This window comes from Nomascus leucogenys, chromosome 4 (genome assembly GCF_006542625.1).
Source record: "Nomascus leucogenys isolate Asia chromosome 4, Asia_NLE_v1, whole genome shotgun sequence".
Taxonomy (NCBI): Eukaryota; Metazoa; Chordata; class Mammalia; order Primates; family Hylobatidae; genus Nomascus; species Nomascus leucogenys.
Genome location: NC_044384.1, coordinates 112,118,946 through 112,190,118, shown reverse-complemented (window position 1 = coordinate 112,190,118; position 71,173 = coordinate 112,118,946). Strand labels below are relative to the sequence as shown.

Genomic DNA, 71,173 nt, shown 5'->3' with positions numbered 1-71,173 from the left:
AGTATTGTTATGACTTTTTAGTGAATTGATTCTTTTAGCATTATGAAATGCCTCTTTCTCTCCAGTAATACTTCTTGTCTTAGTATCTACTATGCTTAGCATTAATATAGCCACACTGGTTTTTCTTTTGATTAGTGTATATGTTGTGTATTTCCATGTTTTTTCACTTTAAACCAAACAACTCTCCTATATTTAAATATTATAATATATTATACACTAATATTATATTATTATTATATTTTGATGTTATTTAAATATTCTTTTGTAAGCAGAATTTAGTTTGGGCTCTTCTTTTCTCACAGAGAGAGAGAGGATTTTATTGCCACAAAGACAAAATCATTTTTAGGTAAAATATTCTGTGGGATTCCATTACAGAGCAAACAAAAGGTTGATTTCAGATTTCAAAATAATTTTTATCTTTTATTTTCTGGTTTAACAATGTAACTTCAATTACAGAGGACACACTCTTCAAGGCTAATGGCCTTGAATCCAGTCATCTTGAGAAAACATCCAAATGGCTTTCTCTTAAAATGTTTTAATATGTGCTTATGATATTTATACCATCCCTCAAAAAGGTGTAGCCTTCTGAAAACCATAAAAAGGTCTCTTTTTTCTTCTGCTCTAGACGTAAATTCACTTAATTCTGAATATTCTGTGAGCTCCATTATTATGTTGAGATCAGCAATAACAAAAGACAAATTTCTCATTCTTAATTTCCAGAATCTGAAATACAAGTTGAAATCTAACCACATGGCAATTTCCTGATAATCTGTGTTTTTGTATAACTTTTGTACTCTTTTCTGTCATCTCAGTGGTTAAGGCCTCTGTTTTCTTGGAATACAGTCTGTATCAGCAATTCCACATTCATGGATTCAACCAACCACCAAAAATATTTTTTGTATTTTGTATTTTTTTAAAAAATACAAAGTAAAAAATATAGTATAATAACTATTTACATAGCAAATACCTTGTATTAGGTAATGTAGGTAATCTGGAGATAAAGTATACAGGAGTATGTGAAAATACTAAGCCATTTTATATTAGAGACTTGAGCATCCTCCTATACTTCGGGGGTTCTAGAACCAATTCCCCATGGATACCAAGGAGACTGTAATTTCTTACATTGATGTCAGTAAGCATACTTAGAAATGGAAGTTCTGATTCTAAATGTCCAAGGTTGCTTCTTAGATCTTTTGAAGGCTGCCATCCTTCAGAAATTGGTATATTTCTTGAAATTTTTGGACTCTGGAGTTCTCTTCTCAGGGTGTAAGTAGCTCTGCTATGGGCACCTTCCCAAGCACATCAAGCCAGGGTGCACTCCTATCGAACCAGCTCTTGAGCTTGGTGGGGGAGGTGGGAGAGCAAGAAGGGACTCCATGACCCAGCATATAGAATTTCACATTCACATAATATTCCAGGGGTATTATGTCCCTGCACACACTGCCATAACTGTCTCTAAGCAGTGCCTACACTTGGAGAGTTTGTTCATTTTAAGCAGAAGCCAAAGAGTACCACCTTTTGTATTTTTATTTATTTATTTTTAATTGTTTTATTTTATTTCATTTCTTTTGAGACAGGGTCTCACTCTGTCACCTACCCTGGAGAGCAGTGGCACCATCTCAGCTCACCCCAGCCTCAACCTCCTAGGCTCAAGTGATCCTCCCATCTCAGCCTCCAGAGTGGCTGGGACTACAGCCAAGTTCCACAACACTCAGCTAATTATTGTATTTTTGTAGAGACGGAGTCTTCTCATGTTGCCCAGGTTGGTCTCAAACTCCTGGGCTCAAGTGATCTGCACACCTTGGCCTCCCAAAGTGCTGGGATTACAGGTGTGAGCCACCATGCCTAGGTGTCTTGTATTTTTAAAATCCAGTATAATAATCTTTGCCTCTTAATTGTACTGTTTAGTGCATTTACATTTAATAAAAGTATATAAAGCAACAGCACAAAGACAAGAGGGGATAAATGGAAGTGTAAACAGAGTAAAACATTTTCATGGTTCTTACATTACTTGACAAATATTTAAGTCCTAACTTAAAATTAATCACAATAGTTTAGAGATGAGTATTGAAATTTCTAGGATAAGATAACCAGTACAAAAAAAAAGTACAAGTACATATAAATACAAACTAATGGAAGAAAAAGAAATTAGAATGATAGTTGACTAATACAAAACAAGCCAAAAAACAAACAAACAAACAAAAAAACCCAAAAAAACAGGAAATGGGTATAGCAAATAGAAAACAAATAGCAAGATGGTAGAATTAAACTCAACCATATCAGTAACAGATATCAACCCAAAGCTCTCATATCATTGAGTTGCTAGGCCAATCCTGAAACCTCCTACTGTTAGAATCCTTTGTTTTAAATGAAGGTAAAACTTACATAAAACTTACCAGTTAATCATTTTAAACTGTATAGTTCAGGAGCTTTTAGTACATTCACAATGTTGTGCAGATATCACCACTATCTAGTTCCAGAACTTTTTCATCACCCCAAATGGAAATCCATTAAGTGGTCATACTCTATTCCTTCTCCCTCCATCCCACTCCAAGCACTAATCTGCTTTCTGTCTCTATGGATTTGACTATTCTGGATATTTTATATAAATGGAATCATACAATATGGGACCTCTAGTGTCTGGCTCTTTTCGTTTAGTCAAATGACACTTTTTTTGTGAGCAAAATGAACCCTGACTTTTAACTTTGGTAGTACCAAATGAGGTATGTTGGACTAACCATTCTATTGCGGAGAGAGAAAAAGCTGGACAAAAATTAAAAATATATATGTATCCAATTACTTGAAAGTTAATGGATAATTATAAAATCTTGGAAAAGACATAAATCCAGCATTTGGGTCTGTTTTTCCCCTGGAGATATTGCCAATTTCAGACAAAGCTTCCGCAAGCCTGAGAATCTCAGTAACATTTTTGACTCACAGGGGTAGATTAAAATTGGACCTCAGTACCTTCCAAAAATGGATGCTGGCAAATCTATTCTGTCTTAGGATGGGTCCCTTAGAGCTACTCCTTAAGATTAGTGTAAATCAGACATAGGGCAGCCCTTGAAGGAACTGGCACCTAACTTACAGTTTTCTCAATCCTTAGAAATTGGTTTGAGGCAATCTCAGGTTGCTATCATTCCCCCAGGAACCAGACAGAATCAAACATTAATCCTCTCTAGAGGAAGATAATACCATTCTAGTCGTCAATCATTACTACAGTTTTCTGATTATTTTTGAAAACTTATATTGTGTTTTTGGCACACGATAAAAATAGCCAGGCGCATGAAGAGACATGACACCATACACAAGAAAGACCAGAGGCAAAAAACAGAAGGGGCAGAACTACAGGAGCAACATGTACAGATGGGGCAAAATTAGGCTTTAAAAACAACTATGCTAAGGAGAAATGAACTGGCCAAGTTGGAAATGAAGGCTGTCAAAATTTTCATGCTCAGTAGTTGGATCACACCTGTGAATAGCCACTCATTACACTCTAGCCTAGGCAACATAGCAAGCTCCTATCTCAAAACAAACAGACCTTTGGGAGGCTGAGGCAGGTGGATCACGAGGTCAGGAGATCGAGACCATCCTGGCCAACATGGTGAAACCCCATCTTTACTAAAAATACAAAAAATTAGCCAGGTGTGGTGGCATGCACCTGTAGTCCCAGCTACTCAGGAGGCTGAGGCAGGGGAATCGCTTGAACCCGGGAGGCAGAGGTTACAGTGAGCCGAGATCATGCCACTGCACTCCAGCCTGGTGTCAGAGCAAGACTGTCTCAAACAAACAAAAACCTTAAAAAACAAATTAAAATAAATAATTATGCTTTCTTTGTTCACCTAGATAAAGAAAAAACTTGGCCAGGTGCAGTGGCTCACAGCTGTAATCCCAGCACTTTGGGAGGCCAGGGCAGGTGGATCACCTGAGGTCAGGAGTTCCAGACCAGCTTGGCCAATATGGTGAAACCCCATCTCTACTAAAAATACAAAAATTAACCAGGAGTGGTAGTGTGCACCTGTAATCCCAGCTACTCCGGAGGCTGAGACAGGAGAATTAATTGAACCAAGGAGGCTGAGGTTGCAGTGAGTCGAGATCGTACTACTGCACTCCAGCCTGGGCGACAGAGCAAGATTCCATCTCCGAAAGAAAGAAAGAAAGACAGAAAGAGAAAGAGAGAGAGAGAGAAAGAAAGATCTTGATAATTTTGGCAGAGAACTGGAAATCATAATTTTTTAAAAGAGCATATTTGAAAGGCACTAAATAGAAAATTTGAAACTAAAAAGTAAAATAATTAAAATTAACAACTCTGTGGATGAGATTTTCAATAAAGTGGACATAGCTAAAGAATTAGTGAACTGGATGACAGGCAAGAAGAAAATATCATGAATAAAGTGTGGAGGGACAAAAGAAGAAAAATAAAAATATAATAGAGAAAGTAAGAGGCATACAGCATAAGACGATAGAGTCTAACATATGTTTTTAAGAGCCTTAAAAGGAGAATAGAGGAAGAATGAGGCAGAATCAATATTAGGAAATATAATGACTGAGAATGTTCCTGCACTGAGGAAAGACATAAAAAGACAAATTGAAGAAGTCCTACAATCCCAAGTAGAATTTTAAAAGCCTGACACATATGCATACCAAAAACTGGTGGAAACCAAATGTTTTTCAGATTAAGAAAGTGAAATTTTAAAGCCAGATTTTAGAAAAGACATTATTTTCAAACAAGCAGCAAGTGAAATCAGACTTCCCAATATGAATAGTAAAAGCCAGTAAAAAAGGAATGATAGCTTTAAAGAACTAAGATAAAATAATGCCAGAGTAGAATTTCACATCCAGTGAAGATATTCTTTAAGAATAATGGTGATGCTGGGCACGGTGGCTCATGCCTGTAATCCCAGCACTTTGGGAGGCTGAGGCGGGCGGATCACGACATCAGGAGTTCGAGACCAGCCTGGCCAACATGGTGAAACGCTGTCTCTACTAAAAATACAAAAATTAGCTGGGCGTGGTGGCACATCCCTGTAATCCCAGCTACTCAGGAGGCTGAGGCAGGAGAATCGCTTGAACCTGGGAGGCGGAGGTTGCAGTGAGCTAAGATCACCCCACTGCACTCCAGCCCAGGTGACAGAGTGAGACTCCATCTCAACAGAACAACAAAAAAAAAGGAATAATGGTGACATAAAATATTTTATAATTTATTTTTTAAATGCAAAGTATCAAATATAGACAAGACATAATAATGAAAATAAAGCTTTCAAACAATCATATAAAAGAAAATCTTCATGACTTTAGTACAAGGAAATAAGATGCCTTAAATGAGATTCAAAAACACAAACCGTACATGAAATTTGACTGCACTCTGTCTTTTCGTTAACAGAAGTTAACCCAATAAATTAATGACTTCTGTTAACTAAAAGACAGAGTGGTAGCCGCTATGATGTTCAGAAATAAAGAATTTATTATTCCAGCTTCTGGGAGAGCCACCAGAAGGCATTGCTTAGCTCTCAGTCCCTTTGGGGACTGCCTCTCTTGCCTCCTTCAAAGGGTGGCCTGCATCCCATGATCAACAAACATGAAGGTATAAAGTCCCAGCTCCTCATTGCAACTTGGAATTGCTTTGAAGGATAGAGTCGGCTGAAGTCCCTGTTGAGACTACAGTGCAGCTCTCCCTCTGCTCAGTCCTGCTTTCTTTCCTTCCCTTTCTTTCCCAGGTGTTGATTGCAAAAGTACTTTCAAAAAAACTTCCTGCACACTAGTCTCCATCTCAGAATCTGCTTCTTTGGATATCCAACCTGTCACAGGCAAAAGTAGATAAGCAGGCCTTGGAATGGGAGAAGAGTGTGTGTGTGTGTGTGTGTGTGTGTGTGTGTGTGTGTGTGTGTAGAAAACAGGAGGGATTAATTCTAGTTTAGTAATTTGTTCTTGATTATAGCACTCAACCTGCAAATTACATTCACCTCTTGGTAACGAAGGGGCAACTTGCCTCTTCCCTGAGCCATTTCACTCAGATGGAATTATTCCTGGGTAATCCTTATCTATATATCTGCCAGCAATTGCCCCTTTCCTTTCCCATAGTAATATGTAAACTCTTTCTTATCAAGAATAACGGGAGAATGATGTCTTTAGTTCAGTTGCATAGCCATATACAATAGAGAACCTCTGACTTTTCAATGGATTTGATATATTTTGAAATCCAGATCAATATCTCATATTATTTAACTTGTCTTTGATGATCCCAAAGGCATTTGAGAACCTTATCTGGCAGTGTCTCAGGGTTACTGATTTTCTCTAGATAGTATTAAAATTTATAGGTTTGTTAAGTCTGTCCTAACCCTGGGTGTTCATTTTGAAAATAATTTATTTGAATCAGCAGGTTTTGATACACTTTTCTCTATGCAATTCTGTAGTCTCAAAATGAACAAAACAGGAAGATTCCTTTTGCTCATCCATAGTTTCTGAATTGTCAGTAATAAAAATGTATTACTTTTGTAAGGAAAGTTATAAAATTCTAACAAAAAAATTAAAAGTAAAATATAGGGTGTTTAGATCTCAAGTAAGCAGGAGCTTTAAGACATAGTTCTCCTTGACCCCATGTCTTTAAGTGGTGATGCAGGGTGGCCTGGGTGGATGCTGTGCATGCAGTGGGCATGCATTACAATCGAGGAACCTCATGCTTTGGAAACCCAATCTTTTAAAGGAACTGCTAGCAAACCTGCCCTGGAGGGAGACATTATTTTCCTGACAGCAGAGAAATCTATCCTCACTCCAAAAAGGGACAGTATCTTACAAGATATTTTCCTATACAAAAAGCCAAGGAAAGTTAGTCCAGAACAAAAGCTGTCAATGCCTTCGCTCAGAAGATGGGTAGAAACATTACTCATTGAGATTTGATTCCCAGGAGGCATACATGTCTAAACGAAATAAAGACCTTCTACATACCAATATGAAAAAGACAGATAATCAGTAGAAGGATGGGCAGGGAATAACAGCAGACAATTTTTGAAAGAGGAAGTCTAAATGGTCAAAAAGTGAATGAATACATGCTTAACTTCACTAATAACGAGGGAAATACACATTAAAGCCACGATAAAATATCACTATAAACCCACCAGAATGGCTAAAACTTAAAAGACTAACAATATTAAGTGTTGGAAAGGATATGGAAGAAGGGAACACTTATACACTGCTGGTGAGACTAAGTGATCCCATCACTTTAGAAAACTGTTTGGCATTATTTACAACAGTTGAAGATACACATATCCTATGACCTACCAATTCCAATCTTAGGTATAAATCCAATAAAAATGCATGCATCTGTGCACCAAGAATGCTTATAGGGACATGATTCATAACAGCTCTTCTATGGGTTGAATTGTACCCCCAAAAAAACCAAAATATGATGAAATCTTGTTCCCTGGTATTTCAGAATGTGATCTTATTTGGAAATGGGATGTTTGCAAATCTAACCAAGTTAAGATGAGGCCATTAGGGTAGACCCCAGTCCAATATGACTAGTGTCCTTATAAAAAGTGAAAATGTGTACACAGGCACACACAGAGGGAAGATGATGTAAAGCCACACAGGCAGAATACATGTAACAAGGATGGCAGAGATTTGAGTTATGCAGCAGGCAGCCAAGGAACACCAAGCATTGCCAGCAAACCACCAGAAGCTAGGAAGAGTCAAGGAAAGATTCCCCTACAGGCTTCAGAGAGAATGTGGTCCTGCTGATACCTTAACTTCAGACTTCTAGCCTCTAGAACTTTGAAACAATACATTTCTATTGTTCTAAGTCACCTGATATGTGATACTTTGTTACAGCATCTATAGAAAACTAATGTAAGCCCCAAACTGGAAATAATATCTATCAATATCACATCAATAGTAGGAAGGCTAACTTCAATCAGAAATAACAATTTCTAAAATAACAATAGATAGAAATAGCTATTTAAAAATCACAGTTATGGCCTGGGAATGGTGGCTTATGCCCATAATCCTAGCACTTTGGGAGGCCAAAGCAGGAGGACAACTTGAGGCCAGGAATTTGAGACCAGCTTGGGCAATATAATGACACCCTGTCCCTAGAAAATAAAAAATAGGCTGGTTGCAGTGGCTCATACCTGTAATCCCAGCACTTTGGGAGGTCAAGACAGTCGGATCACTTGAGGTCAGGAGTTTGAGACCAGCCTGGCCAACATGGCAAAACCCCATCTCTACTAAAAATACAAAAATTAGCCAGGTATGGTGGAGCATGCATCTGCAATCCCAGCTACTCAGGAGGCTGATGTAGGAGGATTCCTTGAACCTAGGAGGCGGAGGCTGCAGTGAGCTGAATGAATAAATAAATAATAAAATAAAAAATAAAAAATTGCACCTACACAAAAAATCATGACTGCATCTGACAAATAAGATGTTTGCCATAAGAAGCCAGACACAAAAAGAAACATATTATATGATTTCATTTATATGAAGTTTAAAAGGTGGGCAACTAAACCATAATGTTTAAAAATGCGTGCTTAGGTGGTGATGAACTATAAACAAAAGCAAGGACAGGATAACTGCAGAAGTCAGGATACTGGGTATTTGGGTGGGAGTAGGTGGGGGCAGGGAAAGAATGAGGTAGTAGCTGAATCAGGGAACTGGGAACTTCTGGGATACTGGCAATATTTTGTTGATTGATCTGAGTAGTGGTTACACAGGTGTTGACTGAGCAATATACTGTTATTTTGTATGCTTTTCTGAATGTGTGCATATTTCACAATTTTAAAAGTTTTATACAACTATTGTTTAAGTCACTTATAAGAAGAGCTCATAAAAAAGGTTATTTTGTAATTTTCATTCAACAGCATCCTTACTGAGTCAATGGCTTAAAGTCATTCAATGAAAACTAATGCCCAAGCATGTTTTTAGATGTTGCACTCTTGAACTTGATGTCATTAGATATGGCATAAAGAAGTGATTTCTTTGGCTAGAGAAGTGTAATTTGCAAAACATTATAAGAAAGAGATTGACTTCTTTCATGACACCATAAGGAGCTTTGCTGACCTGCTTCCCAATGAAACTGGTGAAAATGACCAAAAAAAAGTAGTCATTTAAAGTCTCTGGAAATGGTTCCAACAACAAAGAACAAGTAAAGAAACATCTATTCAAGAAAACCTGTAAAAATTTGATAAAAGAAAGCAAAAGTCTATGGTAGTTAAGACCCCGCCACCCCAGCTCAGTACGGTGGAGACTCCACTCCAGAATGCTACAGCTAAAAAAGCACAGGTCTCCTTCTCCCCACAGCTGCTGAAACTGCCTTTGCAAAATTATGACTGAGATAGTGAAAGAGATCTAACCTAACTGACTTCATCTTGCTTTTAACCTTTAAGCTGTCCTTGCCCCTTCCTGGACGTGGTCTGAACTAACTTTGGGAGGAAGTTAGTTTATAGTTTATAGTTTAAAACAAAGATGATAACAGTCCTTTCCCAAAACAAATCTCCTTCTTGCCTGGGGACTAGATTGCCTTTGTAGGACTAACAAATTAGCCACAAGATTAGAAATTATGGTTTAGGAGTCATGCAGCTGGAGTCTGGAAGATGAGGCTGTAAAACCTAGATAATCAACTCCTGCACAGAGGGAGTGCTTTCTGGGTAATCACCAAACTTCACATACATATGATGAGTCCCAGTAAAAAGAGTGGGCCTTAATGAGCACTTTCCTTTCCCTTTTTTGGGGTCAAACTAAGATAAGAAAGCTAGAAGCTTGCATGGGGGTGGCGGGATGCCTGCAGCTGCAAAGAGGTACCTAGGACCAGGCATAGAAATTCTCCTCCTCTTTTTAACTCATGCACAGTGGGAAGGAGATACGCAGCATAGGAGCAGCCCAAGCTAAGAACCCACCTGCATAATAAAATAGTGGGGTGGGGGCTGCCAGAGATTCTGCTCTATGCAGATGGCACACCTGATCCCAACCAGTTTTTCGTGCCCTATGTAGATAAGATACCCCCTCCCCACTAGCTCATTTATGAAAAACCTTACATTTTACTGCAGTATGGCAACCCATATGTGACTCCTCTCTGTAGCAGAAAGCTGTTCTTTTCCTTTCACCTATTAAATTTCTGCTCTAACCTCACCCTGCGTGTGTCCACGTTCTTGATCTCCATGGCCATTAGACAAAGAACCTCGGGTGTTATCCCAGACAATGAGGCTGCTTCAGAAAGAGCCAGGGAAAAAGGCAGCTGACAGGAGCTTGTCCAGGAGCAGAATAAATATCAAACACTGACTTCAGAAACTATTCTTTCAAAGGAAATACAATTTCATTGGTTTAGATTAGAAAGGTATTTATGCCCCAGGGCATTGTTGGAAACAGTGGGGCAATCAGCAGGCAATTAGTGAAGATTTAACATCCAGGAGTCGTCAGAGAAAGAGAAGTGGCCTTTACCGATATCACTGTCATCCCAGGATAACTGTAGACATACCCAAAACTGTCTTTCTGAGGAGCAACATCAGAGGCTTCATTAGCACTGTGGGGGTTGGGGGAGAGTGTTTAAATTTTACTAGAATAATCCAGCCAGCCAATAAACTGATAAATAAACAAATAGCAACAGCAAGCTCTGGGGGTGGAGAAACTGGTACCCAGAATTGATATAACACATAATCTGAAAGGTCAAATTTCCAACAAAAAATAACAAGGTATACAAGGAAACAGTAAGGTATGATCATATACCAGATTAAAAAAAAAAAAAAAAGGCGGCTGGGCATGGTGGCTCACACCTGTAATCCCAGCACTTTGGGAGGCCAAGGCAGGTGCATCACGAGGTCAGAAGATCAAGACCATCCTGGCTAACATGGTGAAACCCTGTCTCTACTAAAAGTACAAAAAATTAGCCAGGCATGGTGGTGGGCACCTGTAGTCCCAGCTACTCTGGAGGCTGAGGCAGAAGAATGGCGTGAGCCCGAGAGGTGGAGCTTGCAGTGAGCCGAGACGGTACCACTGCACTCCAGCCTGGGTGACAGAGCGAGACTCCATTTCAAAAAAAAAAAAAAAAAGCAGAGCTAATAGCTCTGACAAGAAGTATCTGGCTAGCAAAAGACCAAAAGACAAATATTTACACAGATTCCAAATATGCTTCTGCCACTTTGCATGTTCATGAGGCTATTTACAAAGAAAAAAGACTTTTAACTGCTGAAAGTAAAGAAATAAAGTAGAAGGAAGAAATTCTATGGCTCTTAAATGCTGTATAGGCCCCAAAAGAGGTGGCAGTGATGCACTGCAAGGGGCACCAAAAAGCAAGAACACTAAAGGCTAAAAAAATAGAAAGGCAGACAAAGAGGCAAAGCAGGCTGCAATGACAACTCTACCTTCTAAAGAGAAAGCCTTAGCTATGCCTCTCCTCCCAGAGATTCCCCTCCTGGAGATCCTAAGCTACACTACAAATGAAAGGGCTTAGTTTGCCCAGAAAAATAAAAAACTACATTGAAAAAGGATAGCAAAAATTCTCCAATGGGAGGCTAGCCATACCTGAAATGGTGGCCCCCAGATTTGTAAAAGAGTTCCACCAAGGAACCCACGTGGAGAAAAACAGTACTAAAGACATTATTAAGGCATCATTTCTATGTGCCATGGCTCACTGCTATTACTCGAGCCATTTGTAAACAAACAGTGTTTAACTTGCACTCAGAACAATCCATGACAAAGGCCTACTTGGCCCCGGGGAGATCAGAAAACAAAAGCCATGCCCTGTGAAAAACTGCTTATGGACTTCACCGAATTGCCCTGAGAGGGAGGCTATCAGTACATGTTGGTGTTCATTTGCACCTTTTCAGGGTAGGTCATGGCCTTCCCCACCTGGACAGAGAAGGCACTAGAGGTGACCAAGGTGTTAAGAGACATTACTCCCAGAGTTGGACTGCCTCTAACTCTAAGATCAGACAATGAACCAACATTTGTGGCTGAAATAGTTCAAGACTTAACTCGACTATTAAAAATAAAATGGAAATTACATACAACCTACAGGCCGCAGAGCTCAGGTAAAGTGGAGTGCATGAACTGAACACTCTAACAGCTGCTGAAGAAATTTTGTCAAGAAACTCATCTAAAGTAGGATCGGGTCTTGCCCGTGGTCCTCCTCCAAGTCAGGTGCACCCCCACCAAACAAACTGGGTATTCGCCCTATGAGATTTTGTTCGGCCGGCCACCCCCTATCATATAGTCAGATTAAAGGTAATCTCTGTAAACTAAGAGAACTAACTTTAAAAAGGCAAATGCAGGCTTTAAGTACAGCCATGTAAAAGATGCATGGCTAAGTAGGAAAAAGAATGCCTATAAGTCTAACAGACCTGGTACACTCTTTCAAACCTAAGGACTTTGTTTAAGTTAAAAAATGGAATCCAACCACTCTAGAACCCATATAGGATAGGCCCCATATTGTAATCATGTCTACTCCCACTGCTGTTAAAGTTGCAGGTCTCACACCTTGGATTCACCATAGCCAGCTGAAATCAGCGGCAGCAGTAACTCCCGATGATGACCAGTGGATTAACCAACAAGACCCAGATCGCACCGCCCGAATAGTTCCATGGCAAAACCCAACCACCGGTAAGAAGGACAACTGCCCTGCTCTGACCACACCAGAAGCTGGTCAGTCTACACATGGCTAAAGCTTGAGGATCCTGCAAGATCCGCTCTAGTCACATCCCAGAAGCTGACTAGTCTACGCACAGCCAAAGCTAAGAGGACCATCTCCGGATAAGTAAATGTAAATACAATTTATAAGCCTAGTTATAATTCTGTCAATACTGATTGTTCTGTTGTTATGTTATTACTGCAAATGCTGCAAATGTCTAGGCCCAGAGGAAGGTTTGCCGTGCCCATGTGTAGTATAAGCATGTTTCTATTACATACACTAATGTTCTTACCATTTCTGCCTATATTGAAAAAGGAGAAATCTCTAGAAAGATGCCCACACTGTGTACACACTGCCTGGGTAAGAAATACCATAGTTAAAACTCTACTGTACCATACCTACTATAAATGTACAGAAACCAAGTTAGGAACCCACACATACAACCAGGCCACCTATTCAGTCTGTGACCCAGGAAATAAGCAGCTATATGTATGTTATAACCCTTTTACCCTATGAATTCTGGTTTGAGGTACCCATTAAATTAGAGAGAGAAAAAAAAAAAAGGAGAGGTTATAGCTTGAACCAAAGAAGCCCCTCCCTCCTATAAAAGGCCTCTTTCCTTGTACTTTGATGCCTGCCATGCCATGTATGTTCATAACCATAAAAAAACAGAAGCAATCTGAAATGGTTTAACATAAGAGAGGCTTAGCAGCAACAGTCCTAAACATCTGTACAGAAAACCACAAATCGGATGCCCACACTGTAACATTCAGTGGTCTATGCTAACACAGCTCCAAAATTTATATTCAGGAAGGACTGCTCTACTAAGTGGTATGTCAACCAAACCAAATTGTAAGATAAGGACATACAATCCTTTAAATTTTACTACCTTAAAGCCAGAGCTACTTTTTTGGTCTACAGGACAGACAGCACTATTACGAGTTGATAGACAAGAAGCAGGCCTTGAAGTTCCACTACTGATTGTCAACAAGATTAGAAGGGCTCAAATGCATCCAACCCCGCAATTCCAGGTCCATAAGTCATTCTATAAGCATTTTGATCAGCCAGTGCCTGAGCTTCCCCCATTAACCAAAAACTTATTTGCTCAACTAGCTGAAAACATAACTGGCAGCTTAAGAATTTCCTCATGCTATGTACGTAAAAAAACTAATATGGGGAACCAGTGGCCATGGGAGGCAAAGGAATTAATGCCTTGAGATAACTTCACTTCGCCTAACCCTGCCAGTGAACCAATAGCCTCAGCCAGTGTTTGGTTGTTAAAAACCTCCATAATTAAAAAGTACTGTATCGCCCAATGCAGAAAGGCTTTCACAGAGGCAGTAAGAGAAACAACCTGTCTAGGGCAACAGTGTTACGATAAGACTAAAAACAAAACTCTGTAGAGAAATGCCCAGAACTACTCCTACTTACCAGATCCAAACGCTTTCTCTCGATTCTCTACTCTGAGCCATCAGCTAGAGGCTCCAAATGCTTGGAAAGCACCCTCTGGCCTATATTGAATCTGTAGAGCATGGGCATATCAGCAACTGCTGGCCAAATGGACAGGGGCATGTGTGTTAGGAACAATCAAGCCATCCTTCTTTCTAATTCCTCCAAAGCAAGGGGAACTCTTAAGATATCCAGTTTATGATAAAAATTTTAAAAAACTAGAAGAAGCATATTTATAAAAATAGACACAAATGTCAAAAATATGTGGACATAGGAGACTGAAAAGATAATGAATGGCCTCCGGAAAGAATCATTAAATATTATAGGCCAGCTACCTGGGCGCAAGACAGGTCATGGAGATGTTGCACCCCAATCTATATGCTCAACCGCATCATAAAGTTGCAGGTAGTCCTTGAAATTATAACCAATGGAACATCAAGGGCACTAGATTTATTGGCAATACAAGCAACACAAATAAGAAATGCTATATATCAAAATAGATTAGTTTTAGATGACCTTTTAGCCTCAAAAAGAAGAGTATGTGGAAAATTTAATTTAACCTACTGTTGCCTAGAGATCAATGATAATGGCCGAGCTATCATGGAAATCACAGCTAGAATGCGCGAGTTGGCCCATGTTCCAGTTCAGACTTAGTTGGGGTGGTCCCCAGATTCCTTGTTAGGAAAATGGTTCTCAACCTTTAAAAGATTCAAAACCCTCATTGGTAGGTTCTTGCTTATTCTTGGCATCTGCCTCATCCTCTCTTGCCTTTTACCTCTGTTTATTAAGAGTATTCAGTCAACTATAAAGGCAATAGTAACCCAACACACTACAGCGTAGATGATGGCATTAACCAAATATCAGCCGCTGCCTGCAAAAGAAAAAGCTCAGTTCCACGCAGAGGTGGCAAAATGTAGTGCTTTGTATTAACACTTTTGTTATAAAAAGTACCAAAGAGGGGAATGGAACAGGAACTAAAGGAAATTAAAGAAATTGTAAGCAGAAACTCAGTTGTATGTAAGAAAACCCAATTCCCCCAGAGAAAAAGAAAGAACTAGAGTCCTCTAACAAATTTACAAGAAAAAAACAAACAACCCCATCAAAAAGTGGGCGAAGGATATGAACAGATACTTCTCAAAAGAAGACATTTATGCAGCCAAAAGACACATGCAAAAATGCTCATCATCACTGGCCATCAGAGAAATGCAAATCAAAACCACAATGAGATACCATCTCACACCAGTTAGAATGGCAATCATTAAAAAGTCAGGAAACAACAGGTGCTGGAGAGGATGTGGAGAAATAGGAACACTTTTACACTGTTGGTGGGACTGTAAACTAGTTCAACCATTGTGGAAGTCAGTGTGGCGATTCTAGATCAGGGATCTAGAACTAGAAATACCATTTGACCCAGCAATCCCATTACTGGGTATATACCCAAAGGATTATAAATCATGCTGCTATAAAGACACATGCACACGTATGTTTACTGCAGCACTATTCACAATAGCAAAGACTTGGAACCAACCCAAATGTCCAACAATGGTAGACTGGATTAAGAAAATGTGGGACATATACACCACATTTACTATGCAGCCATAAAAAATGATGAGTTCATGTCCTTTGTAGGGACATGGATGAAGCTGGAAACCATCATTCTCAGCAAACTATCACAAAGACAAAAAACCAAACACCACATGTTCTCACTCATAGGTGGGAACTGAACAATGAGAACACATGGACACAGGAAGGGGAACATCACACACTGGGGCCTGTTGTGGGGTGGGGGAAGGGGGAGGGATAGCATTTGGAGATATACCTAATGTTAAACGATGAGTTACTGGGTGCAGCACACCAACATGGCACATGTATACATATGTAACTAACCTGCACGTTGTGCACATGTACCCTAAAACTTAAAGTATAAAAAAAAAAAAATTAACTGCCTGTTTTTCTGTGGCTAGTGAGCCTTATCTCTCTCCTCTTTTCCCAGGCGTTGTGAAGACCCTGTTTCCCTAGCTGTGCAGCTGCAAGGTCACTAGACAGATAAACTCAAGTCACAAAAGATGTTTTTCCTTGAAAAGTAAGAAATGATAGAATGCATGTCTCAATTAATTGAAAAACTGTCTCTGTTTCTCGCTTCTGTAATATGCTTCCCCCTGCACAGATCTCCCCCAACCCCATGAAGTGCTTAAAAGGTAACTTAACTCTTTGTTCAGGGCTCAGTCCTTTGGATGTTAATCCGACTGGGCCAGTGCACCTAAATAATAAATATCCTCCTGGCTGGGCGCAGTGGCTCACGCCTGTAATCCCTCATGAGGCTGAGGAGGGTGGGTCACAAGGTCAGGAGATCAAGACCATCCTGGCTAACATGGTGAAACCCCTTCTCTACTAAAAACACAAAAATTAGCTGGGCGTGGTTGCAGGTGCCTGTAGTCCCAGCTACTCGGGAGCCTGAGGCAGGAGAATGACGTGAACCTGGGAGGCAGAGCTTGCAACGAGCTGAGATCGTGCCACTACACTCCAGCCTGGGCGACAGAGACTCCGTCTCAAAAATAAAATAAAATAAAATAAATAAATAAATAAATAAACAAATAAATAAATAAATAAATATCCTCCTGAACCCCATCCGTCTCTCTGATTCCTTATCAATCTGGCTACAGTAGGATCTCCATCTGATACCAACAAAATTAGAGTAAGGTGTCAGAAGTGTGGGGAGAAAAGGGAGCTGACAGAATTTAGAACCCCTAAAAATCTTAATTCAGTCCTGGATCCTCTCTTATATTCCCTCAAGATCACATCAGATGCCAGTGTGTGGGAGTTGTTGTCTCACTGGCTCCAGAATATGCAGACCTCTTGTCTTCACTAGTTCCTTCTCCCCCTCCACAGAGGGCATTCTCATTGTAGACAGGAAAAATCATTCCTACTGTCCATTTCTCTAAGATTCTTCCTGTGTAAGTTTGGAGTTGTATAAAACAAAACTCAGAAAGATTTGTAGGGTCTTTCTATTTTTCTGCTCTGCAACATTCTCATGACACAGCATAGAAAAATAAAGGGTGAATTTCACTGTGTGTAAATTATAACTTAATTTTAAAATGCAACCCTTCTTACAGATCGCTTGAGGTCAGGAGTTCAAGGCCAGCCTGGCCAACATGGTGAAACCCTGTCTTTACCAAAAAATACAAAAATTAGCCAGGTGTGGTGGCACACGCCTGTAGTCCCAGCTACTGGGGAGGCTGAGGCAGGACAATTGCTTGAACCCAGGAGTCAGAGGTTGCAGTGAGCCAAGATCGCACCACTGCACTCCAGCCTGGGTGACGGAGTGAGACCCTGTTTCAAAAAAATAAAACAAAAATAAATAGAAACAAAAAATAATAAAATGCAATCCTCCTCTAGAAACAAAAATAAACATAAAAACTCTTCAACACAGAATATAAAACCCTACAGAGCCAGCCCTGTACACCATTCCTCCTCACATTATCCCACTCCTCTCATTACTTGCATTACTTGTGACATTTCAGCCACTCTGGCTTTTCTTTAACCCTGAGAGATCTCCACTATTTATTCAAATAGTTTTTCCTTTCCATTTCTCCGTGTCTCTCTCTCTCTCTCTTTTCCCTTGAACTTTAGTTATCTAGGTGTTAGCACTTTTACTCTCTCAACCTAAATAATAAACAGAGAGGCTCTCTAAAAGAAGATATTTATTCAGGAATAGAGCATTGCAATAGAAATACATGTGCCATAGTAAACTATGGGCATATGCATATTCAGGGAGGTAAAGAAAGTCAAAGGTTTTTAAAGGAAACATGAGGAGGATTATATAATTGTTTTGAGATAATTATCCTTGGCTACAATAATCAATAACAAGGTGATGCTAGTTTGAGGTTAAACAGGTAGTTGCTGGGCAGATATACTCAAAGACGTATTTTTTTGTGTAAAGATGTGATGGCCTTGGTGCAAGTTTGTGGTTTCTGCAGAATCTTTTGTGATAGTTCTTTTTATCAGACATTTATGCATGAGAGCCCTCCCTTCAAAGACTTCCCTGGCTCTATTTGTCAGGGTTTTCTTTTTTTCTAACACAAGTGACTGCATTTTGATTCTGACAACTTTCACATTTCCCTCTTTTGATCAAGATCTTTCTTCAAAACCATCATTGATCAATCATCCTGTAGTTAGGTTTTGATTGCCCCTTGATCCTGGAATGGACCTGTCTTGGTTTGGACTGGTCTAGTGCGGTGAGCAAAGATTGCACCACTGCACTCCAACCTGGGTGACAGAGTGAGACTCTGTCTCAAAAAAGTAAAATAAATAAAAAAAAAATACCAAACTAAATTCAACAATACACTAAAAAGATCATTCACCAGGATCAAGTATTTATTCCAGGGATGCAAGAATGCTTCAATGTATATAAATAAATAAATGTGATACACCAAATTTACAGAACCAAGAACAAAAACCATATGATCATTTCAACAGATGCTGAAAAAGCATTTGCTAGAATTCAACATCCCTTTATGATAAAAACCCTCAACAAACTGGGTATAGAAGGAACATACCTGAAACTAAAGAAGACCATATATGACAAGCCCACAGCCAACACTGAACTGAACATGAAAAAATTGAAAGCCTTTCCTTTAAAATCTGCAAAAGGACAAGGATGCCCACTTTCACCACTTTTATTCAACATAATACTTGAAGTCCTGGCCAGAGCAATCAGGAAAGAGAGAGAAATAAAAGGCATCCAAATTGGAAAGGAAGATGTCAAATTAGCCTTGTACTCAGAGGGCATGATCTTATATTTAGAAAAACATAAAGACTCCAAAACTTGTCAGAACTAATACATGAATTCAGTAAAGTTGCAAGATACAAAATCATAATATGCATATGAGGTGGGGTGCTGAAGTTCCCTACAATTACTGTATTGCAGCCTATCTGTCCCTTTACATCTATTAATATTTGCTTTATATACATAGGTGCTCCAGTTTTGAGTGCATAGATATTTATAATTGTTATATTCTCTTGCTGAATTTACCTCACTATCACTATAGCATTTATATATGGCAACAGCAAACAATCTGAAAAAAAAATCAAGAAAGCAATCCCATTTATAATAGCTATAAAGAATAAAATATACTTATAAATCAATTTAACCAAAAAAGTGAAAGAAAATTTTTTGCTCAGGATTGCTTTGGTGATTTGGCATCTTTTGTGGTTCCATACAAATTTTAGCATTGTTTTTTCTATTTCTGTGAAGAATATCACTGGTAATTTGATAGGGATAGCATTGAATGTGTGAATTTCCTTCTATATAAAATAATTATAAAATGCTGATGAAAGAAATTGAAGAAGACAGAAAAAATAAAATGATATTCCATGCTCATGAATTGGAGGAAGAATTATTATTGTTAAAATGACAATACTACCCCAAATGATTTACAGATTCAATACTACCCATATCAAAATACCAGTGATTTTCTTCACAGAAATAGAAAAAACAATGCTAAAATTTGTATGGAACTACAGAAGATGCCAAATAGCCAAAGCAATCCTGAGCAAAAAGAAGAAAGCTGGAGGCATCACACTATCTGACTTTAAAATACACTACAACACTATATCAGCAAAGTACTGGCATAAAAACAGACGCATAGGCCAATGGAAAAGAATGGGGAACCCAGATATAAATCCACACACTTACAGCCAACTCATTTTTGACAAACGCACCAAGAACATACAATGGGAAAAGGACAGTCTCTTCAATAAATGGTGCTGGGAAAACTGAATGTGCAGAAGAATGAAACTAGATACCTGTCTCTCACCATATACTGAAATCAACTCCAGATGGATTAAAGACTTAAATGTAAGGCCTGAAATTATAAACCCACTAGAGAGAAACACTTGAGGACATTTGTGTAGGCAGAGATTTTATAGCTAAGACCTCAAAAGCACCGCCAACAAAAACAAAAACAGATAAATGGAACTATATTAAAAAAGTTTCTGCACAGCAAAGGAAACAATCAACAAACTGAAGGGACAACCCACAGAATGGGAGAAAATATATGTGAACTGTCCCTCAGACAAGGAATTAATAACCAGAATATATAACGAGCTCAAACAACTTAATAGGAAAAAAGCAAATAATTACATTTTAAAATGGGCAATAATCCTAGCACTTTGGGATTCTGAAGCAGAGGGATCATGTGTGCCCAGGATTTCAAGGTTATGGTGAACTACGATCATGCCACTGCTCTCAAGCCTGGGCAACAGAATAAGACCCCATCTCTCAAAAAAAGGGGAGGAAGGTGAAAGATCTGAATGGACATTTCTCAAAAGAAGACATACAAATGGCCAAGAGGTGTATTTTAAAAAATGCTGAGCATCACTAATCATGAGAGATATGCAAATCAAAACTACAATGAGGCTGGGCCCAGTGGCTCACGCCTGTAATCCCAGCAGTTTAGGAGGCTGAGGCAGGCAGATCACTTGAGGTTATGAGTTCAAGACCAGCCTGGCCAACATGGCGAAAGCCGGTCTCTACTAAAAATACTAAATTACCCAGGCGTGGTGGCATGCAGCTGTAATCCCAGCTACTAGGGAGGCTAAGGCTGGAGAATCGCTTGAATCCAGGAGGCAGAAGTTGCAGTGAGTTGAGATCACACAACTGTTCTCCAGCCTCAGCAGCAGAGCAAGACTCTGTCTAAAAAAAAAAAAAAAAAAAAAAAAAAACCTACAGTGAGATACCATCTCACCACAGTTAAAATGGCTTTTATCAAAAAGAAAAGAGCTTTTTCACACTGGGTTTGCCACCAGAACACAGGTGTCGTGAAAACTACCCCTAAAAGCAAAAATGGGAAAGGAAAAGACTCATATCAACATTGATGTCATTGGTCACGTAGATTTGGGCAAGTCCACCACTACTGGCCATCTGATCTACAAATGCAGTGGCATCGACAAAAGAACCATTGAAAAATTTGAGAAGGAGGCTGCTGAGATGGAAAAGGGCTCCTTCAAGTATGCCTGGGTCTTGGATAAGCTGAAAGCTGAGTGTGAACGTGGTATCACCATTGATATCTGCTTGTGGAAATTTGATACCAGCAAATACTACGTGACTATCACTGACGCCCCAGGACACAAAGACTTCATCAAAAACATGATTACAGGGATGTCTCAGGCTGATTGTGCTGTCCTGATTGTTGCTGCTGGTGTTGGTGAATTTGAAGCTGGTATCTCCAAGAATGGGCAGACCCAAGAGCATGCCCTCCTGTCTTACACACTGGGTGTGAAACAACTAATTGTTGTTGTTAACAAAATGGATTCCACTGAGCCACCCTACAGCCAGAAGAGATATGAGGAGATCGTTAAGGAAGTCAGCACTTACATTAAGAAAATTGGCTACAACCCTGACACAGTAGCATTTGTGCCAATTTCTGCTTGGAATGGTGACAACATGCTGGAGCCAAGTGATAACATGCCTTAGTTCAAGAGATGGAAAGTCACCTATAAGGATGGCAATGCCAGTGGAACCATCCTGCTTGAGACTCTGGACTGTATCCTACCACCAACTCATCCAACTGACAAGCCTTTGTGCCTGCCTCTCCAGGATGTCCACAAAATTGGTGGCATTGGTACTGTTTCTGTTGGCCGAGTGGAGACTGGTGTTCTCAAACCTGGTATGGCGGTCACCTTTGCTCCAGCCAACATTACAACGAAATAAAATCTGTCAAAATGCACCATGAAGCTTTGAGTGAAGCTCTTCCTGGGGACAATGTGGGCTTCAATGTCAAGAATGTGTCTGTCAAGGATGTTCATCATGACAATTGACAGCAAAAATGACCCACCAATGGAGGCAGCTAGCTTCACTGCTCATGTGATTATCCCAAACCATCCAGGCCAAATCAGCGCTGGCTATGCCACTGTACTGGATTGCTACATGGCCCACATTGCATGCAAGATTGCTGAGCTGAAGGAAAAGATTGATTGCCGTTCTGGTAAAAAGCCAGAAGATGGCCCTAAATTCTTGAAGTCTGGTGATGCTGCCATCATTGATATGGTTCCTGGCAAGCCCATGTGTGTTGAGAGCTTCTCAGACTAAAGACCTCTGGGTCGCTTTGCTGTTTGTGATATGAGACAGACAGTTGTGGTGGATGTCATCAAAGCAGTGGACAAGAAGGCTGCTGGAGCTGTCACCAAGTTGCCCAGAAAGGTCAGAAGGCTAAATGAATATTATCCCTAATACCTGCCACCCGGTCTTAATCAGTGGTGGAAGAATGGTCTCAGAACTGTTTGTTTCAATTGGCCATTTAAGTTTAGTAGTAAAAGACTGGTTAATGATAACAATGCATCATAAAACCTTCGGACGGAAAGGAGAATGTTTTGTGGACCACTTTGGTTTTCTTTTTTGAGTGTGGCGGTTTTAAGTTACTAGTTTTTAAAATCAGTACTTTTTAATGGAAACAACTTGACCAAAAATCTGTTACAGAATTTTGAGACCCATTAAAAAGGTTTAATGAGAAAAAAAAAAAAAAAGAAAGGGAATAACAGATATTGGCACGGATGTGGAGAAAGAGGAACCCTCATACAGTGCTGATGGGAAGATAAATTAGTACAGCCATTACGGAAAACAGTGTGGAGTTTCCTCAAAAAGCTAAAAAATAGGCCAGGCATGGTGGCTCATGCCTGTAATCTCAGCACTTTGAGAGGCCGAGGCGGGTGGATCACCTGAGGTCAGGAGTTCGAGACCAGCCTGGCCAACATGGTGAAACCGTGTCTCTACAAAAAATACAAAAAATTAGCTGGGCATGGTGGCAGGTGCCTGTAATCCCAGCTACTCGGGAGGCTGAGGCATGAGAATCACTTGAACCCAGGAGGTGGAGGTTGAAGTGAGCCGAGATGGCACCACTGCACTCCAGCCTGGGTGACAGAGCAAGACTCTGTCTCAAAAAAAACAAAAAAACAAAAAAACTAAAACTAAAAAATAGAACTACCATATGATCCAGCAATTTCACTATCGGGTATATAGCCAAAAGAAAGGAAATCAATACATCAAAGAGGGATCTGGATTCCCATGTTTATTGCAGCACCCTTCACAATAGCCAAAATATGGAATTGATCTAAGTGCTCCTCAGTGGATGACGCAATAAAGAAAACAGGTGTATATATATATATATATATATATGCAATGAATCATTATTCAGCTATCTAAATAATGACATCTTGTCATTTGCATCAACATGTTAAGTAAAATAAGCCAAGCACAGAAAGACAAATATCACATGTTCTCACTCATATGTGGGAGCTATAAAAGTGGATTCTATGGAGATAGAAAGTTGACTGGTGGTTACCAGAGGTAGGAAAGGTATGGGTACACAGGGAATGAAGACAGGTTAATTAATGGATACAAATATACAGTTAGATAGAAGATACGGTAGTCAATAGATCAGTAGGGTGACTATAGTTAACATTAGTCAATTGAACATTTCAAAATAGCTGGAAAACAATAATTTGAATGTTCCTAGTGTAAAGAAAAGATAAATATTTAAGATGATAGATATCCAAGGATTCCCACAGGTAGTTAGAAAGAGACCACAGACATTGAAGGAAGCTCACTCAGTATCTGCTCCTCACCCTGTCTCTCTGGCAAAGTCGTAAGCGAGGTGCTGAGCAGAATGAGCTACTTTGTGGTTTCCACTGTGAGCAGCCCTGTCCCTTATTCAGTGGCTTGTCCTGCAGCGGTGATGGCCGAATAGAAGCAGCTGTGGTCCGCAGCACTCACAGAGAGTAAGGAAAATCGCAAGTGGATTTAGCACCTTCAACTGAAATATCTGGGTTCTCACAATGGGACTGACTAGAAAATTAACTTGACTCAAGGAGAATGAAGAAAAGCAGGTTGGGGCAATGACCCACCCGGGAGTAGCACAAAGCCAAAGGAACCCCCACCCCCAGCCAAAGGAAGTGGTGAGTGATTGTGCAACCCTGCCCAGGAAACCATGCTTCTCCCACAGATCTTTGCAGCCCACAGATCAGGAGATCCCCTCATGAGCCCACACCTCTAGGGCCTTGGGTCCTATACACAGAGCTGTGTGGAGTGTTGGCAGAGCAGCCACTCAGGTACTCACAGACACCCAAGACTTTTACATACTCTAGCCCTGAAATCCCTGGTGAGGCAGCAGATCTGTTCATACATTCCCCTAGGAAGGGGGCTGAATCCAGGGAGCCAAGAAGTGTCATTCTGCAGGCCCCACTTCCACAGCACCTCACAAGTTAAGACACACTGGCTTGGAATTCCAGCCAGCCAGGGGCTGAGCCCGCCTGAGATAGGAAGGAGTTCCCGGGGGAGGGGTGGGCACTATTTTCATAGTGCGGTCAACTAGTATTCCAGCCTGCCAGCTCTGGAGAGTGCAGCTGGTCAGGACAAGGAGGGAACCCCCTAATGCAGCACATTTGCCTTGCCAGATTGTGCCCAGACTGCCTCTTTAAGCAGACCCTGATCAAGTCCTCCTCACTGGGTGGGGCCTTCCTGTGGGAAGCCTTCAGTTACTCCAGCCAGTCTTATAAAGACCTGATCTCTCCCTGGGAGGGAACTTGGTGGGGACAGGGTAGGGGACAGGGATGGCTTCCATATCTGCACTTCAGTCGACTCAGCTGTTCAAGCCTGCCAGCTCTGGAGAGTCTAGGCATCTGGACAAAGAGTACCCTTGTCAACACAGCAAACCTGCTCTACCAAAAAGCAGCTGGACTGCTTCTGTAAGTGTGTCCTGAATTCTATTCCTCCTACTAGGTGAGACCTCCCAAAAGGGGTCTCCAAACACCTCCTACAAGAGTATTCAGGCCAGGAAAAGGTCAGTAACCCCCTGGGACAGAGCTTCCAGAGGAAAGAGCAGGCTGGCATCTTTGCTGTTTCACAGACTTCACTGATGATACTTCCAGGTACAGGAAAAACTGAGGCAACTAGGGTCTGGAGTGGACCCCCAGAAAACCACAGTAGCCCTACGGTTGCTAAGTGAGTACTCTGTTAAGAGAAGAACAAACAAATGGAAAACTATGACAACAACATCAACCAAAAAGACCCCACAAAAAGCCCATTCAAAGGTCAGCAACCTCAAAGATTGCAGGCAGATAAGCCCGCAAAGCTGACACTGAATCAACAAAACAATTCTGAAAACTCAAGAAGGTGGAGTGCCACTTCTCCAAATGACTGCAATAACTCTCCAGCCAGGGGACAGAACTGGGCAGAGGCTGACATGGCTGAATTGACAGAAGTAGGCTTCAGAAGATGGATATTAATGAACTTTGCTGAGCTAAAGGAGCATGTTGTAACTCAATGCAAAGAAGTTAAGAATCATAATAAAACAATACAGGAGCTACTAACTAGAATAGCCAGTTTAGAGAGGAACATAACCGACCTTATGGAGCTGAAAAACACAACATGAGAACTTCACAATGCAATCACAAGTATTAATAGCAGAATAGACCAAGCAGAGAAAAGAATCTCAGAGGTTGAACACTATCTTTCTGAAATAAGACAGATAAAAAGAAGAAAAAATAATAACAAAGGATTAACAAACTCTCTGAGAAATATGGGATTATGTAAAAAGACTGAACTTAGCACTGATTGGGGTACTTGAAAGAGACAGGGAGAACAGAACCAAGTTGGAAAACATACTTCAGGATATCATACAGGAAAACTTCCCCAACCTAGCAAGACAGGCCAACATTCAAATACAGGAAACCCAGAGAACCCCAGTAAGATACCCCATGAGAAGATCAACCCCAAGACACATAATCATCAAATTATTCAAGGTCAAAATGAAGGAAAAAATGTTAAGGGCAGCTAGAGAGAAAGGTCATGTCACCTAAAAACGGAAGCCCATCAGAGTAAAAGTGGGCCTCTCTGTGGAAACCCTATAAGCCAGATGAGATTGGGGGCCAATATTTAACATTCTTAAAGAAAAGAATTACCAACCCAGAATTTAATATCTGGCCATACTAAGCTTCATAAGCGAAGGAGAAATGAGATCCTTTTCAGAAAAGCAAATGCTGAGGGAATTTGTCACCACCAGGCCTGCCTTGCAAGAGCTCCTGAAGGAAGCACCAAATATGAAAAGGAAAAACTGTTACCAGCCACTAAAAAAACACACTGAAGTACACAGACTAGTGACACTATGAAGCAACTACATAAACAAGTCTGTAAAATAACCAGCTGACATCATGATGACAGGATCAAATTCACACATAACAATATTAACCTTAAATGTAAATGGGCTAAATAAATGCCCCAATTAAAAGACACCAAGTGGCAAGCTGGCTAAAGAGGAGACCCATTGGTATGCTGTCTTCAAGGGACCCATCTCACATGGAAAGACACAAATAGGCTCAAAAGAAAGGGATGGAGGAAAATTTACCAAGCAAATGGAAAACAGAAAAAAGCAGGGGTTGCAATCTTAGTTTCTGACAAAACAGACATTAAACCAAAGATCAAAAAAGACAAAGAAGGGCATCACACAATGGTAAAGGGTTTGATTCAACAAGAAGAGATAACTATCCTAAATATATATGCACCCAATACAGGAGCATCCAGATTCAATTCACAAAGCAAGTTCGTAAAGTCCTACAAAGAGATCTGGACTCCCACACAATAATAATGGGAAATTTTAACACCTCACTGTCAATATTCGGCAGATCATCAAGACAGAAAATTAATAAAGATATTCAGGACCTGAACTCAGCTCTAGATCAAGTGGACCTGATAAAACAGAACTCTCCACCCCAAAACAACAGAATATACATTCTTCTCATTGCCACATGGCACTTACTCTAAAATTTATCACATAATCGGAAGTAAAACATTCAGCAAATGGAAAATAACTGAAATCATAACAGTCTCTCAGACCACAGCGAAATCAAATTAGAATTCAAGATTAAGAAATTCACTCAAAACCACACAACAACATTGAACAACCTGCTCCTGAATGTCTCCTGGGTAAATAATAAAATTAAGGCAGAAATCAAGAAGTTCTTTGAAACTAATGAGAACCAAGAGACAGTGTACCAGAATCTCAAGGATGCAGCTAAAGCAGTTTATAGCACTAAATGCCCACATCAAAAAACTAGAAAGATCTCTAATTAACAACCTAACATCAGGCCGGGCACGGTGGCTCACGCTTGTAATCCCAGCACTTTGGGAGGCCAAGGTGGGCGGATCATGAGGCCAGGAGATTGAGACTACGGTGAAACCCCATCTCTACTAAAAATACAAAAAATTAGCCAGACGTGGTGGCGGGCGCCTGTAGTCCTAGCTACTCAGAGAGGCTGAGGCAGGAGAATGGCGTGAACCCAGGAGGCGGAGCTTGCAGTGAGCCGAGATTGCGCCACTGCACTCCAGCCTGGGCGACAGAGCAAGACTCGGTCTCAAAAAAAAAAAAAAAAAAAAAACCTAACATCACAACTAAAAGAACTAGAGAACCAAGAGCAAACAAACCCTACAGCTAGCAGAAGACAAGAAATAATCAAGATCAGAGTTGAACTGAAGGAGATAGAGACACAAAAAACTCTTCAAAAAAATCAGTGAATCCAGGAGGCGTTTTTTTGCAAAAATTAATCAAATAGATAGACTGTTACCTAGACTAATAAAGAAGAAAAGAGAAAATAATCAAATAAACACAATCAGAAACGATAAGGGGGATATTACCACTGACCCCACAGAAATATAAACAAACACTGTAGAATACTATAAACACCTCTATGCACATAAACTAGAAAATCTAGAAGAAACTGATACACACCCTCCCAAGACTGAACCAGGAAGAAATTGAATCCCTGAATAGACCAATAATGAGTTCTGAAATTAAGGCAATAATAAACAGTCTACCAACCAAAAAAAGCCCAGGACCAGATGGATTCACAGCTTAATTCTACCAGAGGTACAAAGAAGAGCTGGTACCATTTCTGCTGAAACTATTTTAAACAATTAAAAAGGAGGGACTCCTTCCTAACTCATTTTATGAGGCTAGTGTCATCCTGATATCAAAACCTGGCAGAGAAACCACAAAAAAAGAAAACTTCAGGCCAATATCCCTGATGAACATTGATGCAAAAATCCTCAACAAAATACTGGCAAACCAAATCCAGACATTTATACAGTCAACAAACATATGAAAAAAAAAAAAGCTCAACATCACTGATCATTAAATGCAAATCAAAACCACATTGAGATACCATCTTACAACAGTCAGAATAGCAATTATTAAAAAGTCAAAAACAACAGATGCTGGTGAGGTTGTGGAGAAATAGAAACGCTTTTGCACTGTCAGTGGGAGTGTAAATTAGTTCAACCATTGTAGAAGACAGTGTGGCAACTCCTCAAAGTTCTAGAGGCAGAAGTACCATTTGACCCAGCAATCCCATTACTGGGTACATACCCAAAGGAATGTAAATAATTCTATTATAAAGATACATGCATGCATATGTTCACTCCAGCACTATTCCCAATGGCAAAGACATGGAATCAACCCAAATGCCCATCAATGATAGACTAAGGACAATTTAGTACATACACACCATGGAATACTATGCAGCCATAAATAAAGGAACAAGATCATGTCTTTTGCAGGAATATGGATGGAGCTGGAAGCTGTTCTCCTCAGCAAACTAACACAGGAACAGAAAACCAAACACCACATGTCCTCACTCATAAGTGGGAGCTGAATGATGAGAAGACAAGGACACACGGGGGGAACAACACCTACTGGGGCCTGTTGGGGATGGGAGGTGGTGGAGGGAGAATATCAGGAAGAATAGCTAATGGATGCTGGGCTTAATACCTAGGTGATGAGATTATCTGTGCAGCAAACCACCATGGCACACGTTTACCTATGTAACAAACCTGCACATCCTGCACATGTACCCCTGAACTTAAAATAAAGTTGAAGGAAAAAAAAAAAGATGATAGATATCCCATCAACCTTGATTCGATTCTGTGAATGTATCAAATTATCACACATACTCCAAAAACATGTACATCTATTATGTATCAATAAAAGAAATACTGAGTTGAAATGATGAGAGTAGGAGGAATACATGGAAAGAAAGAAAGGAACACTCACATTTTTAGACACCTACTGTGAGCTAGGCACCTACTCAGCATTTTCTCACTTATTCTTGAAAGAATCTTTCCAGATTATTATTGTTAACCCAGGAGGCTGTCAAATTAGAAATGAATCTGTGCCTCAAAAGTTAAAGAAACCAGTAACTAATAGAAATAATTGAGTTTGCAGGATGGCAGCTAAGAAAGAAATAATTTGTTTTAACACTGAAACTCTCTCTGCTTATGAGATAAAGTAACTGATTAGCATCAGTTGGAATCAATATGGCCAGTGCATGTCTGGGCAGAACCAGCTTGCTGACATCACCAGCCTGAATTTACACGAAATGATTCATACTAACTCCCCTCGAATTTGCACATGTGATCCATGAGGTATCATGAAGAGACAACTGCACATGCCCAGAGACTTTCCAGACCTCCACTTTTCTTCCACCAATCACCTAATCTCAAAATCCACCCCCTGAACCTTTTCTAATAAAGATACTGCTTTGAAGCCAGCACAGAGAGACAGATTTGAGCTTCACACTCCCGTCACCTTGTGAGTTAACTTCCAATAAGAAGTCTTTCTTCTCTCAAAACCTGGTATCATAGTATTGGCTTCTAGTGCATTGGGCAGCAAGCTCCCTTTAGCTTGATAACAGAGTCTCAGAGTAGAATGTCTTTAAAATCGTCTCTACCCTGCCTCCTGCATCGGCCAGCTAGTCCATGCTTACACATGCCCTGTGCTTTCTCAGCTTTGCTGACCCACTGCCTGGCCTACAGCAGGCCATGCCCTGGAAGACTCAATTCTGAGTGCAGCCAGCCCTGTGAGAGGAGCCACCACACTGGGCACAGCAGGATTGGATCAGCTCTATGGTTGGGGTGAGATTTGAGGAGAGGTCTCCTCCACCTTCTGCCAGACTGCTGCGAGTCAGGACTATTCTCTCTCTGACCCTAGCAAAGACTATTTGGAATAGCCAACACTTGTGAAGTGGAACATATTGCTGGATCTTGAATCATTCCAAGCTTTCCTTAGGGGACACTGCAAGAGATATATTGGAAGACCTGTCCTGGACCCTGCTCCTTTACTTACAAGCCAGCCTGAACTAACCTCTTTGAGGTTAGTCAGTGGTAAGATAGGGATGATGAAGATGGTGATGAGGTGCCATCTCTCCTGCCTATTCTATAGAATGGCCTGATATCCGATCTGTAACCTGCAAAACCTTTGTACACATACAAAGGTTATTAATAAAATAAACAGCATGTAGCCTTCTACTGGTAGTATAACTTTGGGCAACTTATTTAAAGTTTTCTGGGCTTCAGTTTCCTTATATGTAAAATTGGGATAGTAATAATGTATTCCTCTGGTCTATGTGTTCAGGGTTTTGAAATGGTATTCTAACATCACCTACTATTCACTGGCTAGCAGTACCACTACTTGCCTACAGTAGAATAGAAAGAATTGGAGCTCATTCCTGTGTGTATATATACATGGTATCATATGAATATGTCTGTCAAAGAAAGGCTAAAGCACTGGTCCAGATTAAAGGAAACTAAAAAGACATGACATCTCACTGAAATATTAATATATAATTCTAAATTGGATTCTGGATAGGGGAGAAAATGCTATGAAGGACAGTTTGCGGACAATTGGTGAAATTCAAATTTGGACTATATGAGATCTTATAAGTATTAAAAGAAATAAAGCAGAAACATTTACAACAGTACCTGGGGTGTAGAAAGCACAATAATTAGTCATTACCTATAGGATGTAAGCCCTGTTTTGTTCACTACCATATCCCCAGAACCTAGAGCATATAATATGTGCTTAATTAATATTTTTTGAATGAATGAAGAAACTGGGCTCCTACAACAAGACAGAGCTAAGAACTAGGGTGAGATGCCCAGGGCCAACTGTCCTTACATGCAGGGACTGATTGTCATTGTTGGTTCCTGGTCATTGTTGGTTACCTTAGTGACCCTTGGCATGCAAAACATTCTAAGATTGATCCAATTATTCCAGGTACCTGGTTAACACAACCAAAATTCCTGGCAGCTCTACACATCAAATGCATTTGTAATTTACTAACTTACGATTGCTTAGTGTTTTGCCTGGCAAGGGAAGGGGGGTGGATTTTGCTGCTGTCCTCTGCCTCCCAGGAGACAAAGACAGGCTCTGCTTGGCTGAGGAAGAACCTCAGGCCAATGCTCCTCTAATAGGAGCGAAGCTAGCCTTTGTGAGGAGGTTCAGTTGGCAGATCTCAGCTGGACATCGTGCTGCAGAGAGGTCTCAGATGTCTGGTGGGGTGCCAACATGCAGCACCCCTTCTCCAAGCTCTGGCTGGCCAGCACCTGCCACCCAGATCAGCTGGTCCAGCTCATCACTGTGTGTGTCCTCATCGCCAGATGCTGGGCAGCCGAGGCTGGTCATAGAGCCCCAGAATGAGACAGCTAACACCTTAGATAGTATTCGATCTGCTGCTCTCCTTTGACAGATGAGGAAACTAAGGCCTGGAAATACAAGTTGGCCTGCCCAAGGCCACAGCAGATATTGGCAAATTCATAAAGACTTAGGGCCAGGGCTCCTGATTCTTAGAAGGTGCTCATTACACTTGGCTCTGTTAGCCTATTTTGAGGGGTGAGGATCTCAAAGTGAGGCCACCAAGGGCTAGAAGACAGTACCTAGAGGTCCCTTCACTCTTACTGACTCTGTAGCCATCGTCTAGTTTCTCTTGAACATTTCTGATATGGGAAAGTTGAATTGCCAAACCCTAGTGTGGGCAGAACTGGGGAAAGAAAATCTGAGCAGTAGCGCCTGGAGGGAAAGCAGCAGTTACATTTTAATAAGATACTTTCTAGGCCGGGCACAGTGGCTTACGCCTGTAATCCCAACACTTTGGGAGGCTGAGGCAGGCAGATGACCTGAGGTCAGGAGTTGAAGACCAGCCTGGCTAACACGGTGAAACCCCATTGCTACAAAAATACAAAAATTAGCCAGGCATGATGGCAGGCTCCTGTAATCCCAGCTACTCAGGAGGCTGAGGCTAGAGAATTGCTTGAACCTGGGAGGTAGAGGTTGCAGTGAGCCAAGATCACGCCATTGCACTCCAGCCTGGGGAACAAGAGCGAGACTCCATCTCAAAAAAAAAAAAAAAGGCAGAATTAAAAGGGAATTGTGTGCAATTTAAGTGCTAAGAAGTAGCATCAACTGGATGTCATCCCTTTCATATTTTCATGAGTAACCTCATCCCAAAAAAGATTTCAGTCCAGGCTTCGTTAATATAATCATTGCTAAAAAAAAATTCTCCAGGCTCAAACTGGAGAAGGAGAGATTTTTTTCTGTTGAATTCAGATGAAACTAGCATCTTGGAATGCTTGCTCTGGCAGGTACTGAGCCAGGTCCATTCACATTATCACTACCTCATGCAGTTTGCACAGCAATTTGCAGGGAGGGTGGTGTTATTCTCATTTGTACACATTTGAACATTGATGCTCAGAGCAGTTAAGTGACAAGCAGCAGTAAGTGTGGCATATGAATGGGAAAAAGTTTCAGAGATTGAATTCAAATGCCACTACCATCCACTAGCTCACAAAAGAAGAGCTTCCTGCAGAGTGGCAGTAACAATCATTGATCATTCCTTCACACCTGACCCCTCGCCTTTAAGAGCTTGTCGGTTTATAAGTAATTTAAGAAGCTTTGTTTCTCTCCATCTGTTTAGGTAGAGAAGAGCATATAAAGGGAATTGTGAGGAAGCCAGATTAATGCACCAGAAAAAGTAGAAACTGTACCAAGAACAGGAAGGACTGATTGGCACCAGTGAATTCAAACAATAACCAGGTAGAAAATAAAAGAAGGTGTAGTCATATGATGGATTATCCAAAATTCCCAGTGGGGAGGGCTAGCTATCTGGACTCAATCATCTCAATCAGGGAGTCTCTGGTTGAGCCACCTTTTTTTTTTTTTTTTTTGAGATGGAGTCTCACTCTGTCACCCAGGCTGGAGTGCAGTGGCACGACCTCGGCTCACTGCAACCTCTGCCTCCTGGGTTCACGCCATTCTGCTGCCTCAGCCTCCCGAGTAGCTGGGACTACAGGCAACCGCCACCACGCCTGGCTAATTTTTTGTATTTTTAGTAGGGATGGGGTTTCACTGTGTTAGCCAGGATGGTGGTTGAGCCTTCTGATTGTAATAGGACAGTAAGGAGATAAAATAAACTACATAGTCAAACAAGGTGAACCGTCTTAGAAACAGAACCTGAAGGAACTGGGGAGCAGGAGAGGGAGGCACAGAGGAGCTGGAAGCTGAAAGGAAACAGGCAGGGGAAAGAATGTGTCTTTGAATTGTATATCAGCAAGGCTCCCCAGTGTCAGTGAGACTTGACCAGTTTGTAACTTCCCGTGTACAGAAATCCTTCTAACATGCAAATCTGACCCTTTCATTCTCCTGCTTAAACCTCTTCAGCATAAAGCCTACATTCTCCTACATGGTTGATGGAGGGCCCCAGGCTCTCCCTCTGGCCTCCTCCCTTCCATTCCTTCCCTCCTACTAGACGTTTCCACGTTTACAGTTCTAGGAATCTGACATGCTCTCTCTTACCTCTGGGCATTTGTGCATGCTCTGCGAGATGAAAACAGACTCATCTATTAGGTAAATGCTTGAATGAATGAGTCAAATTGGAAGGTACTGGGGACAGTCCACCACCCCTTTTGGACTTTTCAGGTCTCAAGCAGTAGCCACCTCCAGTCTGATACAAAGGATTACTCCCTCCCCAATGCCAGCTGGAGCCCTGTCATGGTGAGGCTATATAATGAGTTCATGGAGAAGACTAGATGGGTCATGGACAAGACTTCCAGGTTGTTGGTGCTCTGTGCAATTCCTTAAAGAAGCAGACCTTGCTAAGATTGCTAAAGCTGTCCCTGGTATGTTGAAACACCCTACATCAGTAGTGTTTAACTGGGCTTGCAGGGGCGCTCTAAATAATACAGAACTGTTGGCAAAACTTTGTTTACGCATATGCATTTTCCTCAATGCAATCTGTGCCCCAGCCTATCTCCTATATCTCCTCTGTGGCTTGCATTAGCCTGAAAGTCAGGACCAAGGGAGTCTGGAGATCACGATCCCCGATTCATATGATATTAGCCCAGAAAAGGAACTTGGAGCCACTTAGTTCAAGGCCCTCATCTTACACATGAGAAAGCTGAGGCCTAGAGAGGTGATACTGAGTTTTTGTCAGATATTGGACTAGCATCAGAAACTCCTTTTAGTTCAGTGTTCTCTCCACCTCTATCCAAAGCCACTCCTGGCATCTCCTTATACTTCCCACCACAGCTGGTCTCCTGTATAGACCAGACAGATGAAGCATACGTGAGGAATTGGAAAGGGGCAGCGTCTGGGACTAAGGGCCAGTGCCTTCACCCTGGTACACCCAAGGCCAGTAGCTCAGTGACAATGCCAGTGGGACTATCAGGTAATTTACAACCTGAGGCCAGGACCCACAACCTGTTGGGGACAGGACACATGTTCCCTCTAGTGGCCAGTTTGAGCTGAGCTTCTGACTGGGTGAAAGAGAATGGATGGGAAAGAATAGCAGACGATGGAGTCCCACGTGTTAAGAGACAAAGGGGCCAGCGGGAAGAGTTCTAATTTACATACCTAATCTGTCATTAGAAATCTTGCTTTGAGATTTTTGGTAAAAATGCAGATGTTTGGTAAGTATTTGGAATAAAAAAAAATAGACACAGGGTCTTGCTCTGTCACCCAGGCTGGAGTGCAGTGGTGCAGTCATAGTTTGCTGCAGTCTTGAACTCCTGGGATCAAGAGACTGTCCTGTCTGCACCTTCCGAGTAGCTGGGACACAGGCTCATTCCACCACACCTGGCTACTGTTTTTATTTTTGTAGAGACAAGGTCTTGTTATGTTGCCCAGGCTGGTCTTGAACTCTTGGGCTCAAGAGATCCTCGTGCCTCGTCCTCCCAAAATGCTGGGATTACAAGCTGGAGCCACTGAATCTACCCTAAGTATTTAATTTTATATATGGGAGGCTTCACTCTTGACCTCTAATTAAGGCCCATAAACTGGCCAGGCGCAGTGGCTCACATCTGTAATCCCAGCAATTTGGGAGGCTGAGGCAGGTGATCACTGAGGTCAGGAGTTTGAGACCAGCCTGGCCAACATGGTGAAACCCTGTCTCTACTAAAAATACAAAAATTAGCTGGGCGTGGTGGCGTGCGCCTGTAATCCCAGCTACTGAGGAGGCTGAGGCAGGAGAATCGCTTGAGCCCGGGAGGCGGCGGTTGCAGTGAGCTGAGATTACACCATTGCACTCCAGCCTGGGCAACAGCACAAGACTTATCTCAAAATGAACAAACAAGAAAGTTGAGGTGAATACACAGCTAGCAGGTGACAAAGCCAGGATCAAATACAGAATCAATGCCTGATTCCAAAGTCCACTTTCTTTTTACAGCATTACTCTGCCTCAGTGGTCTCTCAGGGACACACAGAAAAGAGCAGGAGATAGCCTCTACCCTTTAAGGAGGGGAAACAAGGTGTATCTGTCAGGGAAATATGTGTCCTGATTTTCTTTCATCCAGATTATGAAAGATAATCTCCTTTACTTAAAGTCAACTGATTATAGAGGTTAACCACATCCACAAAATACCTTCACAGCAACACCTGGATTAGTGTTTAATTGAAAACTGGGTATTGTAGCCTAGCCAAGTTGACACATAAAACTGACTGTTACACAAGATGCTTGCTTATAAATAAAGTCATTCTGTCAAAGATAAAGAAAACCTGGCCGGGCGCAGTGGCTCATGCGTGTAATCCCAGCACTTTGGGAGGCCGAAGTGGGCGGATCACCTGAGGTCGGGAGTTTGAGACCAGCCTGACCAACATTTTGCTAATTTCGCTAAATGCAAAATTAGCCAGGCATGGTGGCGCATGCCTATACTCCCAGCTACTCAGGAGGCTGAGGCAGGAGAATTGCATGAACCTGGGAGGCGGAGGTTGTGGTGAGCCGGGATCGCAGCATTGCACTCCAGGCTGGACAACGAGAGTGAAACTCCGTCTCAAAATAAATAAATAAATAAATAAAACCTTCCACGTATGGATAGAGCTATAAGCAAACCACAAGTGGGTCCTGCTCACCCCTGTGGGAAATCCAGATCAATCAGGACCTAGAAGATTTGTGACCAGAAAATATGTGCTTATGTTTATAAACTTTTAGCCAAAATGTTGCCCGTTTCCTCATTGTGAAGAAAGCAGGAAAACAAGATGAGTTCGAATTTTTCCAGAAGATGGGGAACTGCTTTGTCAAAATGTTGACGGAGTGACCTGTGGCTTCCATATGACAAAACACAAAACACCACACCACCTGGGCACGCACCATGGCTCCTCTCCCTTCCACTTCCCCTAACAACTTGGTCTTTGGAGTAGAATGTGAAGATCCCACTCCTGCAGGAACACAGTCCACCCCACGGAGCCATCTGCCCCTCCCTCAGATACCAGCTTGTAAGCCGCTCTAACTCATTGTTCTCTCGTAGCCCGGTCACCCTTGGCTCAGGGGTGAGGTTACAGGCAACAGTCACTGGCACAGAAGGAAGAAAGGTGTTTCCTTCTTGTGAAGCCCAAAGCAGTGACAGGACCATCCTCTTTGTGGAAGCTTCTGGGTAAAGCCATTAGAATTCCCTTTTTTCTGCAGTATTCACCCATCCCTGTGATCAGGCAGAGAGTGGCTTCCCCCACTGGTGAAGCCAGTGCCCTTGGAGACTCTTAAGGCTTCTCTTTCAGGTTATGTGTGTTTAGGATGGGAGAAGGTGTTCAGATGGAGAGGAGCCTCCATTAGTTATAGGATGAAGACCATCATAAGATGCCCATTAGACTGAGAGGCCAGTCTAATGGAGAGAGACTGATGAAGACGGGCGGTAAGGGAGGTTGTGGCAGAGAGAATGCATGGTATCTCCCCTCTCAATCCCCTATTGGTTTCCAAAAGGCAAAGACTGGCCTCATTGTTTTGGCATCAGTAGAAGAGAAAATTTAGATATTTCCAGAAGCAGCTCTGACTCCAGGCAGGTAGAAAGATCTTGCTGAGCTGGTCTGCTGGAAACATGGGGGTGGGGGCAGTGATTTACCTGTGTGCGCTTCACCATTCCAGCCATCTTCTTACAAATGAAGTGACACAGATGCAAGGTGCTGCAAGGCCCACCTCCTCCTGCTCTGATAGGCAGACAGGAAACCAAAGCCCCTATCTGAGCAGCCTCTGTCTCTCACATTCACCTCCAGCTTCCCATGTGGATCTTCACCTTTTCCTTCTCGGATGGTGGAAACTCCTCCAGATGTCAAGACTTGCTGTGAATAAAGTTTTAAGAGGAGGTCATGTATCCAAACTGATACATGTGTATTTCTTCCTGGGTAGAGGGTATCTACAATTCTTGGGATGGGAAAGCATCATGTAACCTGATCATACAATCCAGAAAACAAGGGCCACTTTGGATCTTTGAGGGACCAGTGTGTAATTGGGGGAAGTTAGGTCATAAGAGCCGAATCACCTTCCCTTAACTGCAGATAAATCCATTAAGGCTTGCCTTATGCTAATGACCTTGTTATGAATTAAAGTCACAATGTTTTCTAAAAAAATTCACTCCTCCAACCTTGCCATTAAGTACTGCTCCAAACCCCCCACTCATCTGCCAATGGGTGATGCTCTTTTCCCATGATCATTATATATCTCTGCATCCCCACAAACATCCAGGGGAGGAGATGTGGGAAAAGAAGGGCCTGTGGGCTTTAGAGTTACGAGTAAGCATGGCAGGAGCAGACGCAGAGGAGGGAAATCTGCCAGCTGCCACCCTTGAAAGCCAGCCCATTTCTTCTGAGCCCCTAGCCAAGCAGGCATACCTGGAAGGGTGAGGGAGTGGAGGGCCGGCTTTCTCTCTAGATCCCACCTGTGTTCCCACACCCAGAGTGGCCAAGAGCAGTCTCTAAAATATGCCAACCCATGATTTCTCAAAAGTAGGAATTCTTGTCTTATGGAATCAGTGCAGCAGGGGCGCGTGTCAGGGTGGAATTAGGTCTTTCTTTAAAAAGAAGTTTCAGGACATAGTTATCAACATCAATACTGCACAAAGAAAATGAGCCTTGCAGCTTAGAACAAAGGGTAGCAAAGTATTCAATCACCAGGCAGGTTTGTAATTTTGTTTTGTTTTTTGAGATGGAGTCTCGCTCTGTCGCCCAGGCTGTAGCGCAGTGGCGCGATCTCGGCCCACTGCAAGCTCCACTTCCCGGGTTCAGGCCATTCTCCTGCTTCAGCCTCCCGAGTAGCTGGAATTACAGGCGTGAGCCACCGCGCCCGGCCTGTAATTTTTTTTTTTTTTTAATGTTTATACTTTCCTTAATCCTTTCTGGGAATAATCTCCTCTGGGACCACTTTCTTGCCTGTTCTATGTACCTCAGAAGCACAGGAATGAAGCCTCAAAAAATATTATCTTGCTCCCTAAGTCAGTTTCCTTTCTGATCTAGTTCTTGGGTGATGAATGTGGAAAGTAGCAAAGGTTGCTATGAAAAGCTTGGACTTTATTCTGCAGATTACCAGGGCCACTGAAAGTGTATGCTTGCATTTTCAACAGCAGTGTCAGGATCCCAGCAGTAATGCTTTCCCATGGATCAGCCAGACAGGCATAAGGGGAAGGTGGGAGACCAAAAAAGCCATTGACAGGTTCCAGGTGAGCAATAAACCAGAATTTTAACCAACTAGACCAGCGCTGTCCTACAGAAATGTAATGGGAGCCACATGTTAAAAGTTTAAATGTTTTACTAGCCACATTTAAAAAGAAACACATGAAGTTATTATTATTTGTTTTAAAGACGGGGTCTTGCTTTGTTGTCCATGCTGGTCTCCAACTCCTTGGCTCCCTCAAGCAATTCTCCGGACTAGGCCTCACAAAGTGCTGAGATTACAGGCCTGGGCCACTGCCCCCGGCCTGAAATTAATTTTAATAATTCACCTAACCCAATATATCCAAAATATCATTTCAACATATAAAAATTATTGAGATTTTAACCTCACCAGTCTTAGATATCCAGCGTGTGGTTTATTCACACAGTACGTATCAAATCCTAAACTTTCAGCATTTAAGAGGAAATACGGTCCTGAAAAAAAAACAAAAAAAAACCTGTTTAAGGAGAAAGCATTCCACACTGCTTTTTAATATAATTAAAATTAATGTATCAATTAATAAATCAATAGCCCCCGTTGGCTAGCGGCTGCCTTACTGGGCAGACCAGGTCTGGATTGTAAATACGTTTAGACGTTCCACGCAAAAGCAAAGTTCCCCGCAGACGCCCCATTAAGTTCTGGGTGCAGGGAAGCGCGGATCCTGCAGTTCTGGGCGCTTTCACCAGGTGGCACTCAGAACACCCTCACGTGACGAGCGTCCCGCCCGGAAGCGAAATCTCCCCTTCTACAGAGTTCCTCCGGCGCTTTCTCCACCTCCGGATACACAGAATCTCATCTCCTCCGGTGCTGAAGCCTGCAGCAGGGCAGGATGGGCGGGAGAGCAGAGCCGCGGAGTCTGCGGCGCGGGTGAAGAGCGGCGCGTAATTCCTGTGGCGGGATTGTTCCGCGCCCGCAGCCCCTGGACTAGCAGGATCCGAATCCCAGCGGCTGCGTGCTTACAGGCGCAGACGTCAGAGAGCCCGCGGCTTAAGGCGCGTCGCCTGGCTAGCGCCATCCCCTAGCCTTCCTCAAGGCCTCCAGGGCTGGGCCCAAGCGCCCGTCGACGGCACCCTGGGCCCAGAGCACTCGCGGGCCTCATCTCCAATGATTCAGAACTCACGTCCGTCGCTGCTGCAACCCCAAGATGTCGGAGACACAGTGGAAACGCTTATGGTGAGGGCACTGCGGGGAAGGAAGGGCAGGGGTCCGAACCGCGGGCTCAGGCCGGAGAATTCGGGGCGTTGTTAAGGCTCGGCGACCCTTTCCGCATCCCAAGGTGCGCTCAGGGTTTAGGATGCGGCGGGAGAGGAGTTTGACTAAGGGAATTGAGAAGGGGGCGGGGAGTGAGGAGAGGCCAGGAGCTGCAGGCCAGCCCTGGGGGCAGGCGCAGTAGGGCCGATGTCCCGGTAGAGGGAGGAATTGCCGGGGCCTGGACTGGGCGCGTGCCGGGGAGTGTGCCGGCGCGGCCCCCACAAGGTGCGAGTATGCTGCCAGGAGTGGCACAGGTGGGAGGGCACGCGGGCAGATTTGGGACGGTCACAAGGCCTGGTAATAGCGCTGAGGCTAAGAAGCCGTTGATGCCGCAGCGAGCTGGCCCGGTAGCGCTGTACGCCCGCGGGCGGCTGTGCTAATACCTGCGGGCCAGGCGTGGCGGCACCTTTCCGGCCCGTTGGGACGGCGCGTGTTCCCCCGGCGACGCCACGCGTCCTCCGGCGTTCGATTGGTCGTCGTGGCCGGGCCGCCGGGCCGCTATTGGTGGGGGCGGAGGCGGGGCTGGCGGAGTGGTTGCCTGGTGGGTGGAGTCGGGGTGCAGCCGGTCCTTTGACGCTAAAAGCCTGAGGCCACGGCAGCAGCCGCAGCTCTCCCTGTGAGGTCTTGCGCTTGAGGTAGGGGCGGCTTTTTTTTTTTTTAATCCTTAAAGGCGGAGACGGCGGCGGTGGCGACTTTACGTTGGCGTCTTTGAAAACCTGCTTACCTTTTTCAGGGCTCTCCAGCCCTCGCCTCCAGATGTGAATTGGAGTTAGGATACATTTTTCAGGGCAGTAGGAATTGCTTGTGGATCCAGTTTGCACTCTTATGTGCTACTTATTTCCTTTGTGTGCGTATTATTGTTTATGCCCTCTTCTTTCTCCCCTTAAAAAGAAACTACTTTTTTATTTACCTTGAATATTTTTGAGCTTTCTTTTCTTTTTTTTTTTTTTTTTTTTTTTTTTTTTTGAGATGGAATCTCGCCCTGTCGCCCACGCTGGAGTGCAGTGGCGCGATCTCGGCTCAGCTGCAACCTCTGACTCCCGGGTTCAAGCTCCCAAGTTGCTGGGATTACAGGCGTGCACCACCATGCCCGGCTAGTTTGTATTTTTAGTAGAGGGGGGTTTCACCATGTTGGCCAGGCTGGTCTTGAACTCCTGACCTCAAGTGATCCGCCTGCCTCGGCCTCCCAAAGTGCAAGGATTACAAGTGTGAGCCACCGCGCTTGGCCTTGAGCTACTTTTTAAAAATTAAGTTCACTCGCAAAGGATGTGTGCCATTCACCATTGACAAAAATCTTAAGACCATTCAGTATTACCTGTTGGGATGGTTTTTGTTGTTGTTGTCTTGTTTTTGCTTATTAGAAGTTGATCTATACTGCTAGTATAAATAACATCTGCCCTGTGCTAATGGACTTGGAAAAGTACAAAGCTAAAAAAGTTACTGGCTCAATAACTTCAGCCAATAACATGTCTAATCACTGTGCTGTGAAATAAAAGACGTTAAGAAGATATTTCCTGCAATCAAGGGTGGGAAGGTGAAGGACAGCAGCAAATTTGTTTTAAAACAAATTCCACACAGCACCTGTGTGAGCACTGGGGAAGCAGCGCCTAAGATAACTGCCCAGAAACTAACTGCAGGTCATTCCTATAGCCTTGCTGGAGCAAGGGGCCTGGAGAGAGGATGGGGAGATTAACCCATCCTGGGATGAGTCATGCAGGGCCCACCGAGCCCTATCCTGTGGGATTGTGCTCAAAGGGAGAGCATAAGGTTTCCTGTTAGGTGGTAAGATTCATTCCGTTGTCACTGCTGAACACCTACTGTGCACCAGGCTCCGAGGTCAGTTCTTGAGATATCACCATGAACAAGACAGGCAGGAGTTGTGACCATTCTGTCTTTGACACGCAGTCATAAGGGAGATGGGGACAGGTGCTGCTGCAGAAGCCAGAAGGAGAGGCACTGAACTTGGACGTGGGGGAGTTAGGGAGCAAGACAGGTGCTAGGGCACAACAACATGTCAGAGTTTTCAGAGGCGAAAGTAAGGTGGAGTCCTCCAGTATGGCTGCAGAATGTGTTAGTGGGAGGATGAGAACATAGGCCAAAACGGTAAGCAGGAGCCCTGTGATACATGAAAGGCCTTGCAACCAGCAGTTTGGACTTTATCCTGAGAGGAATGTGAACCAATTAAAGGGTATTGGTTTGGTTGGGTTTTTTAAAATTACAATTCAATGAGTATTAATGACAAATTTGTGGGATACTCTGTAGCTCCTAATACATTTGTCATTACTTGTATTTTTATTCCATTTTTTTTTTTTTTTTGGTCTTGTTTTTAAGCTAGTAACTTCAAATTTCACAAAACATTATCTTTCACTGAAGGGTTTTATTCCTGAAAGCAGCGTGATCAAATTTGCAGTTTTAAAAGATGACTCAGGCGGGGCATGGTGGCTCACGCCTGTAATGCTAACGCTTTGGGAGGCAGAGATGGGCAGATTGCTTGAGTCCAGCAGTTTGAGACCAGCCTGTGCAACATAGCGAAACCCCATCTCTACAAAAAATTAGCTGGGCATGGTGACACACACCTGTAGTCCCAGCTACTCATGAGGCTGAGGTGGAAGGATCACCTGAGCCTGAGAGGTCATGGTTGGTAGTGAGCCATGATTGTGCCACTACACTCCAGCCTAGGCATCAGAGCAAGACCTTGTCTCTAAATAAATAAATAAATAATAAAACAGAAGATGACTCTGGCTGCAGGGTAAAGAGTGGATTAGAGGGATCATATAGATGACAAATGGGTAAAAAAGTGGTGTCCATCACAAAGGCAAGAGATAACAAGGTTCTCAGCTAGAATGGATTGGTGGATTTGGGAGCTGTTTTGGAGGTAGAGTGAACAAGTGTGGAGAGGCCAAGTCCAAGGATGGTGCTCAGGTTTCTGGCTGGGTGGCTCGAGAAATGGCATGACATTCACTGGGACAGGGCACCTTGGAGGAGGAGCTGGTTGGAGGTGTGGGAGAAAGATAAGTTCAGGTTTGGAAACGTCATCTGAGGTGGCCATCTGAGTAAGTGGCTGTGTGAGACTGAGCTCCAGCGAGAGGCTGAGAGTGTGGAGGGGAGGGTGGAAATGGAACCCCTGGAAGTGGATGAAGAGCCATGGGAGTATGGTTCATTTAAGGGAGAGGCCAGAGAAGTGGGAGGAAACCCAGGACAGTATTAATCTCCGAAGCCAAAGGAAGAGAGCATTTCAAGGAGGGAGTGGTAGTGAATAGTGGAATGCACTGAGTGGCCTAAGTATCCTGGATTTTCACTTTAGACTGGGTGGTATGGTGAAAAGAGTATGAACTTTAAGTCCTGGCCAGTGGCTTCAACCCCTGTGACATAGGACACATTTGTAACCTCTGTGAGCTCCAGTTAATGGGTTTAAAATACCTAGCTCATAGGATGCTATGAGATTTTGAGGTGGTATCTATAGATGCCTTGTCCAGTGCTACTCTGGGAGCAGAGTGGAGGGTGGGTTGGCATAGTTGAGGCTGGAGACTGCTGCAGAGGTCATTAGGATGGATCAGTGGAGGCCAAACTGGGAAGATCGAGGGCTTGTTCAGTGGGACTTGGTCATGTAGCAGCAGGCATGGTGAGTTTTATGTGTCTCTGAGGTTTCCAACCTGGATTCCTGGAGTATCCCAGCGTGGATTGGAGAAGAGGCAAGTGCGTGGAGAACTGTTGACCAAGTTTCCATTTTGGACATGTTGAATTTGAGGTGCCTGTGGGCCATTTGAGGGAAGACAAGGAGACATTAGCAGAGTCCGGGGAGAGGCCGGCCTGTGCTGGAGATGTGGGCATTACCAGCATGTGTGTGATGCCTGGATATGGGTGAGGTTTCTCTGAAAGGAGATAAGAGGAGCAGTCCTATGTGAAGGGCAGGCCAAGGAAGAGAAGGAGAGAGAAACCAGAAACTGTGAGGAGAGGCACTCAGCCATATGGCATGTACCAGAGAGGCCAAGTAAGATAAGGACAGGGACAGGAACGGGGTCCTGGGGTGCAGCAGGTGCTTGGTGAGCCCTCAGAGGCTGTGTTAGTGGAGGAGATTTAGCTGGATGGCAAACCGGGGGGGGCTGCGGAGGGACTGGCACAAAGCAAGTGGAGATGGTGTAGTGTCAGGCTGGAAAGATGGATGCTTTGGAGCCTGTTGCCTGGCAGAAGAGGAGATGCCAGTGGGAGCCAGAGACCCAGTTTGTGAAGAAGGGGGGCTCATTAATGCCACAAAGTCTTGGGGAGAGACTAGAAACATAGAACTCATGAGAATATTGGTTGGCAGAAGAGCAGGACACCTCTTGGGGAGAGGGAGTTGATGTAGATACAGACTTGCTGAAATATGCACACCTTACTTGGTTTTACCTGTTGTCTCATCAGACCACCCTTTGGTACTTCAGAAGTTATTGGATCGTGGTTGTAAACTCCAGTTTTTAATGACCTGACTTAGTTCCCCCCACCCCCTGCCTCCAACAGTCTTATGAGGAATTCCAGTTATAACTGGCTCCTTTGGTGGAATTTGAGATACACTCTCTTCTCGCAGATTACAAATATTTCAGTTCCAGGTAAGTAGTTATGTGATGTGTAATGGAAACTTCATATATATTCATCTTAATGTTTTGGGGCCACAATGTGTCATTTATTTAAAAAATAATAGTGCAAATGCCACTTAATAAGGGAAGAGGTCTTTGGAGATGAATTTGCCAAGCATTTTTGGAGAAGATAGCTATTTATTTATTTATTTATTTATTTATTTTAGGGAAAGGGAAGGAAGGGGAAGAAGGTCACTGGTTGGATTTTAAGTACCTTTTCACAGTCATTTGTGATACTACTGGGTTCTAGGGGTCTGGAGAGAGGATGCTGTCCTGTAATGGTAGCACCAGTGCTGGAAACTGTGGCTACTGGAACACGCAGCTCCTGGAACTAAGGGAGGTATATTTAGTCTTTGAAGGAGTTCCACCCTTCCGGGTGGTGTCTGTAGATTAGCTAGTGTGTATGATGATGCATGGGTTGAAGGAGAAGCAGCAAAGCCAGGAGAGGCTACTGGTCTGTAGGACTGTGTGATCTGCTTAGGGCCCAGTGAGATGGGAAGGGGAAAGTTTTAAATGAAGGAAATACTAGGTTCTACAGGAAGTGGCACTTACATTTTACACAGTGGTTGAGCTTAAGGTTTCATTTGCTTTGGCTTGGTCCTATAAATACCTATAGGTCTTAGAGCGAAGGGAGCCTGCACATCATCAGTTCAAAGTGAAGGCACTACATTCAATTGACTTTGCTTTTGCAAAGATAGGGAGATGACCAATAACTTTGAGTCAGAACAAATAGGGAAGAGTGGTCAGTGGCATGGAAATAGTTTTGCTCCCACTGAGCAATATGTCTATCGGCAATACGAAGACCAGAGATACCTCTTGCAGCATCCAATGTCCTCAATAACATTCCAGTATTTTTAATTTCTGGCTATACTTTTCCCTTCTCCAAGGTATGAAGAAAACATGAGGCACCACCAGGTAAGTGTCTAAGAGACCATTATAAAGGAATTCGCTGGTCAGTTGTAGAGAAAGGTGAGGCTCACACAGGCAGAGCTACTGAAACAATATTGTCTTATCCTGCAGTTACATCCGGTGATCAAGGCTTTCCTGTGTGGCTCCATCAGTGGGACCTGCTCTACCCTCCTTTTCCAACCTCTGGATCTCCTTAAAACACGCCTGCAAACCCTCCAGCCCTCAGATCATGGGTAGGCCCTGCATTTTATTGGGGAACTGATTTCAGCAACTTCTCAGACACAGGAACATCTTTACTGTTTTAAGTCAACTTCCATTCTGTTGGATGTTCAGAGAGAAACACAGGTCATGCCCAACTTTCATATGTTCTCTGAATTGTTTTTATATTTGACATTTCTTTTTAATTACATCGGGTCCGTTCCTGAGCAGCTTCCTGGAATCTGCCTCAGTGACATTTACACTTGATTGTGTTAGCTTGTGATGTTTAACTGTATTGCCTGGCATGGGAGTACCAGGGGATTTTCTGGAAATAACATCAGTATTATCTGTTTTTGTTTTTGTTTTATTTGTTTTTTGAGGCAGAGTCTCGCTCTGTTGCCCAAGTTGGAGTGCAGTGGTGTGATCTTGGCTCACTGCAACCTCTGCCTCCCAGGTTCAAGGGATTCTCCTGCCTCAGCCTCCCAAGTAGCTGGGATTGCAGGTGCTCGCCACCATACCCTGCTAATTTTTGTATTTTTGGTAGAGATGGGGTTTCACCATGTTGGCCAGGCTGGTCTCAAACATCTGGCCTCGAGTGATCTGCCCACCTCAGCCTTCCAAAGTGCTGAGATTACAGGCATGAGCCACTGCACCCAGCCTGTATTGTCTGTTTTGTGTGTGCCAACCTATGAACACATAGAGTATCTCCAAGGTGCATTGTAGAGATTAAGTGTCCTAAAAATGAGTCTATAAAGGAAGTCTTTGAGTGGGGAATTGTTTTATGAGGAAGTGATCTAAGTGATTTTTTCCTTCTTGTCTCCATTTTGTCTGATTTCAGGTCTAGACGTGTTGGGATGTTGGCTGTACTCTTGAAGGTGGTTCGCACGGAGAGTCTTTTGGGCCTTTGGAAAGGGATGTCCCCTGTAAGCTACCATCTGGGTCTAGGTTCCCTAGCATCCACTCCTTGATAACCAGCCATTTCTCATCCACCTTACCAGCTCTTAAGGATATGTGAGAGTCAGAAGTGGTGGGAGTACCTATGTGGTCTTATCTCTCATGCTACCACTAACTTCTGTTTGAAGGCTCAAGGATATGTTGCATCTGCACATTATGCTTAGATGTGATTTATTAGTGCAGCATAGTCTCTACAGCAGAGGTACCTAATGTCCCACCTGTCAGAATGCCCTTGCCTGTATCACTTCAGTAAAAGTGGGTTGGTACCTCCACACCAGCATTTCTTTGCTCAAAGGCTTTTTCTGGCCTTAGGGACTCACGCCAAGGAATTAGTGCCCAGCCCAAACCCAAATCAGAATTCCATACACTGATTTCTCTGTTATCCCAGTAATGTACTTCAGAGTAATTTTGTGTTTTGTTTTCAAGAGTATAGGCCAGTTATATAACTCACTGTGGGTTTATTTGCAGTTTCTTTGTGATTAGATTTAGTTCTACATTTTTAGCAAGGAGACCACAGAAGTGATGTTGATTTCCTAACCCACAGCAGTGTGTATTTCCAAACCCACAGAGTCCTCAACCACTGAAAGATGAGAGCTGGTGTTTAAAATCCCATGTCCTTCCCCACTCAGTTGGAGGGATAACTCTGAGGTGTGTTCTACACTGATTCCCAGAGTTCCCCAGTGGGAGTAAGTTGCCCACAGCTGAAACTGGTTTTATAACATCCTTTATTGACTGCCTTCTCTCCTATCTCACCTCCCCCACTTCCCTGTTGGTGTTCCTTCCACACCTTAAACAAAGTACTTGCATGCGAATCATCTTGGGGTCTTTTGGGAAAACCCAGCTAAGACAATACTTAAAGTGTTTGGTCTTTGATTTTCTTTTCTCCCTGACCTTCTCTGCAGTCCATTGTGAGATGTGTCCCTGGCGTTGGAATCTACTTTGGCACTCTCTACTCTTTGAAGCAGTATTTCTTGCGAGGCCATCCCCCAACCGCCCTGGAGTCAATCATGCTGGGGGTGGGCTCTCGCTCTGTTGCAGGGGTCTGTATGTCACCTATCACTGTAATCAAGACGCGCTATGAGGTGAGTTCAACTGCTTTAGGGCCTCAGGATAGTTCAGCTTAGCCACTGGGCTCCTGGGGAGTGACCACTGATGTCAACTCCTGATTTGTAATCTAACATAGTCTAATGTGGTCAGCCAAGCCATATGTGAACTAGAGCCCCATAACCTGCAGTCTGCTTGTTCAGTGCTGAAATGCAGCGCCTCCATGTGAGTCACTCGTTCTGTGCTCTCTTTGCAGAGTGGGAAATATGGCTATGAGAGTATCTACGCTGCCCTGAGGAGCATCTATCGCAGTGAGGGGCACCGGGGCCTCTTCAGTGGCCTGACAGCAACTCTCCTTCGAGATGCGCCCTTTTCAGGAATCTACCTGATGTTTTACAACCAGACCAAAAACATAGTGCCTCATGGTAGGGATAAAGGAAGATGTGGGGAAGAGCTATCCTTGAGATATCAGATCCTCACCGTTTTCTCTGGGATATGGGACTATGTGTTTCTCTTAGCAGAGTGTTAGGAACTGAGCCATATCATGATTGTGTCAGGAACTGGGATGCAAAGGTGGATATGACAAACTTGATCCCTGCCCTTTGGAGTTTACATCCTATTGAGGCAAACAGTATTTACACCACTATAATTTGGGGAGTGAGGATAGGGTGGGTGGGAGGCAAATAAAGCATGCTTTGCAGAGTTTTTGCAACAATGCTTCCCAAATTTGATCTTAAGATTGCTGAGTCCCATCCAAGGCCTCTTAGATGAGAAACCTTGGAGTACAACCTAGGAGTCTGTATTTTTCAAGAACGCACTTGATATGATTCTTGTTAAAGTCAGGGAAACGGTAGTAAGTTAGGAGTTTGAAGAAAAATAATATTTTCATCTCCCTTGCTGTGTTCCCAGTTAACATGGTTTTGAGCTCTCCATTTAGGTGGAAATGGTATCAAACTTCAGTCAGTGGGGGAGGCCCACCCCACCCCACCAGTTAGCTCAGGTTGGGCTAGAAATGGACAAAATTGGTAGGCAGTAAACATCGACCCAAGCAGAACAAGGTATGGCTAGAAACACATCCATAGAATGAACCTGCGTGTAATAAAGTGTCTATGGATAATTTGAGCAACGAATTGCAACCAAGGTCCTTTAATTAGGAATGCTAGCATGCTGGCCATCATGACTATGGTGACCAGCTACAGCTGGAGTGCCTTGGGAGATTTGCTGCTTCTACCCAGGCACCAGAAGGTGTAACCCTGTAGGTCACAGCCTTATTTTGTGATAGAAAATTAAGGCGATAAGGAAGCATAGATGGGCAATTTTTAACTTCTCAATCCATCTTTAAAAATTTCTGAGGCCCATCACTTCTCGGCCTTTTGGCTAAGATCAAGTGTAAAAATTTCTGAGGCCTGGCGCGATGGCTCACACCTGTAATCTCAGCACTTTGGGATGCCGAGGTGGGCAGATCTCTTGAGGCCAGGAGTTCGAGACCAGCCTGGCCAACGTGGTGAAACCCGGTCTCTACTAAAAATACAAAAATTAGCTTGGCATGGGTGGCACATGCCTGTAATCCCAGCTGCTTGGGAGGCTGAGGCACGAGAATCGCTTGAGCCTGGGACATGGAGGTTGTGGTGAGCTGAGATCACGCCACTGCACTCCAGCACTCCAGCCTGGGTGACAAAGCGAGACTCCATCTCAAAAAAAAAAAAAAAAAAAAATCGATCTGGTATTTGGAAATAAACTTGCAAAAAAGCCACAAGAATAGTACAATGTACATATTTTTTTCCTGCCCTTTGAGGGTAAGTTGGAAACATGATGCTCTTTTAACTTTAAGTACCTCAGTGTCTATTTCCTATGAATAAGGACATCCTGTCATACAAGCATCTTATGAAATTCGGGAAGTTTAACCTAGATAATTTTTTCTTTTTTTTTTTGAGACAGAGTCTTGCCCTGTCACTCAGGCTGGAGTGCAGCAATGTGATCTCGGTTCACTGCAATCTCCTCCTCCCTGGTTCAAGTGATTTTTGTGCCTTAGCCTCTGGAGTAGCTGGGATTACAGGTGCATGCCACCGTGCCTGGCTAATTTTGTATTTTTAGTAGAGACAGGTTTGCACCATGTTGCCCAGGCTGGTCTTGAACTCCCGGGCTCAAGTGATCCTCCCGCCTTGGCCTCCCAAAGTGTTGGGATTACAGGCACGTGGCCCAATTCTTTAACCTACAGTCCTTATTCTGATTTCTCTAATTGTCCCAATAATGTACTTGGTAGTAGTCCTATGTTTTATTTTCAAGAGTATAGGTCAGTTGTATACCTCATTGTGGGTTTATCTGCAGTTTCTTCATGATTAGATTTTTAGCAAGAGGACCACATAAGTGATGTTGTATCCTCACTGCTTTATATTGGGAGGGTCATGACATCAATTTGACCCATTATGAGTGATAGTAACACTTTATCACTTGGATAAGATACTGACAGGTATCTTCCCCTGAAAACTCACCTATTTTTCCCATTGTAATGTCTAAGTATCTTTGTGGGAAGATAACTTTGAATCTGTATGAACATCCTATTTCTTTTTCCCACGTTTTAAAATCAGTGATTCTTGCCTGAGTCAGTTATTGTGATGGTGGTTTGAAAAAGGTGCTTTTCTAACTCTGTCATTCCATCTACATAAATTTACTAGTTGCACCTTTGAGTTTTGGATTCGTAGCCTCATTTGAATCCAGACCTTTCTTGGTTTGGGGAAGAATTAGTGGGCAACTTGCACTGACCTTTATCTGATTAATGTAAGATCTATAACCACATGTTACCTTTGTTCTATTTCAGACCAGGTGGATGCAACCCTTATTCCTGTTACAAATTTCAGCTGTGGGATATTTGCTGGTATTCTGGCCTCACTGCTAACTCAACCTGCGGATGTTATCAAAACTCATATGCAGCTTTACCCACTGAAGTTTCAATGGATTGGCCAAGCAGTGACACTTATTTTCAAAGTAAGACTACAAAATAAGTACTGGTTCTTGTGGTGTTTAAGGATCTCTTTCTAGAGCAGTAGTTCTTACCCTTCACTCACATTAAAATTGCCTAGAGAGCTTTTAAAAATCCCCAGGCCCAGGTTAAAATCTAGGCCAACTATATCAGAATGTCTAGTCAGAATTTTTTTTTAATGTTCCCCAGTGATTTTAACATGTTTTAAGGTTGAGAACCACAAAACTGATATTTCTTTGAGGGGCGGAGACACTTACATTAGGAACACCTGTGATATTTGTTGACCATTGCAGATTGCTGAACTCTACCCCAGACTTACTGAATCAGGAAATCGGGGTGAAATTAGTACTCTAATTGAGGACCTAGGGTAAAGTACTATTTAGTCAGAGGGAAAAAAAACCCACACAAACACATTGTTTTATTCTAGCAGTTTGCTCTAATACACAGGTGTCTAGTCTTTTGGCTTCCCTGGGCCACATTGGAAGAAGAATTGTCTTGGGCCACACATAAAATACACTAACACTAATGATAGCTGATGAGCTAAAGAAAAAAATGTCACCAAAAAAATTTCATAATGTTTTAAGAAAGCTTACAAATTTGTTTTGGGCTGCATTCAAAGCTGTCCTGGGCCACATGCAGCCTGCGGGCTGTGGGTTGAACAAGCTTGCTCTAATATAAATGGACAAATGGTATTATTGAAGATAAAAAGTATAGTAGAGGCTGGGTGCGGTGGCTCATGCTGGTAATCCCAACATTTTGGGAGGCTGAAGCAGGAGGATCCCTCGAGCCCAGGAGTTGAAGACCAGCATGGGCAACGTAAGGAGACTCTATTTAAATTAAAAAAAAAAAAAAAAAATTACAATAGATGTATACTATCCGTAAGCCACTGGGTTGGCTCTTTTAGAACATGTATTGTTATCACAAAGCAGATATTCTTGCTAAAGGTAAATGTGAATTTGTGTTCTTATCTCTATATCTAAAATCATAAAGTTTTAAAATAATATTTTCTTTATGTGAAATTGCAAATCAACCCAGATTATGAGGGAGGAGGAAGGGGCATTTTGTCTTTAATTCATATGAAGACAGGGCCACCAAGAGCATACAGTGAATTACAAAAAGATACTCCCTCCTGATAGACAAATGACAAGAAGGCACCTTTTCCTTCAGCCTGGATCCAGGATCCAGGGCTTGGCAAGCAGGTTTCTGCCTGGATTTCATCTGCTACTTGGGGCTTAGTGCTTCTGTACGGTATACAAACTGCACAGGTACACAGCAACCCTGCATAAAGAGTTTCAGCTAAGAAATTCCCCTAGATAGAGCAGGCCTAAAAAGGTAAGCCCAGCAACTACAAAAAAATAAAAAATAAAAAAAGGCTTTTGGCCAGGCACGGTAGTTCATGCCTGTAATCTCAGCACTTTGGGAGGTTGAGGTGGGCAGATCACAAGGTCAGGAGTTTGAGACCAGCCTGGCCAATATGGTGAAAACCCCATCTCAACTAAAAATACGAAAATTAGCCAGGTGTGGTGGCGGGCGCCTGTAGTCCCAGCTACTCGGAAGGCCGAGGCAGGAGAATCGCTTGAACCCAGGAGGCCGAGGTTGCAGTGAGCCGAGATCGCACCACTGCACTACAGCCTGGGTAACAGAGCCAGACTCCGTCTCAAAAAAAAAAAAAAAAAAAAAAAAAAACTTGTCAGTTCTTTGGTTGTCTCCTTGGACCCATTATTCTTACTTTGGGCATAAAATTTAGAAACTAAGTCTTAAACATGGGGTAACAGAGACCCTCACTGTGGTACCAAGTGGATAATTAATTGTATTGCTACTTTGCTTCAGAGTTCTGACATTTATTTTCACCACAGGACTATGGACTACGTGGCTTCTTCCAAGGTGGCATCCCCCGAGCCCTCCGCAGAACTCTAATGGCAGCAATGGCATGGACGGTGTATGAAGAGATGATGGCCAAGATGGGCCTGAAGTCCTGACCAAGAGAGGACTGGGAAAGGGTGAAATCTATTGCCCTGCTTGGTTTGTGCCAAGGGCTGCTGCTGCTTACTATTCTGCAGTAAGATGAAGTCCTACCTGGAAAACCAGGCAGAAATTGTGTTGCCTTTGCCTTCGGTAATCCCTTTAAGGAGAAAATATATGGACCTGATTTGAGCCTTCAGAATCTCCAAAAGAGGAGTCACCAATACATAGAGCACACTGGGGTGTTAGGAGAGAGCTTTGCATACTCTGAGAGTCTACTTGGAAAGGCATTTTCCCAGGAGATCTCTGTCAGGTGGCTGCACTTCAGCCCCACGCCTACACCACAGGGTCTCCTTGGGTATGTTCTTGGGCAAGGAATCGCAAAGCCAGAGAAGCTGTAAGCTGCCTGCCGGGCCTGAGGAGCTCCAACCAGGGAAGACTGGATGTAAGGAGAGGAGTCACTATCACCAGGTCACAGACTGACTAAGGTGATGGTAGGATGAGGAGGAACAAATGCCCTTCTTTAATTGGTTCCCAGTCAACTTCTCAGAGGCTCTGGAGAACAGGACAGTGGCTTTCTAGCCTCTAAATGTTCCAAATAAAATTTTTTGGTCTTGGCCCCTATACTGTTTTACCTCTAAATTCTGGCATTTTTTTTCCCTGCAGTTAAATTGCTTTATTTATTGAACTTTATCATTGAAAGCTGTTTGGAAAACCTAAAAGGTGTTGTCACGCTTCTATTTTCTTTACCTGTGCCTTATAAAAATGGACCGAACCCTTTTCTAAAATAAAATAGTTCTAGGGTGGCTGGTTATTGACCTATGTAGGTCCCTAAAACCTAATTTCTTTTCAAAAAAGCAGCTTTACTGAATGATGCAACCATCACTATAAATCAGTTTAAGAACATTTTTATTCCCCAAACAGATCTCTCATGCCTTTTGTAATTAATCCCCTTTCTCAGCCCCAGGCCGCCACTGATAGGCTTTCTGTCTTCATAAATTTGCCTTTTCTGGATACTTCATATAAATGCAGTCTGTAGGCCGGGTGCGGTGGCTCAAGCCTGTAACCCCAGCACTTTGGGAGACCGAAGCGGGTGGATCACATGAGGTCAGGAGTTCAAGAGCAGCCTGGCCAACATGGTGAAACCCTGTCTCTACTAAAAATACAAAAATTAGCTGGGCATGGTGGCATGTGCCTGTAATCCCAGCTACTTGGGAGGCTGAGGCACGAGAATCACTTGAACCCAGGAGGCAGAGGTTGCACTGAGCTGAAATCATGCCACTGCACTCCAGCCTGGGTGACAGACCCTGTCTCAAAAAACAAAGTGACTATACCATTTTCCATTCTCAGCCACAGTATATGAGAGTTCCAATTTCTCCACATCCTTGTCAACACTTGTTATCTCTTTTTATAGCTATTCTTGTTGTGCACTCAAATCTTTTCTTTAAAATTCAGGAAAGATGGCCAGGCGCGGTGGCTCCTGCCTGTAATTCCAGCATTTTGGGAGGCTGAGGCAGGTGGATTACTTGAGGCCAGGAGTTCAAGATCAGCCTGGCCAAAACAGCGAAACCCCATCTCTACTAAAAATACAAAAATTAGCCAGGTATCGTGGGGCACGCCTGTAATTCTAGCTACTCAGGAGGCTGAGACAGGAGAATCACTTGAACCCAGGAGATGCAGGTTGCAGATCACGCCACTGCCCTCCAGTCTGGATGACAGAATGAGACTGTATCAGGAAAAAAAAAAATCAGGAAACAGCCATTACTTTATACAAGAAGCAGAAGTTGGGATATTTAGTCTTGTGGTTAAGAACATGGGCTCTAATCCAGGCAGCCCAGGTTGAAAGCTGCTCGCTCTCCGCTACGTAGGCATGGCACTGAAATTATGCCTAGGAAATGGGGTTAGTTTGTTTTGGGCGTTTTTTAGGGGGCGGAGAACAAAGTGTCGCCCTGTTGTCCAGGCTGGAGTGCAATCATGCAATTTCAGCTGACTGCAACCTCCACTCCTGGGTTCAAGCAATTCTCCCACCTCAGCCTTCCAAGTAGCTGGGACTACAGGCACGCGCCACCACGCTGGGCTAATTTTTTGTACTTTTAGTAGAGACAGTGTTTCACCATGCTGGCCAGGTTGGTCTTGAACTCCTGACCTCAAGTGATCCACCTGCCTCAGCCTCCCAGAGTGCTGGGATTACGGGTGTGAGCCAGCGCCCCCAGCCGGAAATAGGGTTAGTAATGTTTCCTGCCTCCTCAGGTGGTGGTGAGGGTTAATGAATAAATGTTTCTGAAATGTGGTATTAGCTTCATAGGACAGCCACAACAAATTACCACAGTCTGAATGGTTTATAACTCTCAGTCTGGAGGCCAGAAGTCTGAAATCAATGTGTCAGCAACATTGCACCTCAAAAGGCTCTAGGGCAGTCATGCTTTGTCTGTTGCACCTTCTAGTGGTGGCTGGCATTCCTTGGCTTGTAAATACATCACTCTAATCGCTGCCTGTCTTCACATGGCTTTTCCCTTATGTATCTGTTTCTCTCTATGTCCAAATTTCTCTCTTAAGGACACCAGGTATTGGCTTAGGGCTCATCCTAATCCAGTATGACCTCATTTTAATTTGATTACATCTGTTAGACCCTATTCCAAATAGGGTCACATTCGCAGGGATTAGGGGTTAGAACGCCAATCTATCTTTTGGGGGGACACAATTCAACCCATAACACAGATTAAGTTGATGTATAACTTAAAATCAGTTTATACTTTAGGTTTTAGGTTAAAACACCATATTTAAAATAGTAATTTGGGTAGGGGTGTGGGAGAGGATGAAGCAGGGTCCTAAGCTTATAGTGGCACCCAAGCCTCCAATGCTGTGACCTGTGTGTCGTGAGGCCTCGTGCTGTAGGAAGCAGGGGAGAGGTCAGGATGGGAAAGGAGAGGAGGGAGGGACAGCTGAATGGAGTGGCTGCTTCCTAAGAACTTAGACTCTAGAGCAGGTGTTCCATGTCCCTTGCCTCCTCAGCCTCCTTTGACCCTCATCCTGAGTGCAGGGAACCTAATGCCAGTGAGGCCTCTTAGGGAGGAGGGGCAGAGATAAGGCTGAGAGAGACGGGCTTCTTCCCAATGCGAATTTCCTGGCCTTACGTTGGCAGATGAATTTCCGCCACCAGATTCCCCTCACATTTTCTTCATTTGTTTTTTAGGGGAGCAAATAAATATGATAAAATCAGGAGAAATCATCTAGTTTTCTCTAAACATGAGGTAGAAAATTTGTCTTTGTGAATCTCAAGTCCTGTGGCAAGTAGCCTGTTTTTTCCTCTCACAGTCTCAGTATTAAAGCTTGGAAAGGAATTGGCTAGTGAGCGTTAGCTGGCTTTGGAAACATTGCCCACTTTTTTTTTTTGAGACGGAGTCTTGCTCTGTCGCCCAGGCTAGAGTGCAGTGGCGTGATCTCAGCTCACTGCAACCTCCGCCTCCCGGGTTCAGGCGATTCTCCTGCCTCAGCCTCCCGAATAGCTGGGATTACAGGTGCCCGCCATCGCACCTGGCTAATTTTTGTATTTTTTAGTAGAGATGAGGTTTCACCATCTTGGCCAGGCTGGTCTCGAACTCCTGACCTCATGATCCACCCACCTCAGCCTCCGAAAGCGTTGGGATTACAGGCGTGAGCCACCGCACCCAGCCTTTTTTTTTTTTTAAATGGTTCCTTCTTGGCTGCCTTAGACTTATTAAAGCTCATTAGAGGTGGGGCTCTGTGGGAGGAAAATAGTCAGATGGTGACTAAAGATAAGGCAGTGTAGGGCTAGAGTCAAAAGAAGACACAGAAGCAAAGGTTTCAAGCTGTATTACACTCGCTTTCAAAGAATACATGATTATGAAATCTTTCAAGCCATCACAATAGGAGAGCCAATGGTCTACTGGCCCCTTCATTCATATTGCTCAGATGGAGCAATTGCCAAGATTTTGCCACACTTGCTTCTCTCCCCTGTGTCCCCTGCCCCTGCCACTCCTTTTTCTTTTTTTTTCTTTTTTTCTTTTTTTTTTTTTGAGACTGAGTCTCCCTCTGTCGCCCAGGCTGGAGTGCAGTAGCGCGATCTCAGCTCACTGCAAGCTCCGCCTCCTGGGTTCATGCCATTCTCCTGCCTCAGCCTCCCGAGTAGCTGGGACTACAGGGACCAGCCACCACGCCCGGGTAATTTTTTTGTATTTTTAGTAGAGATGGGGTTTCACTGTGTTAGCCAGGATGGTCTCGATCTCCTGACCTCGTGATCCGCCTGCCTCAGCCTCCCAAAGTGCTGGGATTACAGGGGTGAGCCACTGCGCCTGGCCTCCTTTTTCTTTTATGAAGCTTTTAGAGACAGATCCCAGACATCACATCACTTCACCCTGGCTTACTTCAACATGCATCTCTAAAAATTAGGGACTTTTTTTTAACAAGTATAATGTCATTACCCCACCTGGAAAAATTTAACACATTTTTTGCATATCATCCATATCCACATTTCCCAGACTGTCTCAACAATGATTTTTTACAATTGGTTTATATCAATTAGAATTCAAACAAGGTCCATACAAGGCATTTGGTCTTTTATTTATGTTTTAGAGACAGGGTCTTGCTCGTCACCCAGGATGCAGTGCAGTGGTACGATCATGGTTCACTGCAACCTTGAACTTCTAGGCTCAAGCAATCCTCCCACCTCAGCCTCCCAAGTAGCCGGGACTACAGGTGCACGCCACCACACCCAGCCAGTTTTTAAAAAAATTTTTTGCAGAGACAAGATCTCGCAATGTTGCCCAGGCTGGTCTCAAACTCCTAGCCTCAAGTGATCCTCTTGCCTCAGCCTCCCAAAGGATTGGGATTACAGGTATGAGCCACCACACTTTGCCGGCAGTTGGTTTTAAAAATCTCTAGGCTGGGCGCAGTGGCTCATGCCTGTAGGCCCAGCCCTTTGGAAAGCCAAGGCTGATCGATTGCTTGAGCCCAGTAGTTTGAGACCAGCCTAGGCAACATAGTCAAACTCTGTCTCTATAGAAAAATTAAAAAATTAGCCAGGCGTGGTGAGGCACATCTGTAGTCCCAGTACTAAGAAGGCTGAGGCAGGAGAATCACTTAAGCCCTGAAAGTCAAGGCTGCTGTGAGCCGTGATCAAGCTACTGCACTCCAGCCCAGGTGACAGAGCAAGGCCCTGTCTCAAGAAAAAAAAAAACTCTTTATTCCAGGACACCACCATTCTCCCCACTTTTTTTGTTCTACATTGTCTTTGTAGGGACTGAGGGGATGGGGGAACAAGACAAAGTTAGAGGGGGATGGGGGAACAAGACAAAGTTAGAGGAACCTTGATTCTGAAGCAGTGTCTAAGGCCTCTCTAGGCATATCAAAGGGCCAGTCTTTGAGGTAACGCATTCTCAGCCCCAGTATCCTGTAAAATGTCCCATTTTCTGAATTTGTTTTCTGATGGTTTTAGCTCATTTCTGTTTCACACATGTTCTATAAACTGGATGTTACCTTGGATGGCTTGATTACATTTAGGTCTATCCAATTTCTTAGGCAAAGGAAAGACCAGAGCTATAGATTCTAAGTGGTGGAAAGTCTGAAAAAGCATACGAGGGTTTCTCAATTAGCAAATGTGTGAGTGCAAATGAAACGTTCTATTCACTTCATTCAGTTGCTTCCTCCCAAAAGAAATGAGGAGAGGCTGAAATTTCTTTAACCAGCAGTTAGAAAGGATAAATAATTTTGAGGCAAACCAAGGTTAGAGTGAGTCAGTTCTGAGGGCCCAATCAAGACAGGGAACCCAGCAGTGACTCTGGGAGGTTGCAAAACTGAAACCTGCTCACCAAGGTTATGCTTTATGCCCCTTCCATATACTTCTGGCTGAGCAGTGTGCATTTATAACTTGTTGGTTTTTTTGTTTTTTTGAGACAGGGTCTCACTCTATTCCACAGGCTGGAGTACACTGGCACAATCTCAGCTCACTGCAGCCTCAACCTCCCAGGCTCAAGCAATCCTGCCACCTCAGCCTCCCAAGTAGCTGGGACTACAGACATGCATTATCACACCCAGCTAATATTTCTGTATTTTTAGTAGAGACAGGGTTTCGCCATGTTGCCCAGGCTAGTCTCGAACTCCTGGGCTCAAGGGATCTGCCCACCTCAGCCTCCCAAAGTGCTGGGATTACAGGTGTGTGCCACCACGCCTGGCCTTCTAACTTATTGTTGATATTAAATGTAACAACCAGGCTGGGCATGGTGGCTCATGCCTGTAATCCCACCACTTTGGGAGGCTGAGGTGGGCAGATCACAAAGTCAGGAGTTCGAGACCAGCCTGACCAACATGGTGAAAACCTATCTCTACTAAAAATACAAAAATTAGCCGGGCATGGTGGCATGTGCCTGTAATCCCAGTTACTTGGGAGGCCAAGGTAGGATAATCGTTTGAACCTGGGAGGTGGAGGTTGCAGTGAGCTGAGATCGCGCCATTGCACACCAGAGGGAGACTCTGTCTCAAAAAATAAATAAATAAATTTAACAACCAGCAGGGCATGGTGGCTCACACCAGCACTTTGGGAGGCCAAGGCGAGTGAGATCACTTGAGGTCAGGAGTTCAAGACCACCCTGGCCAATATGGCAAAGCCCTGTCTCTACTAAAATTACAAAAAATCAGCCAGATGTAGTGGTGTGCACCTGTAGTCCCAGCTATTCGGGTAGCTGAGGCACAATAATTGCTTGAATCTGGGAGGCAGAGGTTGCAGTGAGTCTCAATTGCACCACTGTACTCCAGCCTGGGAGATAGCAACTCTTGTCTCAAAAAAAAAAAAAAAAATTTAACAATCCACTGTGTCTTAAATTTCAGCTTTTGTCACCTCTCCCTCCAAAAAAAGCTGCCTCAATGCAACAGCCTCTAGGTAGAACTAGCTTCTAAGTTCTCCTTCTCTGCTCCTGGGAGCCATTAGCTTAGGTAGTCAAGAAATACCCTAGGCTGGGCGCAGTGGCTCATGCCTGTAATCCTAGCACTTCGGGAGGCCGAGGCGGGCTGATCACTTGGGGTAAGGAGTTCAAGACCAGCCTGGCCAACAAAGCAAAACCCTGTCTCTACCAAAAATACAAAAACTGGCCAGATGTGGTGGTGCGGACCTGTAGTCCCAGCTACTCGGGATGCTGAAGCTGGAGGATTGCTGGAGCCTGGGAGCGGAGGTTGCAGTGAGCCGAGATCACACCACTGCACTCCAGCCTGGGTGACAGAATGAGACTTTGTCTCAAAAAAAAAAAAAAAAAAAAAAAAATTACATAAAATAAAGAAGAAATACTCTAGAGTCTAGGATCGTGGTTTTTAAACTCAATATAGCTGCACATTGGAATCATCTGGAAAATGTTGGGGCTCAGAAAATGATACCCCTGACTGAATAGGGCACTTTGGCATGTTGAATGCTTTGAATTAAAGAAAATTGAAAGGCTTCTGAAACAGCGTCAGAACCAAGCTTTCTTTTTGACTTTCCCCTAACCCCATCTCTCGATCCCCTTTTCCCAAAGCATCTGGAGGGGCTTTGTCTGAAGTTCCCTTATCTGAATAAGGTAGGTTCCTCCAGAATAAATACAATAGTCTTAAAACTTCCTCCCTAGGAATCTCAACAGGTAACCAGGAAATATTAACCACTGGGAAGAGAAAAGACTAAAAGTCATCACCATGCCCAGACAGACTTTTCATCTATTTTTCTGAGGGTAGCTCTGAGAGATTTTCCAGGAGACATTATTTGCCTCATAAGGCAACCTTTGGTCACAGTGAAGTTCCTCCCCTTACCCTTTGCTGCTGTTTCCCCCAGAGCTCACAGGAACTTTGTCTCAGGCAAATTTTCTGTTCTTTGAACTAATTCCTATCCTTCCAAAAATCACTTACTAGCCCTCTAAATTGTTTACCGTACCATCTCCCTTCCCTGTGAAGTAGATGCTATTCAAGCTTCAGCCATCTGGCCCTTCTTTGAGTCTTATATTTCGTATGGCTCCTGTGCATAAGCACATTAATAAATGTGTATGTTTGGCCTGGCACGGTGGCTCATGCCTGTAATCCCAGCACTTTGGGATGCCGAGGTGGGCAGATAACCTGAGGTCAGGAGTTCAAGACCAGCCTGACCAACATGGAGAAACCCCATCTCTACTAAAAATACAAAATTAGCCGGGTGTGGTGGCGCATGCCTATAATCCCAGCTACTCGAGAGGCTGAGGGAGGAGAATCGCTTGAACCCGAGAGGCGGAGGTTTCGGTGAGCCGAGATTGAGCCATTGCACTCCAGCCTGGGCAACAACAGCGAAACTCCTCTGTCTCAAAAAAAAAAAAAAAAGTGTATGCTTCTTTTCCTGTTAATTTGTCTATTGTCAGTTCATTGTAGCAGTGAACACTCAGAGGGTGAATGGGAAGCCTCTACAAGAGCTTTAAAAGCTACTGATGCTTGGGTCTCACTCAGAGATTCTGATATATTCCGCCCAGGTATAAGATTTTAGGCCGGGCGCGGTGGCTCACGCTTGTAATCCCAGCACTTTGGGAGGCCGAGGCGGGCGGATCACGAAGTCAGGAGATCGAGACCACGGTGAAACCCCGTCTCTACTAAAAATACAAAAAATTAGCTGGGCGTGGTGGCGGGCACCTGTAGTCCCAGCTACTCGGAGAGGCTGAGGCAGGAGAATGGCGTGAACCTGGGAGGCGGAGCTTGCAGTGAGTCGAGATCGCGCCACTGCACTCCAGCCTGGGTGACAGAGCGAGACTCTGTCTCAAAAAAAAAAAAAAAAAAAAAAAAAAATTTTAAAAGCTCCCCAGGTGATCCTAATGCCAAGGCTGGGACCCCTGGAGGAACCCTGCAGAGCTGCACTCACTACTCAGCAATCCCAATCCACACTTGAAGGGTTAAGCAGGAGTACATTTGGGCGCAGGGGGCAGGGCATTGTTTCGGGATTCAGGGACCTCTGAGGAGGCTTGTGGCCTGACTTTCTGCCAACAAACTTTCCAAAACAAAGCGTGGAAATGGGAGGCATTTGCAGCAAGGGACCGTGACTTCTCTGAATTTGTCCCTCAAGCCCCAGGTGCTTCAGCCTTGGTGGGTGATGAAGCAGAGCAGCCTGGGGGTGACCTGTGCTAGGGTCCAGGGCTTTCCAAGCTCCTCAGAAAATCATACTGGCTTCAGTGGAGCTGCAGAGCCACTTGCAGGAGAACCTGGATGTGCTGTCCTATGGAAGAGTGGCCACAAGGGTCTACGAGTTCATTTTAGGGTGGGCTCAGAAATCAGATTGACTCAACAGGCCGGAGAGGAACCTGCACTTTTTTTTTTGACGGAGTATTGCTCTGTCGCCCAGGCTGGAGTGCAAATGGCGCAATCTCCGCTCACCACAACCTCTGCCTCCTGGGTTCAAGCAATTCTCCCGCCTCAGCCTCCCCAGTAGCTGGGATTACAGGCATGCACCACCACGCCCGGCTAATTTTTGAATTTTTAGTAGATACCGGGTTTCGCCATGTTGGCCAGGCTGGTCTCCTGAACTCCTGGCCTCAAGAGATCTTCCCAAAGTGCTGGGATTACAGCCACCGCGCCCCTTCAATTAACTACTATTTTTTTGTTTGTTTTTTGGAGACAGGATTTCGCTGTTGCCCAGGCTGGAGTGCAGCTGTGCAATCATATTCACTGCAGCCTTGACCTCTAGGCTCAAGCTATCCTCCCGCCTCAGCCTCCTGAGTATCTGAGACTACAGGCACGCACCACCATGCTTGGTTAATTTTTGTATTTTTTGTGGAGATGGGGTCTCCCCATGTTTCCCAAGCTAGTCTTGAACTTCTGAGCTCAGGCAATCCACCCACCTAGGCCTCCCAAAGTGCTGGGATTACAGGCACAAGCCACCGCGCCCGGCAAACTTATCTCCTACTGATAGATATTGCAAAATTTTTCTTCTACCAAAAAAAAAAAAAAATGATACATATAATCCGTATCATCTGTTCAGTCTTGTCCTTTTTAACTTTTTCAGAGAAACTTCCGCTAAGTGAACATTTAAATCTGAATTACGTCCTGTTAAACTGTTCTCCAGGAAAATAAAATAAAATAAATCTTCAAGTTTTTGTTTACCTAACAGTTTGTTGTGTCGAACAAACATTCCTACTTTTCAGGTAACAAAACGGCAGCTTAGGCGAGAAAGCCGCTCATATTCGCAGGTACAAGGGGCTGGGTAAGAACGCCCCGCCTGGCTGACTAGCTTCAGTTCCGCGCGCTGGACAGGAATTATGCACAGGGCGTCGCTGTGGCACTAGAAACCCCAAAGTCACAAGCGCCCCAGATCCGACCAGGATGCCGCTACCGGATACAGCCCAGAAGTCCGCGCCTGCGCCGCAAGCCCGCCTTCCTGAAGAAGGAGCCCAGCCTCGGCAGCGTTCCTCTCCAGCTCCGCCCTTCTTCCGCTCGACTTTCTTTGCCATTGGCTGACAATGGACTATATAAGGACGTCATTTCCTGCCGCCTGTCCTTTCCGCGGTATCTGTAGGGGGGTCCATGCGGCGTTGTTCTGGGTGAGTTGGTGAGTTCCTTGTAGCGTCCCTGGCGCCTCCCAAGGGGAGAAAAATGAGCTTTTCCTGCTCAAATGAAGGGTGCGAAGACTAGTGATGAAAGCCGGGCAGACCGGGTCTGTCTCCCGCCCGGCGCGCCCCACCTTAGGCCTGCGGCCCGCACGTGGCCAGGCTCGGGCTCGCGGGTGGAGGCCGCCCTCCAGCGGAGGCTCGGAGCTGGGGTTCGCGCTAGGCCGCGGGTGGGCGGGAGTGCAGAAAGAGGGCTAACATCCCGTGTTGCTATTCCTTTGGAGCCCTACACGGCGGTGAGTCGAGGCCCAGGCGCTGATTTACACCAGCTACTTGGGCTGGTTGGGTTTTCCCGGTCGCGCCGTGCGGGTCAGGAGTTAAGGTTCTCGGGTTTTTAGACAAACAAGTGGTGACAATACAGCGAAGTAATTCCAAAGCACCCGCCTACAATCTGCTTGAAAATACCTGAAACAAATTCATACCTTTTTTGCCTTTAGTTTGCATATTCCAAACATGGCTGCTCTTTTATATCTAGTTGTTAACTTGGTGCATCCGCAACTTTTCCTTAATTCCTATCTTGAGAAGTGTTGAATTTCCATTCGCTAATTTCGTTTAGTTTTATTACTCGGTTATTCGGCCATCCACACCATTTCCTCAGTAAGATGTGCGCTGTTTCGTAATACACGACATGTATCAGTTAAGTTTCTGTTTACCCCTTCACTACACTGTAAGCTCAATGCCTGACACTGTAGCAGATGGAGTCTTTGGTTGCTTTTAAGGGTGTACCCCACTTAACTCAATGGAATGAAAAGAAATCGATTGCTCTCTTATTTCAGATTCCCGTCGTAACTTAAAGGGAAACTTTCACAATGTCCGGAGCCCTTGATGTCCTGCAAGTGAAGGAGGAGGATGTCCTTAAGTTCCTTGCAGCAGGAACCCACTTAGGTGGCACCAATCTTGACTTCCAGATGGAACAGTACATCTATAAAAGGAAAAGTGATGGTTAGTCATTGCTTTAATTTTTTGTTACTCCAGCTGTAAGTACAAATTTTGAGCTTGCTATTCTCGTGGTTTGTTCTGGTTGATTTCTTTCTATCTTCCTCAAATGAAGCCAGACCCCTAGGTTGAAAACATACTTTAAATAAATGTTGTTGTTATTGGGAGAAAAGATTTCTGCTACAGGGGAAGAATATGTTAGTTGCCTGAGTTATGGGACTTGGGTTGTGTCATGAACATGAGAAAGTTCATCAGCTGAGTTTCTAATAGCTCGCATAGTGCCTTCAACTTCATAGGTACTTACACAGGCTATTGAATTTTGAGTGGAAAGTGGGGTGAGAGGTGGGAATGAACAATATGGCTTGGAAGAACCAGAGGATGGAAGGCATTAAGTTGGCTAAGGCACTTATTTTAGAGATAAAGCTACCAGGGACTTGGGAGTGACATGCTGTAAAGGAGTTTTAGGATGAGTCTTGTATCAGTGCAGATGATAAAAGGGAAAGAGTGGCAGAAAGCCAGGAAGTGGATTCTTAAGAACCACTGATGGAGTAAGTACAGGGAAAGAGAAAGGAAAGATGGATTTAGCCAACTGAATCTAGGCTGCACACTATTAAAGCTCAGGGTGGAGGCCAGTCTTGGCTCATGAACTTCTGAGTGTCGGAAGTGTGCTACATTAATGGCAGGATTTTCGCTAACACCAGTAGAGCTTGCCTCTATGACTGGAGTTTGGTAGTACTCGCTGCCACATAGAGTAAACTTGGGAAGAATGCACAGCCAAGTCAAGTGTTACAAATCTTTCTACCCTCACTTAGGCATCTATATCATAAATCTGAAGAGGACCTGGGAGAAGCTTCTGCTGGCAGCTCGTGCTATTGTTGCCATTGAAAACCCTGCTGATGTCAGTGTTATATCCTCCAGGAATACTGGCCAGGTTTGTGGAACAGTGGTTTTTATATTATAGAAATAAAGCTTACAGACATTGTGAGACATACAGAAAGGTACAGAAAGGTATAAGAAAATAGAAATAACTCAGGTTGGGCGCGGTGGCTCACGCCTGTAATCCCAGCACTTTGGGAGGCGGAGTCGGGCGGATTACGAGGTCAGGAGATTCACACCACAGTGAAACCCCATCTCTACTAAAAATACAAAAAATTAGTGGGGCGTGGTGTCGGGCGCCTGTAGTCCCAGCTACTAGGGAGGCTGAGGCAGGAGAATGGCATGAACCCGGGAGGCGGAGCTTGCAGTGAGCTGAGATGGCGCCACTGTACTCCAGCCTAGGTGACAGAGCGAGACTCCGTCTCAAAAAAAAAAAAAAATAGAAAACTCAAACTCCACTCTTAGATAACTTAAGTTGGACGGAGCCATAGAAATCGCCCTTATGACTTTGTTTTTTTTTTCCCCCTCAAGGCAGTCTTCCTCTGTTGCCTCCTGCCCAGCCTGGAGTGCAGTGGTGTGATATCCGGCTCATTGTAGTCTTTGCCTCCGGAGTTCAAGGGATTCTCCTGCCTCAGCCTCCCGAGTAGCTGGGATTACAGGCATGTGCCACCATGCCTGACTGATTGTTGTATTTTTAGTAGAGACATGGTTTTACCATTTGGCCAGGCTGGTCTTAAACGCCTGACCTCAAGTGATCCTCCCACCTCGGCCTCCCAAAGTGTTGGGATTACAGGCGTAGGCCACTGCGCCCAGCCTGTAAGACCTTTTCAACATACATGCTGGGCATCTGGCAGTATGTTGGACTTTATAATTTCATTTTGTGTAGACTTGTGCCACTAAATATCTAGAAATTCTGTTAAAGTGGCTTATCACATTTTCCCATAGTCAAAAGTTTTTACGTTGAAATGATGAAATACTGGGACAGAAATTTTTTAAGAATCTTAGCCAGTCATGATGGCATGCACCTATAGTTCCTGTTAACTGGGAGTCTGAGGCAGGAGATCCCTCAAGTCCAGGAGTTGGGGGCTGCAGTAAGTTATGATTTTGCTACTGCACTCCAAGTCTGGGGCACAGAGTGAGATCCTGTCTCTTAAAAAAAAAAAAAAAAGCCGGTCGTGGGTGGCTCATGCTTTTGTAATATGGGTACTTTGTGAGGCCGAGGCTGGTGACTTGCTTGAGCCCAGAAGTTCGAGACCAGGGTGGGCAACGTGGCAAAACTCCGTCTCTACCAAAATTAACAAAAACGAGCTGGGTGTGGTGTTGGCGTGCCTGTAGTCTCAGCTGAGGCTGAGGTGGGAAGATTGCTTGAACACAGGAGGTTGAGGCAGCAGGGAGCCAAGACTGTCCACTGCATCCCAGCCTGAGTGACAGAGTGAGGCCTTGTCTCAAAGAGAACCTTTGCCAACTTGAATGAAAAATACCTTAATTTGTATTTTTAAGAAATGACTAGTTAGTAAAACTTGAATCTTTTTTGCCACAGCTCTATTCGAAGAATTTTTCTGTTGAGGAAACTAGTAGATTTCTTGAATTCTAAGAGTTCTAACAGATTTTATTCGTCTCAACTATTTTGATAGATTTAAAAATTATGTAGTAAAGACTTTATTTCAGTGTTGACAGTACAGGTTCCCATGCGTGTTTTTGCAGAGGGTTATTCCTGAAACTGACTTGTTACTGGGACCACATAGTTTGGTACACAGTAGAAGAAAGGCAGTTTTAGTTATTGCTGTAGAATGAACTGAGTGACAGTTCTTGCTTGCTTGAGAAAAATACACTGAGCATCTAGATTGGGCCAGGTAATGTTGCTAGGTGCTTGGGATATATAGTAGAAAAACAAGGCTGTCTTTTTAATGTATGCAGGAAATCTCTGGAGAAGTAAGAGAGGTTAAGGAAAGCTGGGTATGTGCCTGCTTTACATGGAGTAGTAGTGATTAAGTTGGCCAGTGCCCAGAAGTGCTTACTGGGTGCCAGGATTGTTGTATGAAATATCTCTGGAGTACCACTAACTTTTAAATTCTTCAAAGAGGGCTGTGCTGAAGTTTGCTGCTGCCACTGGAGCCACTCCAATTGCTGGCCGCTTCACTCCTGGAACCTTCACTAACCAGATCCAGGCAGCCTTCCGGGAGCCACGGCTTCTTGTGGTTACTGACCCCAGGGCTGACCACCAGCCTCTCACGGAGGCATCTTACGTTAACCTACCTACCATCGCGCTGTGTAACACAGATTCTCCTCTGCGCTATGTGGACATTGCCATCCCGTGCAACAACAAGGTAATGATTTTATGATCTAGAGTTTGTGAATGCCTGCTCTAGAAAAAACATTCCTGTGCACATTGTTAGAGCTTGGAGTTGAGGCTACTGACTGGCCGATGAACTCGCAAGTGTAGGTAGTGTGCTACATGAGGGGCAAGTTTTTCGCTAACACCACAAGGGTCTCTGGCCCAATGAGTGGAGTTTGATAGTAATTCTTGCTACAAGTATAACATTACTGCATGACAGCTTTGTGGAGAAATGAAAACGTTTGGAAAATAGGGTGTTTTCTTCTGCCTTTGTCCATGTTTCTTGCTCAGGCCTCAGGCACTTGGCCTTTGTTTTCACACCAACTTGATGGGTTCTACTATAAGATTCTAAAAAGGTGGGTTGTGTGTGGTTCAGATTGGTTGATTTGTAACCCGAGTTGTGCATAAGAATTGCCCAGATATTTTTTTTAAATGCTAGTGTCCGGGCATTTTTTTTTTTCAATCCCTACGATTCCAGTGTGCAGACAAGGTTGAAAATCCCTGATTATAATGCTCCCTGTTACGATTGCTTTTAAATTAAGAGATGTCTGTACTTCTGGTACCTAGATGATGTAGGAGCCAGGAAGGTGCTTGCTGTTTGGGTTTGACCAAATGTCACTTTTTAATAATCTGCCGCTCTTGGTAGGGAGCTCACTCAGTGGGTTTGATGTGGTGGATGCTGGCTCGGGAAGTTCTGCGCATGCGTGGCACCATTTCCCGTGAACACCCATGGGAGGTCATGCCTGATCTCTACTTCTACAGAGATCCTGAAGAGGTAAGCTTCTCCAAAGGCTTGTGGTTACATAAGCAAATTGGACAACTTGGACTGTGCTTCTAGGAGGCAAAATTTGTCAGTCCCTGTAAGTCTTTCCTCTTTTTTTTTTGTAACCCAGATTGAAAAAGAAGAGCAGGCTGCTGCTGAAAAGGCAGTGACCAAGGAGGAATTTCAGGGTGAATGGACTGCTCCAGCTCCTGAGTTCACTGCTACTCAGCCTGAGGTTGCAGACTGGTCTGAAGGTGTACAGGTGCCCTCTGTGCCTATTCAGCAGTTCCCTACTGGTATGTATCAGGATAAAAGTGCATCAAGCTGATATTTCACAACTTCTCAGTTTTATTCTAACTTTAATGATCTCTGTGGCTTTTATACTAGCTTTAAGAGGTTTTCATCCTAGTGTGCTACAGCATCTGATAGACTGCTGTTGGGAGTAGGGTAAGGAAAAATACTACGTTGAGGACAGAGCTGATGGCTTTTTTTGGTATTCTCTTAACAGAAGACTGGAGCGCTCAGCCTGCCACAGAAGACTGGTCTGCAGCTCCCACTGCTCAGGCCACTGAATGGGTAGGAGCAACCACTGACTGGTCTTAAGCTGTTCTTGCATAGGCTCTTAAGCAACATGGAAAAATGGTCGATGGAAAATAAACATCAGTTTCTAAAAGTTGTCTTCATTTAGTTTGCTTTTTACTCCAGATCAGAATACCTGGGATTGCATACCAAAGTATAATAATAAATACATGTCTAGACATGAGTTGTACTTCTAAAGCCCACTGTAGATAGTGTATATTGCTTTTCACTTGAGAATTTCCCTGAGCTTCCTTCCTGTGTAGAGAACATCTGTGCCCTGAAAATAGATATAAGTGGTTACACATGCTTAGTTGGTAACCTCAGGTATACTTTTCCGAGGCCCTGATGATCTTGACTTTTATTAACCATTTGCGTAGGTAAGTTCTATAGAGCTTAGGTTTTTATTTTTGAGTCTTCCTGCCACTTAGGTTAACTATTCCTGGAAGCCCTGGAGAAGCGATGGCCCTTCCCCACATTGAGAGACATTAATTGCCCCTCTTGTCAGCTTGCCTACAGGTTCTGGGAGAGGAGAGGTATGTATGTATGTATTAAAAAAATATAATGCTCCATATTTGTCTTTGCCGGGGAGGGGCTTGGGGAGACAGTCTTTCCCTGTTGCCCAGGCTGGAGTACAGTGGCGTGATCTCAGTTCACTGCAACCTCTGCCTCCTGGGTTCAAGCGATTCTTGTGCCTCTGGCTCCCGAGTAGCTGGGATTTCAGGTGTGCACTGCCACACCTAGCTAATTTTTGTATTTGTAGTAGAGACGGTTCTGCCAGGCTGGTCTCCAACTCCTGGCCTCATGTGACCCACCTCAAAATGCTGGGATTACAGGCCTGAGCCGCTGTGCCTGGCCATATTTGTTTTTTATGTATTAATGCTGGTGGCTTCATCCTAAACGGATTTCAAGATTTACATTGCCTATTAAAAAAGTACTCTTGGCTGTCATGTTGGCTCACCCATGATCCCAGCACTTTGGGAGGCAGAGGCAAAATGATTGCTTGAGCTCAGGAGTTCAGGACCAGCCTGGGCAACATGGTAAAACCCTATCTCTCTTCAAAAGATACAAAAAATTGGCAGGGTGTGATGGCATACTCCCATAGTACCTCAGCTACACAGGAGACTGAGGTGGGAGAATCACCTGAGCCCAGGAGTTGGAGGCTGCAGTGAGCTGTGATTGAGCCCCTGTATACTCTGTCCTGGGTGACGAAGTGAGGCCCTGTCTCAAGACTAAAATAGAGACATTTCCATAGATTGGATTGAATGCAGATTTTGAGATGGCCTGAACTGATTTACATGGATTCATACATTCTCTTGGAAAATTTACAAAATACATGTACATGTGACCACATTCCCAGGGCTCCTTCCAGTGGTGCTGAGGCAGTGGGGACACTGCCGCCTCAGGCATTGTCTTCATGGGAAGCCTGCTTATGGCTGTAAGCAAGGCTGGGAAAATCTGCCCTATAACGTCTCCAAGTGGAATAGCATTCAGTGAGATTGATGGATCCTGAAGTTGCAAGTGGTTAGCAACACTGGTAGAGATTGCTAGAATCAGGATGGTGGGAAGCAGGGACAGTTTACCAGAAGGCTACTGACCAACAGGGGAGCTGGAGAAGCATTGCGAGGTGATGTGAGCCTGAGTAAGGTATACTAAGCTCATTTATGAGCAGGTTCTGGGTGGAGTCTGTTCAGTGAACAGAGAAACTTCGCATTTCCGGACACTTGACATTGTGGAAAACATCTGTTGTGACTATCTAGCAACCTCCAGGATGGGATAATCCATCCCATCTTACTGGGGTGCCATGCAAACCCAGCCTCTCCATAGACTTGTGTCCTAGTGCCAAGCACCTCCAAGAGACCTTGGTAGCATTCTCAAAGCAGTTCCAGAAAGTCTCTTTCTAGATTCTAAGGTTAGGGAGGAGGTAGTCTCCCTTGGCAGGGTTCATTCGTGTTCAGCTAAGTGGAAGCCAGCAAATACTAGACGGGATTTCTCTCAGACCCACTCAGCTGGGGTTAGCCTTCCCCGGCAGGCCTTAACCTTTTCATAACCTTGTATATCTGAAAATAGGATCCTCTCCCCAACTCTACTCCCCTGGCCCTACCCCATATCACCAACTGCTAGTGGATTCTGGCTCAGATCTGGGATCACCATGCTCTCATGGGATCCAGCAGCTACCCATGGCTGCAGAGTCAGTGTCCCCAGGCTGTCACCATCTGGAATAGCCATCTTAAACTAGCCAGTTCAAACTGAGTTTTCTCTTGCTTGGTGGTGCCCACCTGACGTAGGGCAGCTCATAAGCACTGCTGAATCAAAGTGACAATCTGTGCCCC

The 71,173-nt window shown here is 43.8% G+C and overlaps 2 protein-coding genes, 2 non-coding genes and 1 pseudogene across 6 annotated transcripts; all 5 read left to right on the top strand.

The window, feature by feature from the left end:
• Positions 1-20,906: 20,906 nt before the first annotated feature.
• LOC100600101 lies at positions 20,907-22,151 on the top strand (annotated as a pseudogene).
• A 17,371-nt stretch (positions 22,152-39,522) lies between these two features.
• Positions 39,523-53,568, top strand: SLC25A38 (solute carrier family 25 member 38). 2 transcript variants are annotated; one of them, XM_003256886.4, is made up of 7 exons: positions 39,523-40,024; positions 45,736-45,857; positions 46,661-46,745; positions 47,679-47,858; positions 48,077-48,245; positions 50,639-50,805; positions 52,657-53,568. In XM_003256886.4, exons 1-7 carry the CDS (start codon positions 39,956-39,958, stop codon positions 52,777-52,779), a joined length of 915 nt encoding a protein of 304 aa, XP_003256934.1. In that variant the 5' UTR covers positions 39,523-39,955; the 3' UTR covers positions 52,780-53,568. The 2 variants fall into 2 exon arrangements, with proteins under 2 accessions (XP_003256934.1, XP_030667947.1); XM_030812087.1 differs by lacking the exon at positions 50,639-50,805 and having other exon boundaries at positions 39,593-40,024; positions 52,657-52,745.
• Positions 53,569-63,213: 9,645 nt separating this feature from the next.
• On the top strand, positions 63,214-68,938 carry RPSA (ribosomal protein SA). Of its 2 annotated transcripts, none has more exons than XM_003256883.3 (7): positions 63,214-63,288; positions 64,131-64,296; positions 65,103-65,221; positions 67,248-67,493; positions 68,148-68,276; positions 68,395-68,560; positions 68,773-68,938. In XM_003256883.3, the coding sequence occupies exons 2-7, from the start codon at positions 64,164-64,166 to the stop codon at positions 68,865-68,867; spliced, it is 888 nt and encodes a 295-aa protein (XP_003256931.2). In that variant the 5' UTR covers positions 63,214-63,288; positions 64,131-64,163; the 3' UTR covers positions 68,868-68,938. The 2 variants fall into 2 exon arrangements, with proteins under 2 accessions (XP_003256931.2, XP_030667946.1); XM_030812086.1 differs by having other exon boundaries at positions 63,249-63,296.
• Positions 64,890-65,040, top strand: LOC115834941. The gene has a single exon (XR_004029926.1). It is a non-coding gene; the product is annotated as a small nucleolar RNA SNORA62/SNORA6 family (small nucleolar RNA).
• Positions 67,548-67,701, top strand: LOC115834940. The gene has a single exon (XR_004029925.1). It is a non-coding gene; the product is annotated as a small nucleolar RNA SNORA62/SNORA6 family (small nucleolar RNA).
• Positions 68,939-71,173: the final 2,235 nt, after the last annotated feature.

What these genes read in the sequence shown, in the direction of transcription:
- RPSA (XM_003256883.3), top strand. Translation starts at nt 64,164, where the DNA reads ATGTCCGGAGCCCTTGATGTCCTGCAAGTGAAGGAGGAGGATGTCCTT. An exon ending in CTATAAAAGGAAAAGTGATG is followed by an intron (nt 64,297 to 65,102) that starts GTTAGTCATTGC and finishes ACCCTCACTTAG; the next exon opens with GCATCTATATCATAAATCTG. An exon ending in TATTCAGCAGTTCCCTACTG is followed by an intron (nt 68,561 to 68,772) that starts GTATGTATCAGG and finishes TTCTCTTAACAG; the next exon opens with AAGACTGGAGCGCTCAGCCT.
- SLC25A38 (XM_003256886.4), top strand. Translation starts at nt 39,956, where the DNA reads ATGATTCAGAACTCACGTCCGTCGCTGCTGCAACCCCAAGATGTCGGA. An exon ending in ACACAGTGGAAACGCTTATG is followed by an intron (nt 40,025 to 45,735) that starts GTGAGGGCACTG and finishes CTTATCCTGCAG; the next exon opens with TTACATCCGGTGATCAAGGC. An exon ending in CTCCAGCCCTCAGATCATGG is followed by an intron (nt 45,858 to 46,660) that starts GTAGGCCCTGCA and finishes GTCTGATTTCAG; the next exon opens with GTCTAGACGTGTTGGGATGT.